The 72,089-nt window shown below is 37.8% G+C and overlaps 5 protein-coding genes across 7 annotated transcripts; all 5 read left to right on the forward strand.

The window, feature by feature from the left end:
* Positions 1 to 7,320: 7,320 nt before the first annotated feature.
* LOC132144283 (adhesion G protein-coupled receptor E3-like) lies at positions 7,321 to 35,486 on the forward strand. Its single transcript, XM_059555063.1, has 16 exons — positions 7,321 to 7,423; positions 11,510 to 11,893; positions 11,993 to 12,049; positions 21,002 to 21,033; positions 21,267 to 21,344; positions 21,483 to 21,672; positions 24,129 to 24,245; positions 24,595 to 24,776; positions 24,873 to 25,034; positions 25,106 to 25,312; positions 25,390 to 25,622; positions 25,762 to 25,828; positions 25,912 to 26,003; positions 26,090 to 26,252; positions 29,341 to 29,415; positions 35,445 to 35,486. Exons 1-16 carry the CDS (start codon positions 7,321 to 7,323, stop codon positions 35,484 to 35,486), a joined length of 2,184 nt encoding a protein of 727 aa, XP_059411046.1.
* Positions 35,487 to 38,062: 2,576 nt separating this feature from the next.
* On the forward strand, positions 38,063 to 44,304 carry LOC132144156 (protein NLRC3-like). Of its 2 annotated transcripts, XM_059554916.1 has the most exons (5): positions 38,064 to 38,336; positions 38,464 to 38,586; positions 41,556 to 43,376; positions 43,567 to 43,740; positions 43,851 to 44,304. In XM_059554916.1, the coding sequence occupies exons 1-5, from the start codon at positions 38,269 to 38,271 to the stop codon at positions 44,035 to 44,037; spliced, it is 2,373 nt and encodes a 790-aa protein (XP_059410899.1). In that variant the 5' UTR covers positions 38,064 to 38,268; the 3' UTR covers positions 44,038 to 44,304. The 2 variants fall into 2 exon arrangements, with proteins under 2 accessions (XP_059410900.1, XP_059410899.1); XM_059554917.1 differs by lacking the exons at positions 43,567 to 43,740; positions 43,851 to 44,304 and having other exon boundaries at positions 38,063 to 38,336; positions 41,556 to 43,380.
* Positions 44,305 to 46,935: 2,631 nt separating this feature from the next.
* Positions 46,936 to 48,025, forward strand: LOC132144284 (stonustoxin subunit beta-like; the record flags this gene model as incomplete). The annotated part of the gene is made up of 2 exons (XM_059555064.1): positions 46,936 to 47,044; positions 47,386 to 48,025. Coding segments are annotated over 2 exons (630 nt in total), but the record flags the coding sequence as incomplete, so codon positions are not given.
* Positions 48,026 to 53,340: 5,315 nt separating this feature from the next.
* LOC132144153 (NLR family CARD domain-containing protein 3-like) lies at positions 53,341 to 62,473 on the forward strand. 2 transcript variants are annotated; one of them, XM_059554914.1, is made up of 7 exons: positions 53,341 to 53,447; positions 53,718 to 53,840; positions 55,781 to 57,655; positions 57,775 to 57,948; positions 58,299 to 58,472; positions 58,782 to 58,828; positions 61,908 to 62,473. In XM_059554914.1, exons 1-7 carry the CDS (start codon positions 53,356 to 53,358, stop codon positions 62,447 to 62,449), a joined length of 3,027 nt encoding a protein of 1,008 aa, XP_059410897.1. In that variant the 5' UTR covers positions 53,341 to 53,355; the 3' UTR covers positions 62,450 to 62,473. The 2 variants fall into 2 exon arrangements, with proteins under 2 accessions (XP_059410897.1, XP_059410898.1); XM_059554915.1 differs by having other exon boundaries at positions 55,784 to 57,655.
* Positions 62,474 to 66,578: 4,105 nt separating this feature from the next.
* On the forward strand, positions 66,579 to 68,655 carry LOC132144168 (gamma-glutamylaminecyclotransferase C-like). The gene is made up of 2 exons (XM_059554931.1): positions 66,579 to 66,721; positions 67,879 to 68,655. Exons 1-2 carry the CDS (start codon positions 66,698 to 66,700, stop codon positions 68,374 to 68,376), a joined length of 522 nt encoding a protein of 173 aa, XP_059410914.1. The 5' UTR covers positions 66,579 to 66,697; the 3' UTR covers positions 68,377 to 68,655.
* The last annotated feature ends 3,434 nt before the right edge of the window (positions 68,656 to 72,089 follow it).

Raw genomic sequence — 72,089 nt, forward strand, 5'->3', positions numbered from 1 at the left:
GTTTTTACAGCACAAGTACTTTTATCATTTAAGCGGGTGGAACAAAAGTCATCATAATAGTTATTAGAGAATTGTCTTACTAGTCACATGGAGCGAAGTGTCCTGGAGATGTTGTCAGAGAGCAGCTCCGCTCCGATTCTGCTGGGGTGTAATCCATCAGCGCGAAACAGCCTAGGACGCTCCCAGAAAAGATTCCAGTTATTAACAAATAGCAGTTTCTGTTCTTTACACCATGACAACAGCCATTCATTTAAAGCAAAAAGTCTACTGAACCTTTCGTGTCCTCGTCGATACGTGGGCAGTGGTCCTGACACGACGATCGTCGCCGCGGGCGTCGTGCTGCGAACCGTCTCGATCAGGCTGCTGAAGTCCCTCTTCAGCGTCTCCGTCTGCCGCAGCGTGGTGTCGTTAACCCCGGCGTGAAGCACGACCGCTCTGGGGCTCTCGTCGACCTTCAGGATCGTGGGTATCTGCGCAGAAACATCGTGAACACGAGCACCAGGCAAACAATGAGTGTGCACTTTACCTTCGGCTAACATAGCACTTACGTGTCGGAAGATGGAGTCTCCGATGATCACAGCGTCGCGTCCTGTCTCGCGGAGGGGAGCGAAGCGGTTCCGGATGGAGATGTCGAAGGCAGGAGGGGGAGAAGTCGTCGCCCGGGAACCGGCTCGCGTCCTCCGCTGTGGATGCACCCAGGGTCCGTGGTGTCCTGGCGTCGCAGTGAAGGACATCTGGGAAGATCGCGTCCTGGGTGCACCGGGCCTGTGCAGAGAAACACACGGAGTAAGCGTGGTGGGACTGTTAGCAGATCGCTGTATACTTACCCCGGACTTGTGAGCGTCAGCCCGGGATGATTCCAGCGCGGCTCTCCGCTCTCTCAGCTGGGCCTGCCTCACCTCCAGGTCGCGAATCTGCTTTCCCACGGCCTCGAGCTCGAGCTGCACAGAGTGGAGACATTCATCCGCCATTAAAGCAAGTAACAGTGAGTACAGCAGTGGTAATGTGTGTGAATAGAGTATTAGCAATGTTAGCGCAGTTAGCTGCAACCACGCCGCTGATGCTAACGGGCTAAAAGCTAATAGCGGACCCGGGAGATCAAAATAAAACTAGTGATAGCGAGGCGCTCTGATTGTTTTTGTTGTAGAATACAATAGAGGATATATTCACACGTTATGGTAATCAAGAGTTTGTGACTGTGGTGCCGTTTTGTATGATAGAGTTGATCTACAGCATTTTGCAAAATGGTTCCATTTTCCACAGTTGTTGCACTGTTTATTGAAAGCAGAGCACTTGAGTTTATCAGGGACGTGATGCAATTGATGCAGCGCTCTTGTATTGCACATACTTCAATCTCGTGTTTCAGTTCTTTTGTGCTCTTTTCAGATTGCTCATATAACAGGCATATATTAACTGCAGAGTCCAACGTCAGGTTTTTTTCGCGGAGCAGCTGTTTCCGCAAACTATGCGGTCATGGATTAGCTAGTCATTTAAAGTTCCAAAGTTGCATTTTTTTGCGAGTAACTTTAAGGTGGAAACATACGACTGAATGGACTCACCAGATTTTTGATAAATCGTGTTGAAGAAGTGTCTGTCCATTATAATGTTCTTTGTAGGCAAGCAGAGTTCTGCAAACTTTTTCAGTAATACTTCGGGATCTTCTCTGTCCTCTCCTTCTGCAAACGTGAAAGCCTCGGATTTCTCCACCGCGTCGGGGCCCGCTAAATTCAGCAGAGTGCAGCCTGCACCTTTTCCGATTTGTCCGATAGACCAGCATTTCAATATATAAGCCATTATTTTTCGAATTTGCTCCATTTGTCAGCAATGTGCTCGTCGAAGATGAGCGGATCAATACGGCGGAGACCTTGTGCCATGTTCGACCTCTTCTGACACCATGTACATTTGTCAATAACTGACACAATGCAGACTGGATTTAACCGAACGTGTTCCTCGTTTTATTTCCTTCTCCTTCTTCCTTACACTCCTGCAACCCTGCACTCTGGTCAACCCCGACCACACCCACCTTCCTATGTAACACCACCCTTAAAGGGCTATAGCATTTATCAACTATGATATAACATTTATCAACACTACACCATTCAGTGGGTCAAAGTCAATGGCATTTAACCCCCCATCTTTGGCAGGTTTCACTGTATCGCTTTTATTTACATAATGATATTTATTTTTCCATATAAAATTGAAATTATCTTGATTGATCTTCTTAATTAATTTGTCGGGTATATCCAATGAGTAGGCTGGGAAGGTAAGCCTTGACAAGCTTTGCATTTTAGTAAGTAAAATGCGTCCAAAAACAGATAAGTCTCTTTGAAGCCAACTGTTAAGAATAGTTTTTTTTTAATGATATTTTCTATGTTGGATGTTTCTCTAACCTTTTTATCTTTAGAAATTATAATACCCAAGTATCTGACTTCATTTTTAACTGGTATATTATACATATTAATCATGTCATGGTCTTGAATAGTTAAAATTTCACATTTTTCCATATTCAACTTTAAACCAGATGCTTTGGAGAACAAAGAAATCTCTTTTACTGCCACTGGAATTTGTCTTGCATTCTTTAAAAAAAGTGTGGTGTCATCTGCCAATTGACTTATTACCAATGAATTTCACATGACATTTAGAGGCTGGATGTTCGGGCTATTTTTAACATGGATTGCTAGTAATTCGGCTACCATGATAAATAACAAAGGCGAGGTTGGACGACCTTGTCGAATGCCTCACTTTATATCAAAGCGCTTAGATGTTCCAAATGGCAGAGACACTGAACTGTTGATGTCTGTATATAGCAGATTGATTATGTCAATAAACTTATTCCCAAACCCAAAACACTCCAGAGTCCTTAAAATAAATTTATGGCCTTGTAAAAGTCCAAAAAAAGAATAATTCCATCATCCTTAATTAAGTGCTTATATGTTTGATTGAGGCCCTGCTTAAACACTGGTTTCAGTGCTGCCTCATTCCAACCACTCTGTGCCGATAGGGTGCGAAATTCAACTGCAACTGCAAACTCACACTCCTGACTTGCCATTCATTGTAGAAGTAGATTACTCTGAATTGGGCATTGGAGTAGTTCTGTCGCAGAGACATGGGAACCCTGGAAAAGTATTTCCCTGTGCTAACAACCGCAGAAAAGAACTATGATGTGGGTAATAAGGAAATGTTGTCAATTAAAGCAGCACTGGCAGAGTGGAGACACTGGTTGGAGGGAGCTCTTCAACTGCAACTTGAAAGACAAACAGAACCCACGCCATCAGATTGTCCCCCTGACCATCATTATGTCCCTGGGTCTCTCCGCCAACGAATTATACAATGGGTGCATACATCTTTGAGCTCCGGGCATCCTGGTATTCAACGGACAGTAGAAATGGTGCGTAACTCCTTTTGGTGGCCTAATCTATTTAATGATGTTTCTATGTATATCAAGTCTTGCAGTGTGTGTGCTCAGTCCAAGACACCACGAGAACTACCAGCTGGTCTTCTTGAACCCCTACCAATTCCTCAACACCCCATGTCACACCTGGCCATGGACTTTGTTACAGATCTGCCCAGCTCCAATGGCTACACCACAATCCTGGTAATTATTGATCGTTACTCTAAGTCATGCCGTCTTATCCCACTAAGGGGCCTACCCACAGCTATGGAAACTGCACAAGCATTGTTTCACCATGTTTTCCGTGTTTATGGAATACCAGAGGATATAGTTTCTGATGAGGTTCACAATTTACATCTCATGTGTGGCAAGCTTTCTGCAAGCAACTGGACATTAATGTGAGCTTAACATCTTGCTATCACCCCCAGGCTAATGGACAGGTTGAGAGATTAAATCAGGAATTGGGACGTTATCTCAGATCTTATTGTAGTTGGGAACAACAACGTTGGAGTGACTTTTTACATTGGGGGGAATATGCACAGAACTGACTCACTCATTCATCTACAGGTCTCACCCCCTTCAAGTGTGTTCTAGGTTATCAGCCTCCTATGTTCCCTTGGTCTGGGGAACCTTCTGAAGTGCCTGCGGTGGATGATTGGGTTAGAAAAAGTGAATGTGTGTGGGACAGTGCCCATGTGAGGCTGCAAAGGGCGATCAGAGCTCAGAGGATCAAAGCAGACCACAGAAGGCGTCCCCATCCCAACTATCAGCCGGGCCAAAAGGTCTGGTTGTCGACTCGGGATCTACGGTTGCGGCTTCCCGGAGGGAAGCTCAGCCTACGGTATGTACTGTTCTGAAGGAACTGAGCCAGTAGAGGGCGATACTGACTGTTATCTATCTGTCACCCCACTTCCTTTAAATATCTGTCACCTCACTTCCTCTTTGAGCACATGGACATGGTGGAAGCCATTTGAATGGTGGTTTAGGCCTAAGGGCAATGATGGCCTTGACTGGTTTTTGATACGTGGACTGTGTGCGTGCATCAAGTGTAAGTTGATAGTTTGTATCTTATATATATATTTATTATGTATGATGATCATGTGTACAGATTGTTTGGTGGGTACCTTTTTATCTTAACCATGAATAATATTGTTTGTTGAATGTTTGCATTGTTTGCAATTGGTCACTTGAAGATTTAGATCTGTTGTTTAACTGTTTTAAACCTGGTGAAACCTGCTTGTTATATGCATCAATGTGTTAATGTTTGATGTTTGTCATACTTGTAACTGATGGCAGTGTTGTTATTCTTTTATAGTAACCACACACCTTGATCCACATGTTGAGCCATCAAATAAAGAAACTAAAAGGAGTTTTGTGCATTCTCATCGATGCCCCACAGTGATTATTAATTTACCAGTTCTTAACAAACTTCAAAACAAATGGTCCTTCGAGCCGGAGCTGGATAATTGCTGTGGATCAAGATGGCACATGCAGCAAGGGGTAGTAATCACCGACCAGCTGAGGTTCGTCCAAAGTGGCTAATTCACCCACCTGCAAGTCAATATGAGGTGGAACTACCATCAGCAGCAAATCGGCAACTGGTCCCTGATGAGAGAATTTACCAAAGATCAATGCAGAGAGCCAAAGAGAAGGGATCTTTTTCTCATTTCTCAACATTAACTAACTGGAGCACAGTGGATGAAGACCCCCCTGTCGAACAGACACCTATTCATAAGAGTTCACCACAGATTACCTCACAGTATTCTCAGTCTATGGCAGATTCCTTTCATCGGATGCAAGAGGATAATAAAAGACTGCGACGGACTGTATCAGAGCTACAAAGGCAGCTGGACCAAGATGGGGTGTTGCCAACACGAAATTCAGATGAAACATTATCTTTTGAACGTAGTTCACAACCTAGGGAGGTATCAGAAGAGAATTCTCCTCTACCAGTATATCAGCCAGCAGCTGTCGAAGAATAATGGCCATTGCCACCCCCTCCGATAACAGTTGATAATAGATTGTTGCATCCTTCTAAAGAAATGGAGCTTGGCATGATGGAAGAGCTTAGAGACCGCATTTGCAGACTTGAAATGCAGAGGTTACCAGTCCCATCTACTCCAAGTTATCAGGATCCAGACTCTGATTATTGTAATTGACCTTACTTGGCACAAAGTTGTCGACCAGTAAGATGAGATGCTAGACCTCCACCAGTGCCTCCACACAGATACTACAGTTTTTCTAATAACCAAGCTGGTGTACAAGAGATGACATATCGGGGACCCAAGCCGTCCATCCCTGATTTTACATCTGATGATCCAAGAGAGTTTGCTAGACTTAGGATATCATTGGAGAATATCCTTCCACAAGATGCCACAGAGCAATTTAAGTACCAGATTTTACTTGATCATTTGAAGTTTGAAGAGGCTCTTTTGATAGCTGATTCTTATTGTAATTCTCATCACCCTTACTCAGATACAATGGCTTCACTTATTCAACATTATGGTCAGCCCCATCAGCTTGCTCTGCGTCGGATTGCTGGATTAATGGATGGACCTGTTGTCCAGAATGTTGATCCTACTGGATTCCGCAAATTCGCATTGAGAGTACGAGCATTGGTTGGGATGTTAGAGCAACTGGGTGATGAAGGTCATGCCGAACTTTATTGTGGGTCACATGTAGCTAGGTTAGCAAATAAGCTACCATATGACTTTCGAGCTAACTTTAGACGATATCTCTACCCTTTGAAGAGAGGAATACCATCCCTTCTAGATTTTGCTGACTGGCTCGAATATGAATTGCAGATACAAGAGGAAGTGTTTGAGTGTTCCCATGAGCCCTGGAAAGGAGGTACCAAGCAAAGAAAGCGTCAGAGTTTTAATATGAAGAGTAAGTCAACGACTGTGCTTCTTGGTTCGACCTACAACACTTCTGAGCAGAAATCAATGCCTCAACCACAAGGGAAGTCGAAAACTTATTGCTCCTACTGTTGCAACAATATGCATTTCTTGGATCAATGTGTCAACTTCATTAAACTTACTGTGGAGCAGAAGAGGGATTGGATAAAGTCCAATAACCGCTGTTGGAATTGCGGATTTCGACACCAAGCTGCCCAGTGTCGTCTGAGAATTACCTGTGACATCTGTGACATCTGGAGCTCTACTCCAACTGACATTATTTACCTTGATCGGAGAGCTGGATGTAGTCAAGTCTTGTTGAAAATCAGTAAAGTGCTCTTACGTAATGGTAATCACACGCTGGAAACCTATGCTATATTGGATGATGGTTCAGAGAGGACGATTCTCCTTCAAGAAGCAGCAGAGAAGTTAAAGTTACAAGGTGATCCTGAAAGCATCACACTGAGAACCGTGAGACAGGATCTGCGAGTGTTGCAGGGCTCTGCGGTGACTATCTGTCTGTCTCCTATTAACCAGCCAAATAAAGTCTACACAATCAAGAAAGCATTTACAGCAACTCAGTTAGGTTTGGCTGAACATACTTACCCAATAACCAGACTTCAGCGGCAGTATAACCATCTTTCATATCAGGGACACAATTTGAATGAGCTACTCTTACCAGGACCAAACCTAAGTTCATCCCTTTTGGGTATTCTGCTGCATTCTTTTGCTATAAGTAGCGATATAAAAGGGATGTTTCACCAGGTGAGGTTGTTAGCAGAAGATAAGCCAATCTTGAGATTCTTGTGGCGTGATCTTCTGAGGGAAACCCAACCCAGTGTATATGAGTGGCAAGTACTTCCCTTTGGCACAACTTGTTCACCATGTTGTGCCACTTATGCACTGCAGCAGCATGTCATTGAACAAGGTCATTCGGAAGATGTATGCAAAGCTGTCCAGCAGCACTTCTATGTTGACAATTGGTTACAGAGCTTTCCTTCAATTGAGATAACCCGAGCTCTTGTGGACAAAATGAGGAAGCTGCTTGCTGAAGGAGGTTTTGAGTTAAGACAGTGGGCTAGTAATGCTGCAGGTATCATTCATCATCTGCCGAAGGAAGTATTATCTCAGAGTGGTGAGCACTGGCTTAATCAGAGTGATATGGATCCTCAAGAACCAGCTTTAGGGCTTCGGTGGCTGTGTCAATCAGATACTTTGATGTACAAGTCTTACACACCAAAATCATCCCCCATCACTATGAGAAATATTTACAGAATGATCGCCAGTTTATATGACCCTCTTGGATACATCACTCCCTTTTCTACAAGGGCAAAAATAATTGTGCAGCAGTTGTGGAACAAAAAGCGAGAAAGGGATGACCCTCTACTCCCTGGTGACCTCTTAGAGGCTTGGAAGATATGGGAAAGGGAGCTCCAACACTTGAATGAGATCCGACTTCCCCGGTGTTACGTGAGTGCTGAAATGGACCAAACTGATTGTGTGCAAGAAATTCACATATTTTGTGATGCTTCAGAACGTGCCTATGGATGTGTGGGATACTTGCGAACAGAAGATCCACTAAAACGGGTGGAGGTAGCATTCTTAACTGCACGCTCACGAGTTGCACCAAAAAAGCATCTATCAATGCCAAGATTGGAATTATGTGCAGCATTGACAGTAGCCCAACTTGCCCACCTGTTAAAGAAAGAGCTTACTATCAAGATGACTGGAGTTCATTTATTGACAGACTCTACAACAGTGTTGACTTGGATCCAGTCTGATTCATGTCATTTCAAGGTATTTGTTGGGACCCGAATTGCTGAAATTCAAGAACTGACTGACTCCCAAGATTGGCATTATGTAGATTCATTGAATAATCCAGCAGATGATGTTACAAGAGGACGGACCCTACAGGATCTTAGGGAAGACAGTAGGTGGTTCAAAGGTCCCCCTTTCTTGTATTTGTCGCCAGAATACTGGCCAAGAAATCCTTCAGCTTTGATAAATGATGACACCGAAGAACTGCGTAAACCAATCACTTGTCTAAATCTAACTGCAGTCTCATGCTATTCAATTCCAGAACCTTCACAAGCTGACAGCTTCAAGGATCTAGTTTATGCTACCGCACAATCCCTTCATGGGGTGGCCTCAACAGAGAATCAAAGTCGTTAGTTAGTCGGCTGATACGCCTCCCTGCTGTCCCTAACAGTAATTCTTAGTTTAAGTTATTGCAAATTTGTGGGACAAATTTGGGGGCGGCTGTTCTGAAGGAACTGAGCCAGTAGAGGGCGATACTGACTGTTATCTATCTGTCACCCCACTTCCTTTAAATATCTGTCACCTCACTTCCTCTTTGAGCACATGGACATGGTGGAAGCCATTTGAATGGTGGTTTAGGCCTAAGGGCAATGATGGCCTTGACTGGTTTTTGATACGTGGACTGTGTGCGTGCATCAAGTGTAAGTTGATAGTTTGTATCTTATATATATATTTATTATGTATGATGATCATGTGTACAGATTGTTTGGTGGGTACCTTTTTATCTTAACCATGAATAATATTGTTTGTTGTATGTATATGAATGTTGATGTAGTACATTGTTTGCAATTGGTCACTTGAAGATTTATATCTGTTGTTTAACTGTTTTAAACCTGGTGAAACCTGCTTGTTATATGCATCAATGTGTTAATGTTTGATGTTTGTCATACTTGTAACTGATGGCAGTGTTGTTATTCTTTTATAGTAACCACACACCTTGATCCACATGTTGAGCCATCAAATAAAGAAACTAAAAGGAGTTTTGTGCATTCTCATCGATGCCCCACAGTGATTATTAATTTACCAGTTCTTAACAAACTTCAAAACAGTCAGTGTGAGGTGACAATGGCACATAAAAAGTTTGGTGTGAATATGTCAAATATTTGCATAGATACAGTCTCAGATGCAGTTTGGCACTATGCGGAGCTGTACAAAAATGGTTTCGTTCATTGACATAAAATCTATATCTTTTGCAAGCACAGTCTGAAGATCATCTGACTTGATTTTGGTGAAAATCGGACAAACGGTTGACAAGGTGTTAAAAAAAGTAGATTTTAAACATAAATCAAAATGGCTGAGAGGAAGTTCGGTTTACTATGACATAATTGATATGTATTTTGTCGGCATGACCCAATGAATATTTTACATCCAGTTTCATAAAAATAGGTTAATACGATCAAAAGTTATTAGCATTTTTGTAAATTTCATAATCAATTAATGGTTCATATCTCTTGACCAATTGGTGGCACTGTTACCAAATTGATGTGGCATGATCAGTGTGATGTGACAATGGCACATACAAAGTTTGGTCTAAATATGTCTAAACTTTGCAGAGATACAGCCTCAGATGCATTTTGGCATCTTTCCCGCAAAGTCATTGATGCGCTAAACGAAAAACGCTTCTTATATCAATACGAAAGTCATAACATTTTGCCAGCTTGGTCTGAAGATGATCCAAATTTTAGACTAATGGTCTAGGGGGAGTTCAAAAAAGGAGGTTTTCAACATGAACCAAAATGGCGGACAGGAAGTTAAGCCAATTATGGCAACATTGGTATGGATGTTTTTGGAATGATCCAAGGAATCCAGCAACAGCATTCTCATTACAACATGATAATGTATGCAAAAGTTATTAGCATTTTTATAAATTGTTTGAGTACTATCAGGGCATGGTGTCGAAGACGCATACCGAGTCTTGTAACGATAAGTCTAAGCATTCTAATTTTTTTTTTAATTTTTTAACAAAATTCAACATGACAGACACCCAAAATGGCTGACATGGGGAAATTTGGTATGGTTCGACTTGGCATGATCTACTGAATCTAAAGAGATTGGCATGACCCAAGGAATATTTTCTTACCAGTTTCATTACAATAGGCTAATGCAATCAAAAATTATTTGCATTATTGGAAATTTAATAATTAACGGTTAATGAATGGTTTATTAGTCTTAGGGGTGCTCCGATCAGGATTTTTGAGGCCGATCGCCGATAACAGAAAGCAGTATCTGCCGATACCGATAACTGATCCAGATTTTTTTTAAGTCTTCTTTTTATCATTCATAGCTATATATAGTGATATTCCAATCAGAATTTTTAGAAATGTAGAATGTGCTTTCACAGAAGAGTCCACTACTGATCCTTGGCTGTTTACCACAAAGGCATAAACACAACATTTATCCATTACTTTGATTTCAAATTCAAACATTTTCTCTGAAAATGCTTTTTCAGCATTGCAATTTTATTTTTATTTTTACACAATATAGTTATACAATCTTTAACAGACATGTTTAAACAATAAATATAACCAACACATTATTCAATACTTTTACTTTTGCATTTACTTCTAGATTTATATATTAATTTGCTCAAGCAATTGGCAAAACATTTAAACTACTTTACGTTATCACAAACTTACCATTGACACAAATAGTCAGCTCTACTGTCTGTCATTAAAAAAAAAAAAAAAATGTATATTTATTACAAGCAATCCTGTCGTTCATAAAAAACTTTTTTCTTTCTCCACGAGTGCCATCTTATTGCCTTGTTTATCTAAAAGTGCTCTCTCTTTTTAAACATAAGCAAAAAGCCATATGTGTTGACTGTGAAACACAGTAGACTTTAATAATATATGCATGTATGGTGTAATTACTACATTTCGTGTCTATCCATGTTCATATTTACTATAAACAATGCGCTGTTACTTTAATTCAGCGCTTGCAGCGCATAGACTTAAGTGCTGAAATGATCTCTACACTACTGTTATACAATTTATAAACTTCAGTGCACGATGTGTACAACTGAGGTACAAAAGAGCTATAGCTCGCTTATAGACAGACGCTGGTGATTTGGTCCATTAGTGTATTTTGAGAGAGAAAGTGAGAGAGCGCGTGGTGATTCATTCCAGCTGTTTGTGTTACTTCTCAATTTATTTAATGAAAAAATATAGCATTATAATTATTTCACCCAGGCCAGACAGAGATTGTGACGGTGCCGCTGCATATATATATATATTACAATCATATTTCAATTATATAATTATATTATATACATTACTGTTTTCACTGTATTTTTAAATAAGATTATTCAAGCCTTTAATTCAACAGTACTTTTCTATGTAACAGACATTTCCTCTAACAGCTTGAAAATGTAATTTTGTTTTAGGTGATTTTTTATTATTTGCAGTGTATCCTTCTGTTGACCCCTGCTACAACTACACTGTGCTGGACGATCCGTGGAGAGCTACCTGTAATTCATACGATTCAATCACGAGGTGTGACCAGTCAGTGACCTGGAGCGGCTGGTATCGTCTCTTCATTAACGGTCTGAGTGCTCAGATCCCAGACACATGTGTTGCTGAGTACAGCTGTGATACTACTGTCCCACTGTGGATTCGTGGTGGACACCCAACAGTTACAGATGGAGTCGTCACTCGAGATGTCTGTGGTCACTGGATCAGTTACTGCTGCTATTACGGGGCTTACCCTATTAAAGTGAAAGCCTGTCCAGGCAATTATTATGTCTATGAGCTGATTCATCCCAATGATTGCAATTTAGAATACTGTGCAGGTAATTATATTTACATCAGCTCTTTTTATTATTTGTGTGATTGCTGATTCATTAACATTCATTAATAAGTTATTGGTCATTATTCATTATCCTTTTCAGTTGTTACTAACATCAGCAGCACTCTTACAACAGTCACTCCAGAGACGAGCTCAGCTGGTAATGTAGTCTGATGTTTCCTCTGTTGATTGTGTTTGGACTGAATGTTTGTAGATCTGTAGAAATGGACAGGTGTGTCTGTGTAAAGTTGAGGGATTAAATAGTGTGTGAAATATGCAGCTACAGATCATTGCAGACATTTCCATTTTAGATGGCAATGCATGAGCATGGTATGATTGTTTACAGAATCTGAACAGACTGCATGGAGACTGAGTGAAATTAGATTTGTGTTACTTTTGTTTGTATTTTGTTTTTATTTATTTGTTTTACCTTAAATTTCTACAAACTAGTTTTTGTTCATCCACAATATGGAAGCAGCACGGATCTTTCCTGAACCTAAGTTCTAATATTTTTTTCTCTTCATTTTTTTTATCACTTCAAAAACCTTTTATTTTTCTTCACAAGAGCGCAATGGCATCACGTACCTACGTCAGGTTTTTTTTTTACTGCGCATGCGCACCGTGACGTAAGGTATGTCTATAACACGCATGCGCATTAACGAGGTGACAGTGCATGTGTGCGTAATTTGCATTGTGTGATGACGTTCACATCTTGAAAAAATCCAAGATGGCGCCGCACATGGCTGCTTCAGTGCTTGGCTCTCCAGTGTTTGTACTGTTTTTGTTCGTTTTTCCTGTTTTTTGTTTAACAAACACGATCAGTTTCACCAGGGATGAACTGCTGAACATTCGGCAGAACACACCACATGATATTTTTCCGGATTTCTATTATACAGACGTTTTACTGAACATTGTTATCGGAGGAGCAGCGGCGCTGATCAAGCGCTTCAGGACGCGCAGACGGGGAAAGCGAGCGGGAGCGCTCGTCAGACTCAGGAAGCGCGGATTTCGAACGCCGTTGCCTAGCATCCATCTCGCAAATCTCCGCTCTCTACCCAACAAAACGGACGAACTCCTTCTGCTCTCTCGGATAAATAAGGATTTCTCTCACTCTGCTGCTCTGTGTTTCACGGAAACCTGGCTGAATGACGCCATACCGGACAGCGCACTCCATCTGCCGGACTTTCAGCTGTTTAGAGCGGATCGCGACGCAGAATCAACGGGGAAATCGCGCGGCGGCGGGACATGCTTTTACATCAATGAACGGTGGTGTACAGATGTAACTGTGTTAAAGAAGATGTGCTGTCCTGATCTAGAAACACAGTTTATCAACTGCAAGCCGTTCTATTCGCCGCGGGAGTTTCACTCGTTCATTCTGGTTAGTGTTTACATCCCTCCTCAAGCGCAAGTAAGTCTGGCTTTACAGAAACTCGCTGATCAGATCACAGACACAGAACAACAACACCCGGACTCTGTTTTAATCATTCTTGGGGACTTTAATAAAGCCAATCTCTCCCGTGAACTGCCAAAATACAGACAGCATGTTACCTGTCCCACCAGAGACAGTAATATATTGGATCACTGTTACACCACAATAAAGGATGCATATCACTCTGTTCCACGAGCAGCTTTGGGACGTTCTGATCACTGTCTGGTTCATCTTATACCGACCTACAAGCAGAAACTTAAATCTGCTAAACCTGTAGTAAAGACTGTGAAGAGATGGACCAGCGAAACAGAGCAGGATTTACAATCTTGTTTTGACATCACAGACTGGAGCGTTTTTGAAGCTGCTACCACCGATCTGGACGAACTCACAGAGACTATAACATCCTATATTAGTTTCTGTGAGGATATATGCATTCCTACCAGGACTTATTTAACATTCAACAATGATAAGCCATGGTTTACAGTAAAACTCAGACACCTTCGTCAGGCCAAAGAGGATGCCTACAGAAATGGGGACAGGGTCTTGTACAATCAGGCCAGGAACACACTGAACAAAGAGATTAGAGCGGCTAAAAAGACCTATGCTAAAAAGTTGGAAGACCAGTTTACTTCCAACGACTCTACTTCAGTTTGGAGAGGACTGAGAGCCATCACAAACTACAAGACACCATCCCCTTGCACTGAGGCTAATCAACGACTTGCTAACGACCTGAATGAGTTTTATTGTAGATTTGAAACCCCCAACACCCACTCTGACCATCTCCCTACACAACCATTAACACCTCCTGCAATCCCCCTCTCCATACCTCCTGCTCTTCAAATCTGTGAAGATGATGTGCGCCAGGTCTTCAAGAAAAACAAAAGAAGAAAAGCACCAGGCCCAGATGGCGTTACACCAGCCTGTCTGAAAATCTGTGCTGACCAGCTGGCCCCCATCTTTTCACAGATCTTCAACAGATCTCTGGAGTTGTGTGAAGTGCCTTCCTGCTTCAAACGCTCCACCATAATCCCCATTCCAAAGAAACCCAAGATAACAGGACTTAACGACTACAGACCTGTGGCTCTAACGTCTGTCGTCATGAAGTCGTTTGAAAAACTGGTTCTGGCTTATCTGAAGGACATCACTGGACCCTTACTGGACCCCCTGCAGTTTGCGTACCGAGCAAACAGGTCCGTGGATGATGCAATCAACATGGCATTGCACTTCATCCTGCAACATCTGGACAAAACAGGGACTTATGTGAGGATCCTGTTTGTGGACTTTCAACACCATCATCCCAACAACCCTCCAGACCAAACTGACCCAGCTCTCTGTTCCTAGCTCTATCTGTCAGTGGATCACCAGCTTTCTGACAGATAGGCAACAGTTAGTGAGACTGGGGAAATTCATGTCAAACAGCTGCTCCACCAACACTGGTGCCCCTCAGGGATGTGTTCTCTCCCCTCTGCTCTTCTCCCTGTACACCAACGACTGCACCTCTAAAGACCCCTCTGTCAAGCTCCTGAAGTTTGCAGACGACACTACAGTCATCGGCCTCATCCAGGACGGTGACGAGTCTGCTTACAGACAGGAGGTTGAGCAGCTGGCTGTCTGGTGCAGTCTTAACAACCTGGAGCTGAACACGCTCAAAACAGTGGAGATGACTGTGGACTTTAGGAGAAACCCCCCTGCACTTTCCCCACTCACCATCATGAACAGCACTGTGGCTGCAGTGGAGTCATTCAGATTCCTGGGAACCACCATCTCTCAGGACCTGAAGTGGGACAATCACATTGGCTCCATTGTGAAAAAAGCCCAACAAAGGTTGTACTTCCTTCGCCAGCTGAGGAAGTTTAACCTGCCACAGGAGCTGCTGAAACAGTTCTACTCAGCCGTCATTGAGTCAGTCCTGTGTACTTCAATTACTGTCTGGTTTGGTTCAGCTACAAAATCAGATATCAGAAGACTACAGAGAACTGTTCGGACTGCTGAAAGGATTATTGGTGCTCCCCTGCCCACCCTCCAAGAACTGTACACATCCAGAGTGAGGAAAAGGACTCAGAAAATCACTCTGGATCCCTCACATCCAAGTCACCCCATCTTTGAACTTTTGCCATCTGGCCGGCGCCTCAGAGCCGCAAATACAAGAACAGCAAGGCACAAGAATAGTTTCTTCCCCCAGGCAATCTACCTCATGAACAGTTAAATGTTTCCCACTTAAACTTATGCTTATGCAAAAATGTGCAATATCCTTATATTTATTTGTTACCCCTCCATCCTAGAACATTCCTGCATCTCACTCAATCCTATTCCATTATCATTTATAGCACAATTGTTTATACACTTATTTATTTGCCAATTTGTAATTCTCCTGTAATTTTTTTTTTTTTTTTTTTTTTTTTTCTGTGTGTTGTTGTGTGTCTGTTTACTGGAAGCTTATGTCACTAAAACAAATTCCTTGTATGCGCAAGCATACTTGGCAATAAAGCTCTTTCTGATTCTGATTCTGATTCTGACGTTAATTGTTTTCGAGTTGTTCGTGATGTGACACGTCATTAAAACGCATGCTCATACTTAACAGAATACTCTAATAAAATGTTAAAGTATTAAAGAACATCAAGGTGGAAAAAAGATGTGAAAAACAACAGTAAAATATAACACAGCAAACAGCACATATCCATTATTTTAACCACGTTTCATCTGAGGTAAAATTATACGGAATTAAAGAGTTTATTCTGTAATATCTGTGTAGTATTTTATTTACAATATATTAACATTCTGTTGCACATTACTTCACTGTGTATATTGTAATATTACACTTTAATGGCACCTTATATATTTCTTATTGAGCTAGTCAAGATTACAACAGATGAAGAACAGTCGTCAGCTCTAGTGGAGCAGATGATAAAACGTGTTGTTCACAATATGATGTGATCGACCCGGGTTCAAATCTGCCATTTGACTAAGTTTTTCTTTTGGGAAATAATCAAAAAGTTGTGAGGGAGGGCTTTATTGTCCCAATAAGGTGGCATCCATTTAATAATTTGAATTAAAAATGATAATTTACACTGAATAAGTTATCATTGCATACTGTTTTATAATGTACTACAATACTGAGGTTCAGATAATTGCCTCTATTTGCAATAAGTAATATAAATAGAAGAAAATCCTGCTATAAATAGAATCTAAAGCTATTTGCACTTTGTGCCACTGCCTTTCTTATTTTAATATTTCTTCTGCCTGGTTCTTGTTTATCTATTTATTAACTATAATTTCGGACAATTTTCTTTTGCTTTGGCAATTCTGCATGTGAAATATTTGAGCCAATAAAGTAGTTTTAAGTTCAATCGATTACATACAGTATATTTTCAGTCTTTAAATATCTCACTGCACCGGAGGCACTGGGTCAGAGAACATGACACCCTGAAGTCTGGTTGTATTGTTCAGACAATGCACTCCAGTTCACGACACCTTATTTACATAAAAGAACAAACAATATTAAAGCAATATTAAATAATTTTGAAGAAAGGCAGAAGAGCCATACAATGAAAAGATTTTGAATGTATTTTTAAATATATTATAGGATGGTGTTAGAAAAAGTGTTATTTGCTTTGTCTGTAAAGTACCTGAGAGATTTAATTTATAACCAGCATTAACATCAACTAAATAAATAAAGTTTGTCAAGTCAAAATTTAGGTTGGCTTGGCTTGAGAAAGCATGGCCTGAAAGTTTGAAGTTTTTTCAATCTGAAAAATTTACAGTTGAGCGCAAAACAGTCTATCAGAGCGATACAAAACCAGATAGTTGAAAAGAGACAGACACTCAAATATTTTTTTACAGTACTCACTACATGTTGAGGAGTTAAAGAACTATCTAGCCACATGAAGTGAGCCTCTTCTCTGAATTTCCTCTCACTGACAATGTCCCTAAAAAGTCATATGAAGTCACATGAAGGCAAATTTAAGAGGTAACACTTTACAATAATGTGTCATTGATAAACACTAGTTAATTATTAATTACAACCCGAATTCCGGAAAAGTTGGGACGTTTTTTAAATTTTAATAAAATGAAAACTAAAAGACTTTCAAATCACATGAGCCAATATTTTAATCACAATAGAACATAGATAACATAGCAAATGTTTAAACTGAGAAAGTTTACAATTTTATGCACAAAATGAGCTCATTTCAATTTTGATTTCTGCTACAGGTCTCAAAATAGTTGGGACGGGGCATGTTTACCATGGTGTAGCATCTCCTTTTCTTTTCAAAACAGTTTGAAGACGTCTGGGCATGAGGCTATGAGTTGCTAGAGTTTTGCTGTTGGAATTTGGTCCCATTCTTGCCTTATATAGATTTCCAGCTGCTGAAGAGTTTGTGGTCGTCTTTGACGTATTTTTCGTTTAATGATGCGCCAAATGTTCTCTATAGGTGAAAGATCTGGACTGCAGGCAGGCCAGGTTAGCACCCGGACTCTTCTACGACGAAGCCATGCTGTTGTTATAGCTGCAGTATGTGGTTTTGCATTGTCCTGCTGAAATAAACAAGGCCTTCCCTGAAATAGACGTTGTTTGGAGGGAAGCATATGTTGCTCTAAAACCTTTATATACCTTTCAGCATTCACAGAGCCTTCCAAAACATGCAATCTGCCCATACCGTATGCACTTATGCACCCCCATACCATCAGAGATGCTGGCTTTTGAACTGAACGCTGATAACATGCTGGAAGGTCTCCCTCCTCTTTAGCCTGGAGGACACGGCGTCCGTGATTTCCAACAAGAATGTCAAATTTGGACTCGTCTGACCATAAAACACTATTCCACTTTGAAATAGTCCATTTTAAATGAGCCTTGGCCCACAGGACACGACGGCGCTTCTGGACCATGTTCACATATGGCTTCCTTTTTGCATGATAGAGCTTTAGTTGGCATCTGCTGATGGCACGGCGGATTGTGTTTACCGACAGTGGTTTCTGAAAGTATTCCTGGGCCCATTTAGTAATGTCACTGACACAATCATGCCGATGAGTGATGCAGTGTCGTCTGAGAGCCCGAAGACCACGGGCATCCAATAAAGGTCTCCGGCCTTGTCCCTTACGCACAGAGATTTCTCCAGTTTCTCTGAATCTTTTGATGATGTTATGCATTGTAGATGATGAGATTTGCAAAGCCTTTGCAATTTGACGTTGAGGAACATTGTTTTTAAAGTTTTCCACAATTTTTTTACGCAGTCTTTCACAGATTGGAGAGCCTCTGCCCATCTTTACTTCTGAGAGACTCTGCTTCTCTAAGACAAAGCTTTTATAGCTAATCATGTTACAGACCTGATATCAATTAACTTAATTAATCACTAGATGTTCTCCCAGCTGAATCTTTTCAAAGCTGCTTGCTTTTTTAGCCATTTGTTGCCCCCGTGCCAACTTTTTTGAGACCTGTAGCAGGCATTAAATTTTAAATGAGCTAATTAAGTGGATAAGTGTAAAATTTCTCAGTTTAAACATTTGCTACGTTATCTATGTTCTATTGTGAATAAAATATTAGCTCATGTGATTTGAAATTCCTGTAGTTTTCATTTTATTAAAATTTAAAAAACGTCCCAACTTTTCCGGAATTCGGGTTGTATTATGAACTAACAATGAACAATACATGTGTTACAGTATCTAGTAATCTTTGATAATGTTAGTTAATGAAAAAGATTACAAATATGATTTTGCAATGCTTGCAACCATTTATGGTATTACTTATATTAATAAAGTCTTTGTGCTCTATTTTAAGGCATCTTTAAAGACCCTTTAAAGACCAGCACTTCGAATACTGTATCATAAAACATGTAATAAGTGTTTGAAATCACACACATTTGCAATGACACTCTCTGTTATTATAACCAAAGCATCCTTACAATTAAAAGCCATTAACTCAAACGCACATTTTAATAAAACAAAAGTAATTAAATATTTTTGACTTCACTGCCACTGAAACTCAAATCCACCATAACTTACAAACATCTGAAAGTGAACGAACTTGGACATGTGCATTAATGCCAGTCAGTACGGCGCGCACGTGTATTTACGATACGTGACGTCACCACGTTACTGCGCATGCGTTTTATAGACATACCTTACGCCACTTTGCGCATGCACGGTAAACACATACGTGACGTCACAGCGCTACAGTCTGCAGCGTGGAGTACTTGACAGAAAGGGGTGGGGGGGGATTACAAACATTAAAAAACATTAGCAGTACAAACATTGGCCTCCAGGTGCCACCACTATCAGTTAACATGAGATCATGCTTACACTGTTTTCTCTGTTTATTTATCCTTGAATTCTACATCACGAGAAGGATTTGCACATCATAATCAAGACGAAATCACATTACCTTTGTTTCATGTGTAAATCTTTTTGAGTAACACCTAGTTATTTTTAGTTGTACATTATGCACTAGACCAGGGGGTCGGAACAAAAATGTGCAACAAACAATAAATGCGTTTCAGTATGGAATTAGTTTTGCAGGGCTTTCTTTGTGCTTGATATATATATATATAAGAAAAGAAAATAGTTAAAAGTGTAATACCCATGGCTGAAGTGCCCTTGAGCCAGTTGCTCCCCGGGCGCTGGATCTATAGCTGCCCACTGCTCCGGGTGTGTGCTCACTTCTCACTGCTGTGTGTGTGTGTGTGTGTGTGTGTGTGTGTGTGTGTGTTCACTGCTGTGTATGTGCTCTTTGGATGGTTAAATGCAGAGCACCAATTCTGAGTATGGGTCACCATACTTGGCAAATGTCATGTCTTTCACTTCACTTTCAATGATATGCCAGTAATAATACTTTATTATTCTGTTTGATGCAAAAATATCTAAATATGCTAATAATATAATCATTTACATAAATGTTACTTTATTTATAAAAATAGTATATTAATATAATATTATATTTATTATTATTATTATTTCACTGGATATTATCATTTTTTACTCAAGTATCTATTAGATAAGATTATTACTTTTACTTGGGTTATTATTAAAAGGAAGTACTCGTACTTTTGTATACTTTGCCAACCTCTGTTCTTTAGTAATAACTTAAAAATACTACATATATAGTGAATTTGTTATTATTTTCCTCAGTATTTCCACCATGCAACGCACATCACTTAAGAACAACTTTCTGCAGAAGAAAACACACAAAAAAAACCAAAACAATTTGAACTCCATTGTTGTACAGCTTAGCAAAGTTAATGAAATGTTTACAATAATATTGTTTTCTTATTGCACCAGCCAAAAGTGCTTGTTCATTTTGAAACTGGGTACTTTTGCTTTTTGCCACAGAGACCTTTTAAGTCTTAGAAATGGATCTTATTTATGTCTGTATGATAATCTGTGCAGCTTTCAGTGGGAGGAACTATAGTATAAACAGGAGTGTAAATTGGAGCTAATAATAATAATAATAATAATAATAATAATTAATAATCAAAGTCCTTTTTTAGGATAGAGAAAAAATAGTGGGAGAGGACAAATAATTTTTTTACATAAAAATAAACAATTAAAAAATTATAATAAAAAAATCTTCTGTAATCTGTACTCATAGACACATTCATCACTTATTTTTAATCTGTGCTTTGCACAAATTACATCTACATCATTTGCTGTTTTGTTTTAGTATTGTCCTCATGCTGATTTCTGTCATTGCAGTTAGAGATATTAAGGTGCCAGAAGAATGCAACGTAAGTTGAGGTTCTAAAATTGAAGTTTTGTAGCTGGACTCACAGCTTCTATGAATAGTAGTACAGAAAGCATGAGTTGTGCATTGGCAGATATTTGAAATATGAATGCTTTTCTATTTATTGTTGATGGTTACATGCACAAACTTGCATTTGTTTGCTATTAATATTGCAAAACATGATTTAAATCACAGATTATGTTTTATTTACTGTATAAAACTCGGTTGTGATTTCAGAGTCAGACCCCTGGAGGATGTTTTCAAAATATTTTTGAGCAGATTGAGAACATCACAGATCAAGAGCTTCCTTTAAATGTAAGTCTTCAGGAGAAAATGTCTAAATTAATAAAATCTAATTTAGATAATATATGACAGACATAGCAGTGCTGGCTTTCTTGACATTTACATGAACAGTAACTGTATTGACCTGCATTTTTCTGATCAATAAACTAGACTGTGACAAACATTTTGACTGTGGCCTTCAACGCTTCAGAGAAGATTGTAGAGTCATCATCATCAGCAAGCCGAGCTGAACTAGCCTCTTATGGAAACCGTGTGTTAAAAACTAGTGAGAAGCTCATTTCTACATTAGTGAAGTCGACAGACACAAGTGCCAGTGTCAATTTTACTCTTCCTGCTGTAGGTAAGTGGAAACACAATTATTGTTGATAATGAAACTCAGATTATATATGACATCAGTGACTTTATTTAGTCTAGAGAGCATTGTTGGGACAGAAAGCAACACATGCAGCTACAGTAACTAATTAATTGTGTTATAAACTTATAAAAGAGCAGGAAACACTGCCTGCATTTTTTGGTTACAGATGTCAAAGGTAAGCATTTTGATGCAAATTCATCTTTCAAATTAGATGGCGATGTGGGCAGGTAGTTTCATGACATAACATGAAAAAAATTAACTACAAAATTAAAGACATATTCTCTTACAGTGAGAAGTTCATGGTTTGTGGAGACCACAGTGCGTGTGTTTTTTATATTTTCTGCCTTAAGCACAAAACAATCAACAGTTACAAGACACACAACAAAATCCATGGTGTTAAATTTACACTGCTCTATTTTTATATGGGAACAATCAGCAGTGTGTTAAAAGTAACACTGAAGCAGTACTGAAGTTAATGTGGTAATTAAGTGATTAATTAAGTGATAATTGATCATTAGTGATGAACACCTGCTGTTAACAAGCAGAATTACAGAAAGAAAAGAAAAAAAAGCTCAAGAACTATGTTACACACAAGATCCACAACTATCGCCTTAAAACTACAACTGACTTCCAGCCGCAGCCTTAGGCCGGGCATACAATGTGTGATTTCAGCAACGTTTTTTGTTAAATACCACTGCACGAGTAAATCACATGTGATGTCAAGCCAAAGCACAGGATTTATGTGTTCACACTGTACGGTCCAATTGACAAGCGGCGTCAAATCACATGCCCTATCGCCATTGTTTTATTTCTGTTTTCACGCAGATGCAGTGAAGGGAAAAAACACTGAGTTTAGTTGGTTCGTTAGTCCGTTTCAACTGTGCGATACCCTCATGAAGGGTGTCCAAAATTTCTGACAAGTCAGAAATTCATCCGACCATCTGATTGTCGCTCAGGAGAGGCTTATCACCTCCCATCACCCCCTGTACATTACACTTCAAAAGACACCTAACGATGGAAATTATTGTAGGCTACTGCATGTTAGCTTGCGTATTGTGCCCAAGAACATAAATTAAGTACATATGTCCATACGTCCTTTATTAACAAGAAACTATGCTTCTAACCACATCGAGAGCTGTAATTCAAACTGCATAAGTTTGCGACGCTGTTTGCGAATATACATTTGAACTATGGTTTTGGGAAAAATCGAATCGTTTACCTTTAGTTGGTCTCTTGACTCTTTAACATTACTTTTTTTTATATATGAAGCATAGTTGTTATAAGAAAAGCCACAAGCAAAAATTATCAGGTGCTGCTGATGCTGAAGACAATCATTGTCATGAGTCCGGACCCGGTGTTCCTCCTCACCACCAGAGGGCGCCACTTCCATTCTCCTGGACTCATTACCTTCACACTACACACCTGGTCACTCAATCACACACACACACCCCTGGTGCCCATTGTCACGGACTATATATTCTCCTCTCACTTACCACTCTGTCTGTCTGGATTAATCGTTGTTTGTGTAATTGTCTATGATTCCAGGTTATTGTGTTTTGCATTTTGGCTGCTTCTGTTCTTTTGCTTGTAATTTGTTTCTGTTTTTTTTTTTTTTTGCCTGGTTGGCCTTTTTGTTCATTAAAGAGAAGTCTTTCCCTGTATTTGGACCCAGACCCTATTTCTTCCATGGCGCTGTCTCTACCGCGCCGTGACAGAATCCAGACAGCTTTCTGTCATGGCGCACCCTGGAAACACACACAGGTGTGTGTGATTGAGTGACCAGGTGTGTAGTGTGAAGGTAATGAGTCCGGGAGAATGGAAGTGGCGCCCTCTGGTGGTGAGGAGGAACACCGGGTCCGGACTCATGACAATCATCTGATTCATTGATCTTGTTCAGACTCTCATATCTGATTATATAGGTGATGTGTTATTAAATTATAGTAGCTCTATAACACTACAGCATGAGATCCAGCACAGTATTACTATTAAGTCATCTGCAGGTCAAAGGTCAGTTCTTACAGTACAATGAAGTGCTCCAGTTCTTATCTTGTTTTTCTTCTGAACCCAAATGACCTTTAAATCAAAACAAATATCATACTGAGGTGTGAAATAGGCGCACGAAGAAGATAAATGAAGGCAAATAATCTTATTAAATCCACACAGAGGGTAGGTGGGAGACACATGTAAAGAAATGTTACAACAACATCAATACTGGACCAGGAAACAGTGAACTGACGACAACTTAAAAAGGAGGGCAAATAATTAATCAGACACAGGTTAACCAAATTACAAAATCAAAGGGGAAACAGAAACTAGGTCACACAGGAAAGACTATATATATATATATATATATATATATATATATATATATATATATATATATATAAATATATAGTGCATACAATTAAATAGAACGTAACTGCTTGTTTGTGTTTAATCAGAGGGTCAAGTCTTCATGGTTGGACCACGGGTCACCTTAAATAAAATGCCTCAACTTGACACAACAAATTCTTCTGTGGACATCGATCTCATTGGGATATCCAAGAACAACATTGAAAGTATGTCTAATGTTTTAGTTTGATTTTAAAGATGTGGGAAGATACATTAAACCATTACCTCTAAACCACATTTACTTAGTTGCTGTTGTTGTTGTTATTGTAGCTTATAGTACGGGGTGGCGAACTCCGATCCTGGAGAGCCGCAGCCTTGCAGAGTTCAGCTCCAACTCTAATTAAATCTTACCTGCCTGTAGCTTTCTAATAACGCTTCAGACCTTGATTAGCTTGTTCAGGTGTGTTTGATTAAGGTTAAAGCAAAACTCTGTAGGGCTGCAGTTCACCAGGACTGATGTTTGTCACCCCAATATAGTATTCAATATAAGTTCCTTTTTCTGTTTCTGTCACACAGGATCAGCTGCTGTGGCTTTCATGAGCTATGTCACGATGGAGAATCTACTGAAGCCAGACTTCTTCAACACATCAAATGACACGATTAAAACCATGATGTCCACTGTGATCTCAGCTACTCTTCCCAAAACCACCATCACTACACTCACCAAACCAGTCAACTTCACCCTTAGACACATCAGAGTGAGAAACTGAAATGTGTTTGTCCAACCTGAGAACTGATGAACATCTGGAAACATCTAATATTCAGAGTTCTGATATTTTCTTCATCTTTTTCAGGAGTTTGATCCCAGTAGTTCTCTGTCCTGTGTTTACTGGAATATCAGCGAGTGGATTGGAGGTGGTTGTTCTGTTTTAGAGTCCAACAACAGCTACACTGTGTGTTCCTGTGATCATCTGTCCACATTCGCTCTCATCATGCAAACCAGCCGCCCACCAGAGGTACTGAACATTTCTACTGAACACTGAACAGCACAGATTTGGCACTCATGAACTCTGACATGTTTTCACAGAGCAACTCTCAGCTAGATCTGTTGAATTTGGTGTGTGTGATCGTGGGGCTGGTGTTCTTCAGTTTGGCCCTGTTGACCTTTGCCCTTTGTCAGTGGAGTCCTTTAGTGAATAATGTGGCTCGAATCAACATCTGCATCAGTCTTCTGCTGGCTCACCTTCTGCTCCTGCTCACACAGCAGTTCCTGAGCCTCATACGTCCTCTGAAGGTGAGAATGATGAAGGAGCCCTACAGCTCAACACAGCCTCACTGAGAATCATCATAACCCTTTCTCTTGATCTACAGGTGTTGTGTGCAGTGATCTCAGGCCTTCTGCACTTCCTCTTTCTCTCCGGCTTTGTGTGGATGTTCATTGAAGCTGTGCTGCTCTTCATCTGTGTGAAGAACCTATCAAAGATCAGCTCTAAAAAGAGGGCGGTGCTTAGTACTGGATTCCTTTGTGTGATTGGATATGTGGTTGCTCTGGTTGTGGTGTGTGTGTCTGTCGGTCTGGTTCCTGAAGGCTACGGCAGCAAAGAGTGAGTGATCTGATAAAATATAGACACAGGCTCTATCAGTGTCAAGCACAAGATTAAAATCTGCAATACTTCACCAGTCAACACCTGAAATAGTATTTCTGACAAATTCATTCAGTTATATTGATTTTTCTCTGAACAGCTGCTGGATTAAACTGGATAAAGGCTTCATCTGGAGTTTTCTGGGTCCTGTTTGTGTCATACTAGCAGTAAACACATTTTTTTCATTTCTCATGAATTTTATTTATATTAAAAGGAAAACAAGGTGATTCACTGCTCTTCTACTTTGCAGTCAAACACGATTCTCTTCATCAGCATTGTCATCAGTCTGAACTCAGCTTTTAAAAGTCTCAATGCTGAAGTTTCACAGATTAAGCAAACCAAGTAACATTATTATTTAATCACACTATAGAAAATCACATAGTCAATAAAGACATAATAACACTCATTCTTTCTCTGTTTCTCTGCAGGATTATGGTGTTTAAAACACTGGCTCAGTTTGTGGTTCTTGGTTGCCCCTGGATTCTGGGTTTCTTCACTAATAACATTAAATTGCTGGTGATCCTCTTCCTGATCTTGAACTCCCAGCAGGGAACCTTCATCTTCCTGATCTACTGTGTCCTCAATAATAAGGTCAGTCACCACTCAGTTTACATGTGTAATTTGGATGTTTTCACTGAGGTCCTGTTCTTATTTTGGTGATCTGTGACTAAGTGTAAACTGACCAACACGGAGACTTCGGAAAACAATTGTGTGGATGCTCACATTCGCTCTGCATATCCTTGATGACCATGTAAACAATAACATCATGCTCATTGTTGTAGACATATGTATAGGTAGATTCCCCATTCGACCGCTTCTAGCACGCAGACGCATCCACCATCTAAATAATAGGGGATCTACCTTTACACATCTATGGTTTTAGCTGTATAAATGGTCATGTGACATGCATTTTCAGTTGTGTATAGTGTAGACAGAGATCGTTTCTGAAACGCAGTGAAAACAACAGTGTAGACGAGGATCATTTTCATTCTAAAATGCTGTTTAAAAACAAAAAGGCACTAGTGTAAGCAGGGTCTTAGAGAGGAATTAATCGATGTGAGATTAATACTCCAACTGGAAAAAAATGCAATGTTTTATATGGTTACATTTTATTTTGAATGTCCCCTTAATCAATCGACTGTAAGAAACTTTCAACTACATGCCATTTAACTCTCATTAGAGTATCAGTATGCTCAAGAATGGTTGAATCTAGTATGGTGGAATAAATTTACGCACTTGCAAAGACACTTAAAGTCAGTTTATCTGTTGGTTGACCATCAAAATAAAGTGTTAGATATATTTACAGTAGCAGACATAGTAATACTCTAATGATTGCTAGTTGACATGTAGTTGCTGAGTTACTTATCAACAGCTGTCTAAAGGGTACCATCAAAATAATCAAACTGATATTAAAATACAAATAGTTCAAAGCAAATGTTTCATATTACACATTCATCTGACCTTGGATAATGGCTGTTTGAGAGAAAAAAAACATATTATTATTATTACTACTACTTATAAGTGGTCTTTGACCGCTTTAAGTAAAGTAGCATCAGAAAAATGAGACTTATAATACATTATAACTATGAGAAATGTAATCCGTTGTAAAAGTGGATGGAACTTGTTCATTGTGTTATAAATCCTACTCTTAAAAGCTATAACCACAAATAAGCAAATATTATAATATATTAAAACTGTTATTATGAATATTCATGAGATGTTACAACATACAGTATTATAAGCTTTTTAATAATGCATTATGAATTCATTATAATGAATACCCTTATAATGTATGTAGGCTTCACAGAAAGTGTTACCAAAAATTCAGATCGGGTTTGATTCGTTTCTGCGTTTTTCACATCTGTAGCAAGAATTTTGAGAGGTGTTTTGAAAACTCAGAGCCACAGTACAAGTGAACAATAAAATCCAGAATGGCGACTGTCAAGTTGATCCACTTCGTCTCACAGCACAAAACACTGTAAAGATCCTTGCACACTGAGTTCACAGAAATTGGTGGTCTTCTTTTTTATGTGTCTCTGGTATGGCAGGCAAAGCGTCAAACTGAGCCACTGACGTCCTGAAGTAAACTTTGATTCGCCCGTGATAATCCTGCTGCTCCTTAATACCTTCCTTTCTATATTTTGGGATTGGATGGACCCAATATTTTCTTTTCTTTTTAAGAAGCGAGAGGACAACAAAATCATCCTCACTGCTTGAAGACTCCATTTATTACTGTTTTGTGAATTAATGAATACACATCGGACTCAGTGTGCAAGGTTTCTGTGCATGACAAATTTTTAGGATAACAATTACGAAGTAAGTGCATCCGAAAATTTTGGACTCAGTGTGCAATGGCCTTTACTCTTCCATGTCCTTCCTGTGATGAAATGTACAAATTAATTAAAACGATTCAAACTGTTAAAAATTCTCATTTAAAATGACAGAGAATACCTTTGGTCTCCAAGCTTTTAAAACTATTTAAAAATGTTAAAGTCTTGTAAAGATAGCATCAGTTTATTTCTTTTTTTTTCTTCATTCTTCTTCATTTTGTCCTAATAAGGCATTTTATCATCCCACATAGGTTATGGAAGTAAAGGAAAGCATGACTATTTGAATACGCGAAATCCACTTTTTCTAACCTGTTTATTCCAAACAAACTCTATTCTGGTTCATGAGTTTCAGAGGTTAAATTTGTGACCGTCGTCACTGATTTGTGGTTTTCTATTTAGGACTGGGGTTGTCGCTCTTGAGCGTATATACGGGGAACCAGGTAGGAAGTTATTTAAGGAAGTATGATTGCGTCTCTCTCGCTCTCTCTCTCTCTCTCGCCTTGGTAAGGCGTGCGGGTTATTCCAGGTCATGGTCACACTAGCGCACGGTTTGTGAGTGTTGTGGTAGCCCGTTTTGCATTAATGTGTTCATACTACATTTAATGCTGCGGTCTTTTGTGTATTAATGCTTACGATTCCTATTTTGAGGAATATTCCCTCATTGAATTTCGTAAAGCATTAAGAAGTTATTGGAAGTAATTCGCGTGTAAATTGAGTTTTTGAGAGAAAGAGTTTTTTCCAATTGGTTGTGAAGTTATGATGGTGATTGATTTCAATGCTAATTCAGGGCATTATATGTAGTGTGATTTGAGGAGGTTTTTGGTGTAGGGAGATTTCATTTTATTTATGTTGGCGCTCGAGTTGACGATTTCAGTTGTAATTATTGTGTGATGTTATGAATTATGTTTCAGGCCCAGTAGTTTAATGAGTGACAAAGTAAGCTTAATTGTTGGAATTATTTAATTGTTTAATTATTTGCCGATTTATTTGTATTAAAAGGTAAATGTTCCTGGGCTTGGCATTAAATTGTGATTTATTATTTATTTCCAGTTATTTCTTTTCTTTTCTTTTTCTGTGTTAAATATAATGTACTGAATTGAAGTAAAAGGATTAGAATTTATTATGAATAGAAAACTTTTGAATCAACTTCCCTGTTGTTCCTTGTTTTATTTATTCCATATAATATAATAATGTCAACATTATATGTAATATCGCTGATGATGTATTTAAAGTCAATAATTGTGGTGGTTTTTACCCCTGGCACCCGAACCCAACTTTTCTAAGGCCAAATACCGTCACAAATTTATATCATGAAGTCACTCAGATCCTCTCATCTCATTCTTGTCCAGGTCAGGGAGCAGTACAGGAAGTTCTTCAGATGTCTTTGCTCAAACAACACAGACAACTACAGCGTCACGTTCAGAGTAATAACCACTGAATAAGTAATACATTCTGCTCAAGTGCCATTAATATAAAGCTGATTTCATCTAACAAAATCTATGTTTTTGTATGCTAAATGTTATAGTCTCAGATCATTTCTGCAAATGAAAGAAAAACATGTTATTCTACAGTGTCTTATTTTATAGCTTCTTTATTTTTATTTTATATTTTTTATTATTATTAGGCTTGTATTATCAATATTGGTGGAGGGTAAAAAGCACATTGCACATTGAACAGCTAATGGCTTCAGTGTAAAATTAATCTGTTACTTAGCTTGAATATTGAATTGAAATGTGAATTGCATTTTGCTTTTGTACAAGTCACATTGGTGTTTTCCTGTACTATTTGAATGCATTTCTGTTTAGCAAATATGTTAATAAAACTTAATAATAAACAATGCTAAAGAGATAGTGAAAGTGTGTAAATGTGAATTACTTACAAATGTGTGGCTTTCCTGAAACTTCACTCTTAAAAATAAAGGTGCTTCACAATGCCATAGAAGAACCTTTTTGTTTAAATGGTTCCATAAAGAATCTTTAACATCTGAAGAATCTTTTCTGTTTCACAAAAGCTTCTGGCGAAAGAAGGTTCTACATATCATAAAAAAGGTAAGAAAGAGGGCGCAGAGGCGGTGAAGCAAGGGCTGCTTAGCACCGTTCTCGCGAGAGCTTATGCGTGCGGATACGGTTCCGTGCGCTTGCAGTGAAAGAATGCTCCCTTCATGTATGGCAAGCACAAAGGGTCAGAATTACACTATAGATTAATCGCGTTTGCAGCCAAACGCCATCAAATACGGGATTTTAAACCATATTTGCGCTGCAAAATACGCCATTGTGATTACAAACGCCGTAGAAAAATGTGCTATAATACGTCAATGATGCCGTATCTGACAGTGTTTTAGGCCCTGTCCACACGGACACGGGTATTTTTATAACCGTGACTTTTTTTACGCGGTTCGGCCTTTCGTCCACACGAAAACGCAGTTTCAGGGCACCGAAACCGAACATTTTTGAAAACTACAGCCAGGGTGAGCATTTTCAGAAATGCCGGTTGCAGTGTTGTCGTGTGGACAGTATAACCGGGGTTTTTACCTTGCGACGGAAGAGTGTGCGCCGTTATCCGCTGTGTTTGACGTCAGATTGTGCGCTGCTGACTGCTTCTGATTGGCCAAGGTGACTTTACGATTTGGGTTATATCGCCGCCTGCTGGTGTGGCATGCTCTTGACAGCGCTTGATAGCATGTTTTGGCGTTTTCATGTGGACGGGATTTTTTTTTAAACGCAGGAGGAAAAACTCCGGTTATAAAAATACCCGTGTCCGTGTGGACTAGGCCTAAGTGTGAATGAAAAACGTTTCGTGTTGCAATATGGCGTTTTGTTAATAGTTTAATGAGCCACGCCCACTGATTCCTACAGCCAGTACGTTTGAACGGTTTTCACCCAATCAATGGTAGACTAAAACAGACCAGACTAATTAAGCAAAGATCATTTTAGCTAAATTAATTAATAGGATATATTTACATACAATAGCCCATAACTTTCTGAATATTTTCATCTCTACTAACATTAAACATTTTAATTAAAGATTGCACCTCTTCATCATAGTTTAATGTAGGCTTATTGCTAAGATTTCATGTTCAGCAATTATCCTACCTTCCCCATTTTATGTATTCAACTTATTACACAGATACCTTTTACTACTGCATTAGTAAATAACTGGACACAGCTTTGAGTATTGTTTCCAAAATGAGAAAACGTCTCTAGTAAGCGAGATAGTGTTTAAAAGTTGAGCATCATATCATGTAGTCGCTTGTTGATAGCCTGCTTGTTAAAGTGCCCAACACCCAAACCGCACCGAGCAGGTCTAGCCAGCATTTCTTCATGAACTTTGATTTACCGGTAAATCAACGTTGGGTTCCATGGTCGAATCAATATTGGATTATGTTTAGATTTTGCAAATTGGATCAAAGTTGATATTGTGATGTTGTTTCACACTAGTACCTTTCAACATGGGTGAATACACAAACTGTGCTAGTTTGCATTTAGATCAACCCTGTACATTCACAAAGGTTAGATGGCTTTACCACCAACTTCAATAAACTTCCACAAGCTCAATTTATTTAAAACAAGTTTTAGTTTGGAAACATTCTGTATAAAACAGATGAATATTATCCCAAACTTTAGCTTGTAGTGTTTTTGCATGGATGTATTGTTAAAAACCTGTTGAAGAACAATCCAAATACAATATTTAAAGACATATTTAAAGCATGTTTTGCGCTGCACTTGCAAGAAAATCCCTTGTACTTAGAAACCCTTGTACTGTTTTGACAGAAACCAGTTGATCTTTTATTTTGGTGAAAGACTATAGTTTATATGAAAACATGTTTTACTAATGTGTGTCTTTACAAGAGATTTGTACATTTGTGCAGTGAAAATGTTGAATTGTTTGAGAATGGAACCTGCAACAGAAACCGTGTCTGTAGTAAAGGGGTGAGGAGCATGTAACCCGTCTTGATTTTTGTCGACAGCCAGAGGTGGCACTAAATTTGACAAGAGACAGTCGCCTTGAAATTCTTTACGCAAGCAAAACCCTGCCTTGAATGAAATGCATTTAATATTTTAAGTAGAAATGTTTCTTCAAATTCTGATAAAATGTTAGAGCCAGCAGCCTCGTGCATAGTGTGGTTGTGCTTCGGGTGATCCTTGAAAGTGTCCCAGCGCTAGGTCCTTTTTGACGCTGTGTCCTCCTCTCTCTCCCACTTGTGCGCTTTCTGTATGGTCCTGTACTAAAAACTCATTAAATATCAAAGTTCATATTTAATGAGTTTTTAGCTGAAATATTTTTAACTGAAAACTGAATGCAAATTAAATTTATCACATACAAAATTTTCACTTTTCAGTTCAATAACAGTGGGGTTGGAAACAAAGTGCACAATACTATTCATTAAACACTTAATGTATTCAGAGGAAAGTTTGCAATATTAACAAATTATTTACATTTACATTTAATCATTTAGCAGACGCTTTTATCCAAAGCGACTAAGTATTCAAATTATTCACCATCATTGTTTTCAGAGCCCCAGTTACACAGTTTAATCAGAATCCTAACTATGCAGTGTACGTATTTGGTAAAACAAGTAAAATCAAATAAAGTAAATTTTCATTAAACCAAGTAAAATCACAACCTATCACAAAAGGTCAATGAATCTCTACCAGAAGTGACAGTGCAGTGTAGCAGATGAACAATTCCTTAGCAATTTGCCGATAATAAGCTGGATCCTTAATGATTCTACAAGGGGAAAGAAGAAATGGTTTACTGAAAAGTTCTTAAAAGCAGGATTTCATTTTATACCATTTCCTTAAACCAGTGGTTCTCAAACTTTTCATACAAAGTACCACTTCAGAAAATATTTGTCTCTCTAAGCACCACCATAATGACCAACATTAAATTTCAGCAGCATAGTAGGCCTAACTATTCAGCTACAGCTCTGCACAGTTTTACAAGAGGCAGTTTTATTCCTAATAAGAATATTTATAGTTGTCAACCACTTCAACATTGAAAATACACAGTTTGAACATTTACACATTAATCCATAGTGGTAAAAAAAAAGTTAATGATTAAATTAAAATGTGTTACTGTATGGTAGTGTACTTAAATGTAAAACAACAGTAACAAATTGTATTAACATTAATTTGTTTAATTTAGTGATTCCTCTGTGTACCACTTGAGGGATCGTGAGTACCACTAAATGCCCCAGTAGGGGTAGCTGCAGCCTGGAGCAATGGGCGTGCCGAAAGGTAATGCAAAAGCTGGCTGTTAAAAAACACAAAAAAACTCTAGCGAGCCATAGACTCTTAATCGCAGGTTAAAAGGAAGCCATAAATTCAACATTATCCTATAAAACCAAATTTAATTCTTCCAAGGTAAAAACGGTGTTAATTATATTAAGAATATTATTTTAATTTACTTTTGAAAGTACCCTCAAAACTTCTACAATGCGCGGGTTACTGACATCATCACAACTGCAAGTTTAGGTCTTGATTTATCAATAGTCAAAAACAAATTGTGGCCTAGTGGTTAGAGAGTTTGAGTCCTAACCCTAAGGTTGTGGGTTTGAGTCTCAGGCTGGCAATACCATGACTGAGGTGCTCTTGAGTAAGACACTGAACCCCCAAATGCTCCCCGGGCGCCGCAGCATAAATGTACACACAGTGTGTGTGTGTGTGTGTGTGTGTGCGTGTGTGTGTGTGTGTGTGTGTGTTCACTGCTGTGTGTGTGCTCTTTGGATGGGTTAAATGCAGAGCACAAATTCTGAGAATGTGTCACCATACTTGTCTGTATGTCATTTCACTTTCAAATTCTAATTATTTTTTGAGAATACAAACATCTTTTAACAGTTGCCACCCCTGTCTCTAATAATCTCTTGCTTCCACCTACTGGACCTAACTATGTAAACCGCACTGAAATCATTGAAAAATTCCCACAACACTAACACACAGACTGACAGCCAGTCTTGTCACAGTTTATATTTTTAATATCTAATAAACTAGTTTCTTGCATTTAAACTAGCATTTTGGAATTAACATTATAATCAAAAAGTGTCAGTCATCTAGTTGTTATTAGGGAAAATAATAAATGCTACATTGATGAATAATGCTAGGATTATTCTGTTGGACATACATTACTGTTCAAAAGTCACCAAGCCTGCATTGATTTGATCCAAAATACAGTAAAAACAGTAATATCATGATATATTATTATAATTTAAAAAAATAATTATACAATAGCAAACAATTTCCAGCATCATTACTCCAGTCTTCAGTGTCACATGATCTTCAGAAATTCTTCAGAAAGATTTGGTGCTCAAGAAACATTTCTGATTCTTAACAATGTTGAAAACAGTTGTGTACAATTTTTTTTTTCAGGATTCTGTGAATAATATAAAAGTTTAAAATAACAACATTTATCTGAAATAGATATAATTTGTAACAATATACACTACCGTTCAAAAGTCTGGGGTTAGTTTAAATTATTTATTTCTTTTTTTGGGTGTATATTAACTAATTTAATACTTTTATTCAGAAAGGATGCATTAAATTTTTCAAAAGTGACAGTAAACGCATTTAAAATGTTACAAAATATTCTATTTCAGATAAATGCTGTTCTTTTGAACTTTCTACTCGTCAAAGAATCCTGAACACAATTTGTACCCAACTGTTTTCAACACTGTTTCATATCTTCACCCACTGGTTCCTGAAATCACCCTGAGAGCTGTTATGGAGAAATGAGTTGACTTCTGAGAATCTCCTGGACATGCCGATGTTAAACTTATGAGCTATTATTAAGACTATATCCTGTTTGCCCAGTTGTCTTGCACTCTTTGAATAATACCTGATCTCATCTCCATAGTATCATTACAGCCTGATAGCATTTTTCCATCCTCTTTCTACTGTTTCATTAATAAAAAGGTCCTTAAACAGATCCATTTGAAGTTAATGATTTTTCCTTTATCATTGCTTTCTGAGACATTATGAAATAATTATTCCCGTGCCGCTGCTGAATCTGAATATAAGTCAGTGAGTCTGAAAGCCATCTGAATATTTTCTACTGTTTTTGAGAAATTTCAATGTATTTTGATATCACATGCTTTTACGGCTCTTCAAGTGCTTTATATGAAGTCCCCTGGGATATCTGCCATAGTTGCCCTTTTGGGTCGGCTGCTTTGTAGCTTATCTCTCTTTGTTATGCAACAGTGGACTGAGTATTCTTTATCAACACAGAAGCCTGTTCTTTTATGTAAGCCTGTTTTTAATAAATAGCATATAGTTATGCATATTATGATCAAATATATTGTGAGACTAAACCCCACCCCCACAAAAAAAAGAAAAAAAGTCTTATGGTGGGGATTTATTTTGAGCACTAGTTTTATTCAATTAATACTACCTGACGTCAGTATTTTTGTGAGAGTACCTTTCACACTTTCACACCGTCTGTTTCTCCTCTCTTCTCTCAGTCTGTTTTCACTGTTCATCTCTACTCCTCTCTGGTGTCCTGAATGGATGTGTTGGCGGAGTCTCTATAAGTCTGTGTGTGCAGGTCATTTCTCTGTGGTTCTTTGCCTCCATGTCATGCTATACACTCGTTTAATTCCACAGGTAACCATGATTATCCCTTACATATTTTAAATACAATATGTCGTGTTTCTGGGGAGTAGTGGTTGTAGCATAATAGTGTGGTGAATGTCAATAAAAAGTTATTACTTCATTAGATGACATAACATTTTCTAGATGTTTAGTTTTTGTATTTCCTAGGGCTGTCACCTACATCACAGCTGCTCTAGAGTGATCTCACTTGAGTGTGATGATGCTCTGCGCCACTAGAGGAGCACGAGTGTGTTTAGATCTACTGCGAAGGAACACGTGACTAACTAGAAACGAAAGTGAAAGAGGATGAAAAGAAGAGACGACATTTTAATGTTTTCCAACTCTACATATTTAAATCGCCTGTTTTGTGGTAAGTTAATAATGTATGTATTTATTTATTAACAATTTACCATGTAAGCTTGTATGTCGCCTTCACTGAGCTGCGTTTTGTGTGTTGCTGTTCTTTACACTGGATTTAAGACCTCGATCAATCGACAGTATAACAATTCGACACGTAGGCTATAGACAACGGAAGTGCGTAGCTGAATTATTTTGATATACAGACTTTGACTACTGAAGAGGTTGAAGCTCGGAAGAATACGGAGACAGACGATTGCGAGAGCCATAAATATTTCACTTTAAACTATAAATCCTAATTTTTGCAGACTTGCACTATATAATTCTATTAGGCTACAACGCTTTATAAAGCGTCAGATCAACTGTTCTCCTCCTACGACTCGTCCTCCTCAAAATAAAAAAAAGAAAAGAAAAAGAAGATAAAAAGGACCTAAACCTATGTTATATCCTAGTATCAGATACTGAAAGGATTTGCTAAAGTGAATTAAATGGGCTTTTACGTTTCTGTCTGAACAAAAACTGAGTGCACAAAAACAAAACGATTTAAAATTATTCTCCACACGCTTTAAAAGCTGGAAATAAAGATAGACATTTTATAAAAACCCTTTTTGGTTTATTTGTGGTTATAGCATCCCATTGGCAAATTCACTATATATATATATATATATATATATATATATATATATATATATATATATATATATAGTACCGTAGTATAAAGAGTAGTATACAAAGCTTTATATTTAGTTTTAAATTCACTCACACTCAGCCCATCCAAGATGTAGGGGATTTTCCCTCAGAAGTAAACAGTAAAGAAGATTTTTAGCTGAAACGTTGGTCCTTGGTGATTTATAAAATGAATAAGTCAGCGGCTGCCCGTTTTTACTAAAAAGCTCAGTTAAAATCTTTCCTGCTCATTATTCTGCACAAAATTGCACCTTTTATCCAAAGCTACTGATAAATGTTTCTTTTTATCTCCCTCTGTTTGTCTATTTACTTTCTTTTGTCTTTCCAGCTGTTATTTTTTTAATCATCTTTTTTTGCACCGTGAAAGGTCAAGCAGACTCTCAGCATTGTTTTTGAGAAATAGTAAGAACTTAGTCTCCGTGAAGAAAGAGAAGATAAGGACACAACCTCTAAAATGAAAATGAAGAATCTTCCCACTACATCCAATGATGAAGCAGGGACCACTGAGCCCAAGTAAGGCACTAGCCATTTTAGCATTTGTCCCATGCTTTTATTCAAAGTAATTAACAGTGCATTCCAGAAGCCTGTGGTTGGTTTCCCAGACAGCAAACAGTGTCGGCCTGAATCTGGCCCACATGGATTTCACATGGATTTTTTTTATCGACATCTTTCTGTAGATGAAACAGTAATAGAGTGTTTACATGAGATATGTTTCATTGCAGTATGTTGTTCTGTTTTTTTCCTGCTTGAACTGAGGCACAACAGTGAATTCCACTTTAAAGAGTATCAAAACATTTATAGTTTGTGATAAAATTGACAGATTTGAAAGTGGAGAATATCTTTTTTTATTAAAAGTAAAAAGAACAAAGCTTATTGTAATTAATCCGTGGCAGGTGATTTACAAGTTTTTTAGACTGTCCAAGCATTTATATTGTCCATCCAAAAAAGATGATGCATGGTACGGTTTCTTCTAATAATTCCAGATCGCATGCAACATTTACTGCGTATGGTAATTACATAAAGACATATATTTTGTGTTACCGCTGTCAGCAGTGTGGTACAGTATCCTACGTTTGATATATATTGCTTATCCTGATTGAAAAGAGTATAAACATTACAGTTCACATCTGCAGTATGAATTAATTCATGGACATGTATCCAAAAAAACTAGTAATGTTCAAATAAATCGCGACTTCTCACTTTACACCTACCTTTGACTAGGCATAAGATTTTGTTTCAAATATAGTCTTACCTAGTCTTGCCCAGTCTTCAAACACTTCTCAAATAGTCATTTATTTATGTTTTATGTATTCATGTATCAAATGATGCATATGTGTAACAGTCCGAAGACATTGTTTTGAGGAATACACCTCAGTATTGTTTTATAGTCAGTACTAGTCTGTATTCCTCTGAACAAAACTTGTTTTACATCACTTATGTAATTAGGATCAATCTCTTTTTTGTAACATAAATCAATGTTTCATTCAGATTATGGACAAGAGCCAGTTACTGCCAGTACTTGAGACATGGGGATTGATAAACAGCAGATAGATCTAAAATGTATTTTTTTTGTCAATTAATTAAACTTTTGTCATTGTCACCAGTGGGACAAAACAGAGACCAGAGTCTATAAAACCCAGTAGTGTGTCTATGAAGAGCAGCAGATCCCTGATGCAACCCCCTGTATTCAGTGGTGGAACAGTGACCTCTGACCCCAGGTAAGTTACTTGCCACATATGCATTTGTCAAATATCAAGCGTCGCTAACCTAGCGAGCCATAAGGCGACAGTGGAAAGTATGTGTAATAACTATGTCCAAAATGTTATTTTGTTTGTCTTTTGTTAGTATCAGCAGGAGGAAGAGACAGAGATCAGTGTCTCCAGAACCCAGTGGTGTATCTGTGAAGAGTTACAGGTCCTTGATGCAACCCCCTATATTCAGTGCTGAAACAGTGACCTTTTATACTTGGTTAGTATAAAGATGTACACTGTAAAAAATTGTGCCGTTAAATAACAGTAATTTACTGGCAGCAGGGTTGCCAGTAAAGTACTGTTAATTTACTGCTTTCAACCATTCATTTACCACTCTTATTTTTTTTACAGTATTTTACCGTGAATTATATCATGGAAATTAACTTCACTCCCACTACTTCAAACAGTTCGAGTTTAAAAGCTAGCATTCCTATGATGTTAGCACTATGAACTTATTTCATTTGAGTCCACTGAGAAGGAATATTTCTTAATATAAAACTGCAAACACTTAATGTGTAGTAGTAAAGTTACTACATACATAACTTTCACTCAAACCACTGCAGTTCATTGTCAGCTATAGCACAGATATGTGCTGAAATACTTAACACAAAGATCAACACTGTAGCAGCGACTCCACATTTACTGTCTTTATATAAAGCAGCAGAAGATCAGTGTTTGTGTCTCATCATTGACTGAAGCACAGGCTCTACTCTCCAGCACAATGGTGAACAACAAAACTACATTAAACTAACAGATCTCTCTTGTGCAAACACACATTAATACAGTCGAGTTCAGTATTTAATCTCTTTATCAGTGTATGACTTTGCATACATTTTTTTCTATGGATGTTCACAAATATTTTAGTTAATTTTTTTTTTTTTTTTAATTTGGTAAATCTGACCTTTACATTTGACAGTATATTACTGTTTTTTCCTTGACTTAACGGCAACAAACTGTAGAAAAACAGTTTTTTGCTGGCAACCATTAATTTACGGCAACAAACTGTAGAAAAACAGTTATTTACTTGCAGCAGGGGTGCCAGTAAATAACTGTTTTTCTACAGTTTGTTTCCTGTAAATTAATTACAGTTTATTACTATTAAATTATGTTTCATGCTGTTTTTTCTTCATCTGAAATCTTTAACCCTTTAAACCCCACAACAAAATCCTCAGTTTTAAATGAACACTTATAATGTGTGCACACTACAGAGTGTTAGAGTAACACTGAATCAGTGAAGTTAATGAGATAATTCTGTGACTAATTGATGATTGAGCATGAGTGATGAACACCTGCTATTAATAAACAGAATCACTGAAGGAAAGAGAAACACAAGGACTACAACTGACTTGAGCCACTGCCTTAGATGAAATCAACTGAAATTAAAGAATTCATCAAATCTCTCAAGATCTGATTAAACAACTCCTAAAAGAGCTTCACCAGATTCACATTACTAACCAGACTGACTTTATTTCTGTCAGATTTCTACAGAAGATCTTATTTATATTAACTTATATTAACTTTGAGAGTTAAATAGGTTTAGGTGTTTTTTTTTTCACTACCATGATGGAGATCAGTGTTAACTTTAGTTGGGCTCTTGAACGTGACTTTTTTACATGCTGTAACAATGCATCTTTGGAACTTGTTATAGCGAAAAAGAAAAAAAAAAGTCAACGGAAGAAAAAAATCTGGTATTGTTGTTTATAGATTGACAAGAACAAACAATTATTTTTGATCCAATCCCCTGTCCCTTCTCTTATTGAATATTTATACTACGGTAAGATAAGAAACACTGCTGAGCCATAAGTTATGAAAGACTGTTAAGAAAATTTCACTCATTAAAAAACCTTTGCTGAAATTTAGACAGAAACATGAATTATCAGCGTATGAATCACAAGAATGGTGACAATCCACAAAATAAATAAACAGATCTGAACATCACAAAACATGCTACTAAAACTTAATACAAAAGCAAAATTATAAGCACATAAGAATTCAAGAAAATAAGTGAACAATTCTTCGCCATAATTTATTCATGCCGCAATGCATGCTGGGAGTCATGGATGAGTTTTATCCTGTGCTGGTACCCAGCATGCATTGCATCATAAACCTTTTGATTGTCACCATTGTTGAGATTCATGTGCTGATTGTTGATGTCTCTCTTTGAGTGTTGGGGACACTGCTGCTCAAAATATTTAAAACTAATACTGTCGTTAAATCCATATGTTTGGGTTATCACATTACGGTTCATTCTCATAAAATTGAAGAAACAAAAAAATTGTGTAATTCACTCACATATTTCAACACCAAATTAATATTTGATTACTATAGCAACACTTAAAGTCAGTCTAGTAGATCATGCCTGACAGAAAGAGCCATAATCACTTGACCATCAAATTTGATATTGCTGTAACTGATGAACCATAAAGATACAAATACAGCAATGAAACAACATTTAAAGTACAAAAGTCAAGGGTCAGGAGCCCAACTAAAGCAAACACTGATCTCCACAATGGTGACGCTAAACGAAACTAACATTATCATCTAAATCTCGGTAACTCTCAGTGAGATATTTTGATCTCTGATCTGATAGAAATAAAGTCAGTCTGGTTAGTAATGAGTGAAGCTGGTAAAGCTGTTTGTTGATCGTTTAAATCTTCAGTTGATTTCATCTAAGGCTGTGGCTGAAGTCAGTTGTAGTTCTTGTGTGTGTCTTGTTTCTTTTTTCTTCAGTGATTCTGCTCGTTAACAGCAGCTGTTCATCAGTGTCTGAATCCACTCATTAGTGTTCATTCTCTCTGTCAGGTGGACTATATTAGTAAACTCATGAAGGGAATAGTGAATGGGTGTAGGGTGTGATTTAAAACACAGCCGCTGAGTGTAGACTTTGAACGTTGTTCATTTACGATATATAGCAGCAGGCTACCTTCTCGAAAATGATGAATATTACCCAGAATGCACTGTTTTAATGAAAAACAGAATGTTACTGTTGAAATTTGGCCATTTTTTACAGCAATTTTTAACAGTGTAGTTCCTGAATTACTCCCCCTAACTGCTCCACTTATTAAAATTATAGATATTGTTTAATACATGTATTGTGGTCTCCAGTGACTCCAATTACTCCAGTGACTTGTAATGACAATAATTGACTTTTTGTTGCTCTTTTTATTTTTCGGAATCTTACGACAGGCATGAAAGAACTGAAACACTCCTACAGAAACACACACTGGAGACTGTAGACCTGCAGAGAGTCAAAGACCAGCACAAAACCAGAATGAAGAACATGTATGAGAGATTATTTGAGGGAACCAAACTCCAAGAGAATGAAAGCCTCCTGAACAGGATCTACACACAGCTCTACATCATAGAGGGAGAGAGAGAAGGAGTGAATGAAGAACATGAGATTTTACAGATGGAGAAAACTGCCAGAACTAAATACTTACGAGACACTCCAATTTACTGCAATGACATCTTTAAAGCCTCAGCTGAAGCAGGATGTGAGGAGAAAGAGCAGATCAAGACTGTTCTTACTAAAGGCATCGCTGGAATCGGAAAAACTGTCTCTGTGCAGAAGTTCATTCTGGACTGGGCCAAGGGAAAAGCCAATCAGGATGTAGATTTCATGTTTGTGCTTCCATTTCGAGAGCTGAACTTGATCCGAGATCATCAGTACAGTCTTCACAGACTTCTGCTGGACTTTCATCCTGAACTTCAAGATCTGGACTCACAGATTTATGAGGAGTGTAAAGTTGTGTTCATCTTTGATGGTCTGGATGAAAGCAGAATCACACTGATGTTTTCAGATGCTCAGAAAGTTTGTGATGTGACTGAGACTTCATCAGTGGCTGTGTTGATGTCAAAGCTCATGAAAGGAGAGCTGCTTCCCTCTGCTCTCATCTGGATCACCTCCAGACCAGCAGCAACCAATCAGATCCCCTCCAAATACATCCACCGTCTGACAGAAATTCAGGGATTCACTGAGCCTCAGAAGGAGGAATATTTCAGGAAGAGAATCAGTGATGAGCATCAAGCCAGCAGAATCATCTCACACATCAGAAGAGCAAGAAGCCTCCACATCATGTGCCACATCCCCGTCTTCTGCTGGATCTCATCCACTGTGCTTCAAAAGGTCCTCGAAGAAGATCTGAGAGCAGAAATCCCTCAAACTCTTACTGAAATGTACATCCACTTCCTGCTGATTCAGATCAACATAAGGAAGCAGAAGTATGAAGAGAGAGATCCAGAGAAACTCCTGCAGTCCAACAGAGAAGTGATTGTGAAACTTGCTGAAGTGTCTTTCAAACAGCTGATGAAGGGCAATGTGATGTTCTATGAGGAGGACCTGATTGAGAGCGGGATAGACGTCACTGACGCCTCAGTGTATTCTGGGATTTGCACTGAGATCTTTAAGGAGGAATCGGTGATTCATCAGAGGAAAGTCTACAGCTTCATTCATCTGAGCGTTCAGGAGTTTCTTGCTGCTTTCTATGTGTTTTACTTTCATGTGAGTACAACTATGGAAGGATTGAGGAATTTTGCTTCATTACAAAATTTGCTTAAATGTGCAGTAGATAAAGCCCTTGAGAGTGAGAATGGCCATCTGGATCTGTTCCTGCGGTTCCTGCTGGGCGTCTCACTCGAGACCAATCAGAGACTCTTACAGGATCTACTGACACACACAGAGAACAGCTCAGAGAGCATCAGGAGAACCACACAGTACATTAAAGAGAAGATCAAAGATGGACATGGACTCTCCACTGAAAGATCCATCAATCTTTTCCTCTGTCTGCTGGAAGTGAAAGATCAGACTCTGTCCAGAGACATTCAGGAGTTTGTGAAATCAGACAAACACTCAGAGAAGAAACTCTCTCCTGCTCACTGCTCAACAATCGCCTACATCCTTCAGATGTCAGAGGAGCCGCTGGATGAGCTGGACCTCATGAAATACAACACATCAGATGAAGGGAGAAGAAGACTGATACCAGCTGTGATCAACTGCAGAAAAGCTCTGTGAGTGTTTAACTATGTCTTACAGTAAATAGACTTTCCTCAATGGAATTATAGTTTCTGTTGTTATACTAATTGATGCTGTACACCTTGAGTTTATTCTGTTCTTTTTATACTTTCTAGTAAAAGACACTGATATTATTTAAATAGCAATTACAGAATGAGTTCAAGACATTATTTTTGTGTCTTTCAGTATTTCTGGCTTTAACGTGACTGCTCAGGATTGTGAAATTGTATCATCAGCTCTGCTATCCTCAAACTGTGTCCTGAGAGAGCTGGATCTGAGTAACAATGACCTGCAGGACTCAGGAGTGAAGCTGCTCTCAGAGGCACTGAAGAGTACAAACTGTCAGCTGCAGATACTGAGGTTCGAGTCTCATAATGAATCATTAATATGAGGAGTCATGATATTTACAGATTAAGGTTCCATACTAGCATTAAAGCCATCCCCTGTTTCCTATTGATGTGTGTCTGTAGGTTGTCAGGCTGTATGGTGACAGAGGAAGGCTGTGATTATCTGTCTTTAGTTCTGAGTTCAAACCCCTCACATCTGAGAGAGCTGGATCTGAGCTACAATCACCCAGGACCATCAGGAGCCCAGCTGCTGAAACACAGACTGGAGGATCCACACTATAAACTGCAGAGGCTCAAGTATGTGGGGTAGAGATGGGGTTTTACTCAAGATGACTAATATCGATCAAATTCAATGTTTGAAATTAATGTCCACTAACCTGCCAAATGCGGGTGAAATGAACCATGGCAGTTAACACCGTCAACTCACTACCCAATTTGGCCAGTTATTAATAAATCATGTGCTGTCTCTTTTCATGCCATCATTATCAGATCCTTTCCTTTAGGTATAGCCTCCAGAATTGGCAAAACGTAGGGTAAAGAGGCCTACACATTGGACCAGAAGTCCTGCATTGTTAAATTCTAATAATGTTTTCAGTGAATATGTGACCCGTCATGGAAACCAGTGACACAAGTCGGCAGCACAACTTTCAAGCAAAATGAGAAAGAAGCGTTTTTTGTTTTTTCAAAATTTGTGATTTTCGTTTTTTTGCAGAATCTGTTAGTTGAGATCACGAAGAAGCCTCTTCGTGTTTGAGATAGCAGTATTGGTATATTTAAAAGGGCATATTTTGAGGTTGAAATTGGCTTGTTTTTCAGAGAGACTAGAGCACGCAGTAGGGGAGTGTCATTGTCTGTCTGTATTTCCATACTGTATAAGCCGGCTTTTGTTTCTTTTGTTATTGCCCCCGCCCTCAAAGGGAAGCGTGGCTGCTTATTATGCAGCGCTCTGGCCGGCTCTAGCTGATATCAAAATTTAATGAAGAGAGATGCCGCAAAGATTATCGCAGACGAGCTGAACCATGTCCGTTACACCGAAAATGTTTTGAAGTACTTCTTCGACAAGCCGGATGCTTATGAACAAGCGCTCACTGATTCTGAAGACGATCTGAGCGACGATTACATGGCTTTCTCCAGACATTATTTACAACATATGGCTGGATTCTTTAGCTGCGGAAAAAGAGTGGCAGGACATGCGAATTATAGGACATTTAGAGGCAAACAGACACACAGTGCAAACTTTGGAGATGGTCATATCCACAAAGAAGACCCCGACAAAGAGAAAGTGTGCCTGAACGACTTATTTCATTGGAAGCAACGATATCTGCAAGAATACTTTTCTGTTTCTTGTGGGGTGAGTTTCCATAAACATCAAAGTTTGTCGTTTTGTTTTCATTCTAAGAACATAAGAAGAACACCCATACCTACCTACCTATTATTAGTAGCTAGCTCAGGAATTGTAATCGTTAACCCCCAAAAACCCCCATTACTATGATGGACTTTTAGATGGTAATGTGAGCATCTTCTATTAATTTGAATAATGCTTCAATTGCTTGAAAAGTGAAAGTGACGTGACATTCAGCCAAGTATGGTGACCCATATTCAGAATTCGTGCTCTGCGCTTAACCCATCCAAAGTGCACACACAGCAGTGAACACACACACACCGTGAACACACACCCAGAGCAGTGGGCAGCCATTTATGCTGCGGCACCCGTGGAGCAGTTGGGGGTTCGGTGTCTTGCTCAAGGGCACCTAAGTCGTGGTATTGAAGGTGGATAGAGCACTGTACAGTCACTCCCCCCACCTACAATTCCTGCCAGCCCGAGACTCGAACTCACAACCCTTGGATTGCAAGTCCAACACTCTAACCGTTAGGCCACGACTTCCCCCATTGACTGAATTGACTGGTACCTCTACATAATTTTTATAAAAGTCAAAAAAGATAAATTACTGACATTTACAATGCACATTATCCTTTATTATTAATAGTATGCGCTACGATTTTTCCCCATGTGTCTGTCGTTGCTTTGCAACCATTCAGCTTTACAGTGGGGAGCTTATCTAAATCAGTTGTAAATTAGCCCTATTGTCACTCCCAGCAGTGAGAACAGGTGAGAACTACACAATCTTTAGAGGCCATTTTCTGCCTTTGAGCTTTTTTGAGTGCCTACTTCAAATGGCCACAAATTCTCCAAATATGATCAGATTTCCATTTGTTACACATCGTTGGAAAGCTTGGAGACTACACTTTGTCAGAATCTGTGAATAACTCAAAATGCCCCAGAACCGACCTGTGTCCCTACTTTCCGTAATTGGTCACATATACGTAAACTGGTACCACAGCAAAAGCAGCACCAAACTATGACTTTAGAGGCCGTTCAAATTGCACATATTGTCATTTACATTGTTTTCCATTAAATTACATTGACAGCGATTTGGCACAAATTTAATGTACATAATGACTTCACCCGAGGCTGCAAGATCTATGTAACGTGCATTTTACACAAATGATTTTGTCTTTTGTTGCAAAACTTTCTGCATTTCTAGTAATCAAACTTTCTTTTTCCTTTTAAACACTAACTTCAAACTTGTTTAAATACGGTTCTAACTTTCATTGCATTGATGCATTAGCAATTTCAGCATAATTTGTCACAATAGCATTATTTTGGGACATGGGCTTTGTTATCATTATTGTCGTGGGAGTGAGAACAGGTCAGCTTTTTTGGCTTCAATTGAGGAGAGGCTTTAACAAGCTCAATTCAGTACAGAAACACCGGATCACTTTCTAAATTGACAGTTTGTTCACTAACCTTCAATGTGTTAACAAGTAAATCTTTATTTTGTAATGAGCTATGTTTGGATATTACAATTTACAAAGTAAACGCTGTTTTATGAGATGAGTTGCTGAGAATATTGCAACAGGGAGGACATTTATTTTCATGCAGTCGACAAACAAAGCTTAAATATCAAAGCGAAAACTCTTTTAATGTAGTCTGTTCCAGCATCTTGAAGATATTGCCACAGTTCTGGATCTAATATGTTTTTTTTCTGTTTCTTCATGAAATCTGTCATTTTGCTTGACCTTTACTTTATTTTTTATTTTTTTTATTTTGCAGAAACCTGAATTTGAATCCTGTTTTCTCTCTTTGAATCCTTTGTTAAAAAACTGTATTCATTGAATTTAAAATGCTCACTGATATTTGTGCGCATTCTTGCAAACTTCAAATCATCACACATTATTCATCAGTGGCTTATATTTGTCTCTGTTTAGTTTAGACCATGGAAACCTTTTGAGAATCACACCGGGACTGAAAAAATGTAGGTCTTTTTTCTCTCTTACACACACACACACACACACACACATTCTTGTATATGTGGCTTATAGGGACTCTCCATTAGTGTAATGGTTTTTATACCGTACAAACTGTATTTTCTATCCCCTTACCCTCCGCCTACCCCTCATACAAAATGTTCTGCATTTTTTGATTTTTAAATAAATGCTGTTTCATATGTTTTAACCCATTTTGTTTACAGAGAGTGTCCTCATACACATTGAAATACCTGTATTATCAAATTTGTCATTTTATCAGTCATATATGTCAGAACTCAGAGCTCGAGACTCTCCTTAATGTACTTGTGATGTCTCTTCTTGTGTTCAGATGCCTGTGATCTCACACTGGATCCAAACACAGCACACACTCAACTCGTCCTGTCTGAAGGGAACAGAAAGGCAAAACACGTCCAAGATCACCAGCCATATCCTGATCATCCAGAGAGATTTGAGCAGCATGAGCAGGTTCTGAGTCGACTGAGTTTGACTGGACGCTGTTACTGGGAGGTTGAATGGAGCGGATGGGCTTATATAGCAGTGACATATAAAGGAATCAACAGGAAAGGAGGAAGTGAATCTTGGTTTGGGTACAATGACAAATCCTGGAGTCTGTACTGCACTGAAGACAGATATTCTGCCTGGCATGATAATAAGAAAACTGATATACCAGCCCCTTCATACTCTACTAGAGTAGGAGTGTATGTGGATGAGTCGGCCGGCACTCTGTCATACTTCAGCGTCTCTGACACACACACACACTTACACACATTCAACACCACATTCACTGAACCCCTCTACGCTGGGTTCAGAGTGTTTAAATCCTCATTGTCTCTGTGTCAGTTTAAATAATCTGCTGTGGAAACAACTGAGCTGTCACAAACAAATGGTCTATATTTTCAAGCAGTCAGAAATGTATATTTTTCCTCTTTTTCTTGCATAACTTAAAAATATTAGAAAGTTGTGATGCTTTCAGTTAGTGGTGTAGACGGGAGGGGCCATGGGGGCACTTAGACCCCCCTGAAAACCTGATTGGCCTCCCAGTGTGCCCCCGTTTTCTACGTGTCCTTCACTCACAAAAAAATCTGTCTAACGGCGAACTTTTCTCCCTTTTCAAATTACATCAGAAATGCATTTATTTTTAATGAAAATGAAGGAAATAATCAAAAAGTTGAACATAGGGTTAGGGTAAGTGTAGGAGTGCATTATTGTCCCAATAAGGTAATATTTTGAATTAAAAAAAAAAATTACACTCAATAAGTTATTATTGCATACTGTTTTATAATGTACTACAATACTGAGGTGGAGATATTGCCACTATTTGCAATAAAATCCGGACTTTTTTTCTGACAACACACAAATGATATTGCAAGCGAGATAGCGAATCAAATCGTACTATGTCTGTCTCTGTAATTAAACTTAAATTTTTTTGTAAAAAAATCAATGCGACATTAACTAATAGCGTATCCAAACTGCAAGACACGGATGCAGCGGCGGGGGCTGGCACCTCTGATCAGAGTCTCCGCAGCTGCATGAGCCTGTGCAAGCGCAGAGCAATACAGGAGTAGAGAGTATCTACGAATATTGTTTGGTTGGATATAAACACGTCGAAATGGACTGTATTCATAAAAACACATCTGGTCTAGTCGGTCTGCACAATTCGCAACCCGTCCTGAATATGACCACCGCAACCTCAAACATCATTCTCCACATGTAAAATGGTTTCTTATGGATATTTGACTTTTAATATCTAGAGATTATGAAGATATTTTGTATATGCAGCTTGTGTTTTATGATTGTCTTTAGATCCCCTTTAATAATTAACCTTGTTCATAATCATTAATCTCATGTTTTGTAGTTTCAATTTTGTGATGTATGTCAAAACTTTAATTTAACTGACATTTTTTTGTTTTTCTTTCTTTTTTTTATTTTAATTATTTTATAATGAACATGTTGATTGATAACTAGGAGAGAGTAAACCAGTTACCTACACAATGTGTGATTGACGTGAATAAAATCATCCATTATCATCATTATGTAAGAAAGGTTGTTTTCTCTGTTATTATTATTATTAAGCATGATATGGCAATATAAAACTGATAATGCATCACAATTTTTCTTTTTTTCAGCAGCTGTTCAACATTTGTATCCTTATAAAAATTGCTGAATTTGTTTTATTTTTTTAAATTACTGTTTGCTTACAATAATTTAGTATTGTAGTTATTTATACATATCATAATATTTTTGCATATTATTATAAAAAGAGTATATTTGAAAAAAAAAATTAGTTGCTTATTAGTATTATTACTAATATATTGCCTGTTTATTAGTAATTATAAAGCATTTGTTCTACATGACCATTTACTTCCCTAATGCTACCTAATATATAAACTGAACAACTACCTTACTTACAGTTAATAAGCATCATATTAGGAGCTTATTGAGACAAAAGTCGTAGTTAATGGCTTGTTAATAGCAAGATTTAGACATTAAAATATAGTGTGAAAAATCTATTTACCCAAGTTGCAGTATATGGATTTAAAAGTATTATACAACACTATGTTTGAAATAAGAGAGTTAGTGTGTGTGTGTGTGTGTGTGTGTGTGTGTGTGTGTGTGTGTGTGTGTGTGTGTGTGTGTGTGTGTGTGTGTGAGAGCATGCATTTTACGACTTGTGCAAAGAGACATCCATATCTTTCTGTAGGGAGGTGATTTTTTTCCCCTTTGTTAGGATTTATTAGAGTGGAGCTGGGGAAGGATCATTACACACTCTTAGTCTAGCAAAGCATTGTAGGCAATGTATCCTTAAAGCTGAACAGCATAATGGCAATTTAAACTGTTCCTGTGGTTATTGAAAACAATAAAAAATGCATGAATATTAGGCATATTACTCTAATTCACAACACAACGATCCTGTTAAATAAAAACAAAACCAGATGTTCTCAAAACATTTTTTACTCATTTACTTCAAAACACACAATCAAAACTAAGCTTGGAAATTCAAAATACAATATGTATTAGATTGGAGATGCCTTCTCAGCAATACAGCGTTTTTTCTTTAATTATTATTAAACCTGATATTCTATATATCTATAAAATATTTCTATAAATATTGTGTGTGTTCAGTCACAACTGTGGAGACTCGTTAAGAATGACATGAGGCTCTGCTCCACTAGAGGGAGTATATCGCTGTTGTGTGTAATATGTGGGAGGAGTTCATAAAGGATAGCTAGAAAACGAAAGTGAAAAAAATAAAAAAACAAACGACGGCATTTCAAGGCTTTAAAATGTCACTACTCGTTTAAAACGTTCGTGGTAAGTTCAAAACGTATTTTTCGTGTAACCAATGTATTCATACAAAAATGAGGTTTTGGTCTTCCTTATTAAGTTTCGTCAGCTATATCCGAGCAAAATGGCAGAAATATCCACAATAAAAGTGTTTTTACTCTGATCTTTGTTTTAATTTTATATAGCATGCGATTATAACACTGTCGTATAATGTTTACAATTGATATGTGTAGATCAACACAGTTAACAAAGGTCTAAAAGTTTGACATACATTTTTATTTTGAATTTCTCTGCCAGGACACGTTATTGCCTACAGTAATTAGAAACAAAATTCAAAAACAGCACTGACTGTTGATTCTGTTGCGCAGTCACTAGAAAATGAGACATCATCATGTTGTCATTAAGCTCAAAATAACAGCTGAATTAATGCTTCATTTAAACCACATACAAATTAGTGCAACATTAAAGTGCTAGTATATCCACTAATGCTAACATGCTAAAACTGTTGTAAAACTACCGGAATGATTTATTGTGTACAGATTTCCAGCCCCTACTGTAACGTAATTTTACAAGCTGAATAAAGAGCGAGAAATAAATAGACTACATGAATGTACCTGAATATATCAAAGATGTCAATGTAATAAAATTATTACATTGATGTTTGAAATTAAAAAGTAATTTATTGTATCTATACTGTACTGTACAGTACTAGGGTTGTCTTTTTATCTCTGTGTTTGCACATAAAAGGTCTGAAATAAACACTTTTTGATAAATGAGAGTACACTGTAAAACCCGACAAGTTAACTTAACTCAAACCGTTTGAGTAAACAGATTGCCTTGATTTAAACCATGTAAGTTTTGAAACTTTGCATTCAAGTAATTAAGTGATTAACTAAGTGCTGATTGTGAATTAGTGATGAACAGCTGCTGTTAACAAACAGAATCACTTAAAAAAAGAGAAACACAAGAACTACTACAACTGACTTCAGACACAGCCTTAGATGAAATCAACTGAAATAAAATACATGAAATCTCTCAAGATCTGATTAAACAACCCCACAAACAGCATCACCAGCTCCACTTATTAATAACCAGACTGACTTTATTTCTGTCAGAGGTCTACAGAAGATCTTATTGAGAATGAACTAAGGTTTAGATGTTGATTTATTGTTTCATTTGAAGTAACCATGTTAGAGATCAGTGTTTGCTTTAGTTGGGCTCTTAACCCTTTACTTCTGTCTTTGTGTTTTCTCTGGCTGTTATAACCGTGTGTTTCTAAAACACATTTGTTATAATTTAAAAGCCCAGAAGAAATGCCATCAGGTGCCAACCTGTACCTTGGTGTATGTTGTAATACTTCATATTGGTGATGATAACCATCAATTATTGAACTGTACTGAGTCTAATCTCCGATGAAATAGGTGTTGTGTAATTTGATTGATTATAGTAAATGGATGCTAAGAGCCAGTGGTTTTGTGATAATCAGATAATACAAAGACTTTCCAAACAGTTTGGACTTCTATGGTGTCAATTAGTCACACACAGACATCAATAATCAGCATATGAACCTCAACAATGGTGACCATAAAAAAAAAAAAAATGCTGCAGAGCATGCTGGGAGCCATGGATGAGTTCTGTACTTCAATAGTACCCAGCATGCATTGCAGCATGTTTTTTTTTTTTGTCACCATTGTAGAGGTTCATATTCTGATTATTAATGTCTGTGTTTGACCAACTACTGGCATAGAAGAAAAATGTATGTGTACAAAATGTTTAGAAAGTCATTTTTATATTAACTGATTATCACAGAACCACTGGCTCTTAGTGTCATTTTTTACTAGAACCACTTCTACAAAGATTAGACTCTGTACGGCTCAATAATTGTAAGTAATAATGAATAATTATCATCACCAATATAAAGTATAACAACCTACACCTAGGTACAGGTTAACAACTGATGACATTTCTTCTGGGCTTTTGAGTTACAACAAATGTGTTTTAGAAACACACGGTTATAACAGCCAGAGAAAACACAAAGACAGAAGTAAAGGGTTAAGAGCCCAACTAAAGCAAACACTGATCTCTAACATGGTTACTTCAAATGAAACAATAAATCAACATCTAAACCTTAGTTCATTCTCAATAAGATCTTCTGTAGACGTCTGACAGTAATAAAGTCAGTCTGGTTATTAATAAGTGGAGCTGGTGATGCTGTTTGTGGGGTTGTTTAATCAGATCTTGAGAGATTTCATGTATTTTATTTCAGTTGATTTCATCTAAGGCTGTGTCTGAAGTCAGTTGTAGTAGTTCTTGTGTTTCTCTTTTCTTCAGTGATTCTGTTTGTTAACAGCAGCTGTTCATCACTAATTAACAATCAGCACTTAGTTAATCTTAATTGCAATGTACATCTTCTTTCAGTGAACTCAACTGAATTAAGTTCAGAGTACTCATAACTGTTAGTTTTTTCAACTTAAATGTTTTAAGGCAATCGGTTTCCTCAAACGGTTTGAGTTAACATAACTTGTCAGGTTTGAGTGAGGCTGTGTCTGAAGTCAGCTGTATTTCCTTTCTCTCTTTTCTTCAGTGATTCTGTTTGTTAACAGCAGGTGTTCATCACTAAACTCAATTATCACTCAATTAATCACTTAATTACTTAATTGCAATGTATATCTTCTTTCAGTGAACTCAACTGAATTAAGTTCAGAGTACTCATAACTGTTAGTTTTTTTCAACTTAAACGGTTTAAGGCAATCGGTTTCCTCAAATGGTTTGAGTTAACATAACTTAAGGATATCTGTTTACTCAAACCGTTTGAGTTAAGTTTACTTGTCGGGTATTACAGTCAAGGCAATCGGTTTACTCAAACGGTTTGAGTTAAGTTAACTTGTCGGGTTTTATAGTGTATACTGTACTGTACAGTACTATGGTTGTCTTTTTATCTCTGTGTTTTCACATAAAAGGTCTGAAATAAACACTTTTTTGATAAATGAGAGTAGGAGGACATTGACTGAAAATGAGTTATCCATCTGCTGGATCAAGCCACTATCAACACATGAGGAATGAACCCTCTGAATTCAGTGATGAAACCATGACCTCTGACCCCAGGTAACACAATTGTCACTTTTGTATTTGGCAGACATCTGTATTACACAGTGATTTAGAGTGCATTCCAGTAGCTTCCAGTTGTAGAGTGATCAGTGCTTAGATAGCATTAAAGTTTAAGTGATATGGACTTTCAGTGGAGGGATGAAAATCACTTAGGTTTAATTAAAAAGTATTTACATTTTTACTTCAAAGATAAACAAAAGTCTTAGATGTGAAAGTTCTTTAATTCAAACGTATGTAAAAAATGTTGTTTTGTTTGTATTTTGTCAGTACCAGAAAAAGAAAGAGATGCAGTTCAAAGTCTTCGGATCCCAGTGGTGTGTCTGTGAAGAGTACTAAATCAATGGAGCCACCCCTTGTATTCAGTGCTGGACCAGTGACCTCTGTCACTCCGTTAGTATAATAATTCACTTGTTATTGTACTGAAGTGCATTTTAGATTAATAATTACAGCTCCTCAATGAAATAATTGTCAGGCTCTATGAGAAAGGACCCGGACACATAATAGAGATTGACAGGGTTTTATTAACACTGCAGACAGGGCACAAGTGGGTAGGCAAGGCATGGAACAATCCAACAACAGGGAATGACACAGGACATGTAACAGTGACAGTACAGCTGAGAATGACCACTGCAACCAGCCCCGGCTTACAATAAGTTGGAGAACTGCAGAAGAAGTGGCAGCACCAGGCAGATAGTGGTTGAGAAAACAGTGCAAGGAGCAGAAGCAGATATCTGTTATTGCTGTATACAGACACTATAGCTGTCTAGCAGGAAAAAGCTAAAGAAAATACAAAAATGAAAACTTGAAGTAGAAGGCTTGAAATGTTACCAGTCAAATGAGGAACAGGGGATTAAACTTTGATAAAGATATACAATAAACTGTGCCAAAGATTAAAGTGCAACTAGAGCAGGTAGTTTAACTAAATGAAGCACAAAACAACCAACCAGCAAGGACATGAGGGAAGAGAGCACAATAAATAAGGAGGAAAGCTCGTGAATGCCAGATGGACACAATTTGTGAAAAACGAACTAGATAAGGACTAAACAATGGGGCAGGATAGGAAGAGTACATGGTCAGCAAAAACTAAAGCCGCATTTCCACCGCTGGAACTTTACCCAGGAACTAGGGACTTTGGCCTGGTACTCAGTGTGTTTCCACCGCAGGAACCAGAAACTAAATAAAGATCCGGGTAAAAAAATGCCCCTCAGAAAGTCCCTGCTGGCGAGGTGGTACTTTTTCAAAGTTCAGAGACTTTCGGAGGCGGGACTTGGCCGCTAAACATGCTGATTGGTTGAGTTCATGCAGCATTGGTTGAGTTCAACCACCATTTATTCGGATCATTTTCAAAATATTACTGTTATTGTGTCATGAAATGTAATTTTAAAAGTATTTCATGCGAGAATGTAGTTGTTTAAAACTCAAATATGTGGTTTATTTATAAAGACAGCGCCTATTTAAAAATGTGTTTTGCCGATTTCGGAGACGGTCAGCTCGACGCGATCAGCGGGAGCTCAGTGATCATCTATCCGCCGAGAGGCAGCCTCACCTCGGCTAGACCTTCTGATTTGTGCTGCTGGCTCTGATGTCTCTTTAGTGGTTAAACATAAAATATAATTCATTTTGGGTGAATCTAACAGGTAATCTTTGATCTGTATTCAATTTATCTATATGTTAAAAAAAAAAGAAAAAGAGGCAGTTGATATAATATTTCTTTTCATTGTAATGGCTGCATATATACAAATTTCCCTTGACTCAGTACATTTCTGCTGCTATTTTATGTTTAAATGAAAACGAAAGGAGGCAGTGGTATTTGATATCCTATTTTGTTTTATTGTAAATATACTGAGAGGAAAATTGCAGTAGCCAAAGCGAGCTGCCTGATGTTATCAAGTACGCTGCTGTTTGCAGAATTACCGGATTTGCATCGTCGCGGACATCACACCCCCGAGTCGAATTCGCAAAGTCCGAACTACCGAGGAAGTCCAAAATCAGTGTACTTTGTATTAAGAAATGCGCGCAGACCTACGTCACCAGTCTATTTGCCTAATCTTCCTGGTACTTTAGACTGAGGTGGAAACACAGAAAGCAACAGGTCTGGAGGGAAAATAGGTCCTGGGGAAAAAAGTTCCTGGTACAACTGTTCCGGGTAATTTCGGTGGAAACGCAGCATAAGACAAAGCCATGACAAACATAGAAACATTTAACAAAGACAAAACAGAGAAGGCTGTCAGGACAGGACTTTGACAATAAAACTAAATACATTTTAAAGTATGCAGTGAAAAGGGGCAAAACTTCAAAAATACATGTACTTTTATTTTGAATTTTCTTAGCAGGAGGGGAATATGTGGGCCATTGTCTACATCTCACTATCAGACTCACATTGCACTGGACAACATTGTAGCAGTCCTACAGAAACACACACTTGATACTGGAGACCTGCAGAGAGTCAAAGACCAGCACAAAACCAGAATGAAGAACAAGTATGAGAGATTATTTGAGGGAATGAAACTACAGGAGAATGAAAGCCTCCTGAACAGGATCTACACACAGCTCTACATCATAGAGGGAGAGAGAGAAGGAGTGAATGAAGAACATGAGGTTTTACAGATAGAGAAAACAGCCAGAACTAAATACTTACGAGACACTCCAATCTACTGCAATGACATCTTTAAAGCCTCAGCTGAAGCAGGATGTGAGGAGAAAGAGCAGATCAAGACTGTTCTTACTAAAGGCATCGCTGGAATCGGAAAAACTGTCTCTGTGCAGAAGTTCATTCTGGACTGGGCCGAGGGAAAAGCCAATCAGGATGTAGATTTCATGTTTGTGCTTCCATTTCGAGAGCTGAACTTGATCCGAGATTATCAGTACAGTCTTCACAGACTTCTGCTGGACTTTCATCCTGAACTTCAAGATCTGGACTCACAGATTTATGAGGAGTGTAAAGTTGTGTTCATCTTTGATGGTCTGGATGAAAGCAAAATCACACTGATGTTTTCAGACGCTCAGAAAGTTTGTGATGTGACTGAGACTTCATCAGTGGCTGTGTTGATGTCACAGCTCGTGAAAGGAGAGCTGCTTCCCTCTGCTCTCATCTGGATCACCTCCAGACCAGCAGCAGCCAATCAGATCCCCTCCAAATACATCCACCGTCTGACAGAAATTCAGGGATTCACTGAGCCTCAGAAGGAGGCATATTTCAGGAAGAGAATCAGTGACCAGCATCAAGCCAGCAGAATCATCTCACACATCAGAAGAGCAAGAAGCATCCACATCATGTGCCACATCCCCATCTTCTGCTGGATCTCATCCACTGTGCTTCAGAAGCTCCTCGAAGAAGATCTGAGAGCAGAAATCCCTCAAACTCTGACTGAAATGTACATCCACTTCCTGCTTACTCAGATCAACATGAGGAACCAGAAGTATGAAGAGAGAGATCCAGAGAAACTCCTGCAGTCCAACAGAGAAGTGATTGTGAAATTTGCTGAAGTGGCTTTCAAACAGCTGATGAAGGGTAATGTGATGTTCTATGAGGAGGACCTGATTGAGAGCGGCATAGACATCACTGTTGCTTCAGTGTATTTTGGGATTTGCACTGAGATCTTTAAGGAGGAATCTGTGATTCATCAGAGGAAAGTCTACAGCTTCATTCATCTGAGCGTTCAGGAGTTTCTCGCTGCTTTCTATGTGTTTTACCATTATGTAATGACGCATATTGATGCATTGCAGTTTTGTGATATAATGCACAATCTGCATAGAGATGCAGTAGACAAAGCCATTGAGAGTGAGAATGGCCATATGGATCTGTTCCTGCGGTTCCTGCTGGGTGTCTCACTGGAATCCAATCAGAGACTCTTACAGGATCTACTGACACACACAGAGAACAGCTCAGAGAGCATCAGGAGAACCACACAGTACATTAAAGAGAAGATCAAGGATGGACATGGACTCTCCACTGAAAGATCCATCAATCTGGTCCTCTGTCTGCTGGAAGTGAAAGATCAGACTCTGTCCAGAGAGATTCAGGAGTTTGTGAAATCAGACAAACACTCAGAGAAGAAACTCTCTCCTGCTCACTGCTCAACAATCGCCTACATCCTTCAGATGTCAGAGGAGCCGCTGGATGAGCTGGACCTCATGAAATACAACACATCAGATGAAGGGAGAAGAAGACTGATACCAGCTGTGGTCAACTGCAGAAAAGCTCTGTGAGTGTTTAATCACATTTAGTTAAATGTCTTTTAGAGGAATGAAGCTAATATTATTGAAATACCAGTTGTAGAGTGAGGTTAATAATTTAATTTTCATTTGTTTTAATCTATTTTAGTCTTGCAGGCTGTAATCCTACTGCTCAGGATTGTGAAATTGTAGCTTCATCTTTAAAATCCTCAAACTGTGTCCTGAGAGAGCTGGATCTGAGTAACAATGACCTGAAGGACTCAGGAGTGAAGCTGCTATCTGATGGACTCAAGGGTACAAACTGTCAGCTGGAGATACTCAGGTGTGGAAAAAAAAGATGTTTTAGCACTAATTGTGTTTTATATATATATATATATATATATATATATATATATATATATATATATATATATATATATATATATATATATATATATATATATATATATATATATATATATAATTTTAACACTGGTTGATGTGGTTCCATCAGTTCCACTTTGTGCTGTTAACTTCAAAAACCAAAAGGCAAAAAATATGGTGGACTAGATTTTCTCATTAAAACATACATGTTCAAACATTGTTGTAATCAGGGTATTTTTGTAGATTTAGAGACCTTAGCAGATGGATATGAGTTTCCCTTTTTTATCAGACTGTTTTGTGTGTCTGTAGGTTGTCGGGCTGTATGGTGACAGAGGAAGGCTGTGGTTATTTGTCTTCAGCTCTGAGTTCTAACCCCTCACATCTGAGAGAGCTGGATCTGAGCTACAATCACCCAGGACCATCAGGAGTCCAGTTGCTCAAACACAAACTGGAGGATCCAAAATATAAACTGGAGATACTCAAGTATGTCAGGCAGTTATGTGATTTGGGTCAACTTAGAGTGGTCTTAGGTAACACAGAAACCACACACCAGTTTAACAGGTTTTTTTTTTTGTTAGTTTTTTTGCCTCTTGACCAAAGGCCTTTTAGTTTGTGCACCTCATTAGCGTTGTGTTGTTTAGTTTGAGTGTTGCTTTGAAAAGAGCACAACAGATGGCATGAAACTTTGTGTAGTGAGATTCTAGAAAACAAGCATACATACATGTACATCAGTCTTACATCATACTGTACCATATATTTTTTGTTTGTGTGTATGTTTTTGTCTCTGTTCAGTTTTGACCATGAGGGACATTTCAGAATCAAACCAGGACTGAGAAAATGTAAGTCCTCTCTCTCTCTCTCTCTCTCTCTCTCTCTCTCTCTCTCTCTCTCTCTCTCTCTCTCTCACACACACACACACACACACACACACACACATCTGCACTCAAAAAAATAACTCATTGGACAAACTCAATTTAATTGAGGGCAGGATTTCCATCCAATAAATATGTGTAGACCCAACTCATAAAAAACTAATTAATGCAATGAAATGTAATCAAGTTGGTCAAACTTAATTTTGACCAAATAGTTAAGATGAAATGGATTCATTTATAAAATTAGATTAATGCTTCTTAAACTTAAAACATTTAATTGAAAAATCAATAAGGAAATCCTTCTTTTGCACCCCATAAAGACAAGAGACAAATCTTGATTGAGATTTTTATTAAGATGTGTTAATGTGAAAAGTACTTAGAAAAATGCAAGTACACATTTTAAAGCCTTTTTTTCTCCAGCCTTTGTAGCACATGGACAGTTTATGGAATTCTAAAGTCAAAAACACCCTCATGTTGTTTCAAACCAGTAAAACCTCCGTTTATCTTTGGAACAAAGTTTAAGATATTTTAGATTTAGTCTAAGAGCTCTCAGTCCCTCCATTGAAGCTGTGTGTACGGTCTACTGTCCATGTCCAGAAAGGTAAGAAAAACATCATCAAAGTAGTCCATGTGACATCAGAGGGTCAGTTAGAATTTGTTGAAGCATCGAAAATACATACGACGCGCTCACAACCGACCTGGAAGAGAAGACAATGCTGAATAAAGTCGTAGTTTTTGCATCTTTTGGACCAAAATGTATTTTTCGATGCTTCAAAATAATCTAACTAGCCCTCTGATGTCACATGGATTACTTTGATGATGTTTTTCTTCCCTTTCTGGACATGGACAGTAGACCGTGCACACAGCTTCAATGGAGGGACTGAGAGCTCTTGGACTAAATCTAAAATATCTTAAACTTTGTTCCAAAGATAAACGGAGGTCTTACGGGTTTGGAACGACATGAGGGTGAGTCATTAATGACATAATTTTAATATCTGGGTGAACTTTAAAAGGGATAAATTTAAATTTTGTCATCATTTACTCATCCTCAGGTTGTTCCAAACCTGTATAAATTTCTTTATTCTGTTGAACACAAAGGAAGATATATGTTAAAGAATATGGGAAACTGAACAGTTCTGGACCACCACTGACTTCCATAGAAGGAAGAAAAAACAACACTATGGAAATCAATGGTGGCCCAGAACAGTTCAGTTTCCCATATTCTTTAACATATATCTTCCTTTGTGTTAAACAGAATAAAGACATTTATACATGTTTGGAACAACCCCAGGATCTGTAAATGATGACAATTTTCATTTTTGGGTGAACTATCCCTAAAAAGACATAAATGACTAACTAGAAATACACAAAAAGTGTGTAAGAAAAAGCATGTAAGAATGTATAAAAAGGAAATGTACTTTTTTTGTGTGTGCGCACGTGCATGTATTTTCAAATAATCCACATTATTGCACATCTCATGCAAACAGCTTGATTTTGAGTTGCTGGATCTTTGCACTTAAAGTTCATTAGGTTTTTCTGGATAAACTCGAAGGTGTACTTGAGGTTTTCAGGAAAACTAAGATCAAGAGCATAAATGAGACAGATTGATGAATGCTAGGATCATGCAGTCTAGGTTGCTCAAAACCTTAATGCCCTTGATCACAACTCCGATGTCTTCTGTACAATCTCCTCTTTGGATTTTGTAAATCCCCATGACTGTGTTTGGGATTTAATTTTCTGCATCCTCAGTGGCCTGGACAAAACACAAAACACTTTGGTTAAGTGAATTTGACCCTTTATATTTTAAAAGTAATCAGCAAATTGCATTGCTACTTTTCAGTCTGAAACTCAACATCTTCCTGAACTTCTTCGACTGTTTGATTTGGCAAAGACAACATTCCTAGAATATCAATAATAAGCTTTTCAATAGTGACGAAAGTGATGTGACATACAGCCAAGTATGGTGACCCATACTCAGAATTCGTGCTCTGTTTTTTTAACCCATCCAAAGTGCACACACACAGCAGTGAACATAATGAAACAAAATCTTATTATTCCACTAATACATATTGTTTTATTATTAAATGAAAATGAAAATTTTGCATTTAGTAATAATCAATCATATATTATAAAACATAAAAGTATTAACAGAATTGTTATATAAAGAAAAATCCCTTACCACATACTCCTTGAAGAAAGAGTCTGTATCTTCAGTCAGGTAGATCATCAGACCTTTCAGGATGCACTCTCTCTTGATGTTTATGTTAGTGTTAAGCAGGAGGAAAATCGAGACTGAAATAAGCCAAATGCAGAAAGCTGTACAATAACTCTATCTCTCTCTCTCACACACACACACACACACACACACAACATATTCCAGCATTGCAATCTTGACATCGCAGATTCATTATATGAAGCTTCAGAACTAAGGCGGGGTTACAGATTAGGTGTCCCTAAGAACACGCATATCTAACAGTATTTCCGCATTACATTAATTCATTTGCACGCGGGTTTTATACATTTTTATACCGTGTATTCTCCGTGTATATTCATGCACCGAAAAGTTACGCCCGTATCGTTTCGGTTCAATACAAATACATATACCGTTCCACTCCTAGTTCTGCTGTAGGCTAAGCCCTGTCTACTTGCTCTGATTTACCATGGGCATGGATTTTATGGTGAAATACTTACCAATAACGAATACGACATAGCAGTCCTTGCTGCGGCAGACGAGAAAATGGCAGACACACACACGCTCTCTGAGCATTTTCTTCTCTGAGCTTGTCTTGCACATGTGCATATGACGCGCTCCGAAGCCAAATTAGTTTGAGTTAACCAAATGAAAATAAATCTCATAGATAACACTATTTATACATTTTACGTTAGACTTAATAAATATATATATGTATTATTCCCAATTAGCTATATTTAAATAAAGTGAACACAATTTAAATGTGTCATACCTAAGAAGGCCTTGAATCATTTTTTTGAGTGTGTGCATATTTAATGATGTCATAGATTATGTAATATATCTTCTTGTGTTCAGATGCCTGTGATCTCACACTGGATCCAATCACAGCACACACTCAACTCGTCCTGTCTGAAGACTACAAAAAAGCAACATATGTGAAAGATCATCGGCCGTATCCTGATCATCCAGACAGATTTGATGATAGGGAGCAGGTTATGTGTAAAGAGAGACTGACTGGGCGCTGTTACTGGGAGGTTAAATGGAGCGGCTCAGGTAATGTAGCGATTACATATAAAGGAATCGGCAGGAAAGGTGGGATTCACTGTTCATTTGGATTCAATGAAAAGTCCTGGAGTATAAATTGTTCTGATACGACTTATACTGTCTGGTACAATAATAACAGCACTGATGTATTTGGTCCTTCAGTCCGCTCTAATAGAGTAGGAGTGTATGTAGATGAGTTTGCCGGCTCTCTGTCCTTCTACAGTGTCTCTGACACACACACACTCACACACATATACACATTCAACACCACATTCACTGAACCCCTCTATGCTGGATTTGGGGTTTATCCTGAATCTTCAGTGTCATTGTGTCAGATTGACAACTCCTTGTGAAGAACCACAGACACATACAGAAGAGCCATTTCCACATCAGAGAAAAACAATTAAAAGTATTTGCAATTGTATATCTTGCATTGGCAACTTTCTCTCTCACAATTATGACATCAGTAGTCACAATTGCAAGACATGAAGCTGCAATTGTAAGCTGTAGTCACATTGTAATGTATGAAGTTGGGTTGTGAGATGAAGTCAGATTGCAATATAAAGTTGCAGTTATGAGAGGTACAGACAAAAATGACAAATTATGAGTTACAAGGTCACAAGGTCATCAATTAAAATATAGAGTACTGTGAGTTTGAAGTTGTAGGAATTTCTTGGCTGTGTTTGACTAAAAACTGTGAGAATAAAAAGTTGTGTTCAGTGCATTAAGTTCATCAAGGAAAACTTCCATAAGTGCAACTAAAAGAAAAACTGTGAAACTGTGAAGATTCACAATTGTATCACAGACTCACACTTTTTGTTTGACAGGAGAGAAAATGTTAATGAAGTGTCAAATATGTGGAAAGCTGTTTATTTATTTATAACAATTAAAATTTTTAAACTTTTTAATCGTTTTGCTGTTTGATTTTTGTCACTTCTTTTCTGAAAAGTTTGAGGGCTTCGACCTGTACTCTACTGCATCAGCATCATCTCTTGTGTTAGAGTCAGTGGAGATTATTTGTTGCTACTGTAGATGCCATCATTGCTTCAGCGGGCCACAGGCAGTTTCATCCTGCTGTATATGGCTATGATTAAACTACAACTATGGAGGAATTTAATAAATTTGTTGCAAGATGCAGAAGATAAAGCCCTCAAGGATGGGAATGGCCTCCTGCATCTGAGAGATTCAGAGGTTCTGCTAAAATCTCATTTGGAAGCAAGTTTCTGTTATTGCATTCTACTGTATGATAGCAAACTGTGTCGCAGTGTTGTCTTTCTGATATTATTTCAATTAACTAGTGATTTAAAATAATTATATTTGAGATATTATTAACTATAGTACTGTAGTGCTGCAGTGTAACTGTATATGGTTGTAATTAACTATTTTACATTTCTTTTGCACTTATGGGGTTAACGCTGGGGGATTTGAGGAGGTGGAAGAGAACACATAGAGATCGCTGCAGTTTGGTCTATGAAGGTGCAACATCTCAGTATTGCTGTGTTCTTTCTATGCATTGTTTCCCTTTGAAAACATACAATGTGCAAACATATGTTGATAATTTAGCTGCATGGACAAAGGGGGAAAAACAATGGCATATCTATTCTTGAGAGGGACTGTTTTTTCATTAGATGTGATGAGAATGTGTTCAGTATTGATATGTGATGAACTAGAACATCCCAACAAATTAATGCACCAAATTAAGACTAATGAACCTCCATGAATCATTTGACATGTGGGTTGTCATGGCAACACTGGGGAAAATCTAAAATAAAACTGAAGTGGCTGAACTGAGCGATGCCCTTGCAGCTGGAACTGCAATCACGTGCTCCTGTGATAGTTAATAATACCACTTATCCACACTGGATGAGATTTTCTAATCAAACCAGTAGATCTGGCCACGCTGATGAAAGCTACATGTACTGCCTTGCTACCTCCCTCCTTCATAACCAGTCCTGAAGGCTCAAACCCCTTATACTCAGGTAATGAGCACATATTTCTGTATTCTATAGCATGTATTAGGAGACTGAATTAATGTTAAATGCTGCCTGAAGCTTGTCACTGTTGTGGGAAGCCTGGCTATTGGCTTGTAATGCCAAAAGAGAAAAACTCTATGATGAAGGGTATAGCACAACCAAAAGCCACTCCTAGAGAATCACTGTATACCCAACCACATGGTTTCCACAATATGGGTGGCTACAGAGCGAAGAGCATGTGGAGGATAAAAGGACAATGAGTCTGGAGTCTGTTTGTAAGTTTGATTTAATAACAGCCGAGTCAAATCCCAAGTCCTCAAAGAGTTACAGTTAATGAGATAATTAAGTGACTAATTAAATGGAATGACGTGGTTCCTCCTCTGGTGAAATCAGTTTCTGAGTTAATGGGTGGAATAACCATATGGCAGGACATTTACTTTCTGACCCCTGGACTTTATACCACTGCTCTGTAGGTATAGATGGCATACCCAGCATATGCTCCCTTACCTTAAAGTGAAATAAAATCAGATTCAACAATATTTTTCATGCACAAATGTGTGGTTACTCCAACATCACAATTAAATTAGTTGGAAAGAGATATGAGGTATGAATTCAAAATTACAATGTTTTTTTGGACCCCAGTTGATGCATTTGCACTTTGGTTCCTGTCTATTGCTCGGCTTTGACCCACATCCTGTTACTGAGCACCGAGTCAGACGGAAACTGCTGCTGTTTCCAAACCACAGCATCATTTGAAGAGCTTAGTGAACACAGCATTGAGTAGAAAACAAAGACCAAGCAGGCTCCATTGATTTATCAAGCTACATTAAATTACTTAAATGTTGTGCATTGTTAATTATACTCTATATCCAAAGATAAGGAAGAAGGCATGGCAGCTAGCATCTCCTCTCTGCCATCACAAGGTAAACTGACACCAATAGAGTCACTGTTAAACACTGATAAAGTGTGTCCCAGAAGCCTGTGTCAAATTTCTCTAGTGGGGCTGATGTAACCACCATTATATGTATAAAAAAATATTATATATATATATATATATATATACTGTAAATGATATGTGTTCAGCCTTTTTCGATGTCCTTGTTGATCATACTACCCACTGTTTGCCTTCTCGTGTAATGTACAGCAGTACACATGAGTACACCTCCACCAGGGGTACATGGATTTCCTGGCTGTCTTCATCATTGTAGTGCAACACATGCTCACACACTTGTATTTATTGTTCTGCCTACAAAATTGCATCTCTTGGGGGCAGTCGTGGTCTAATGGTTTGAGAATCGTAACCCAAAAGTTGTGGGTTCTAGTCTTGGTACCGGCAGGAATTGCAGCTGGGGTGAGTGCATGTACAGCGCTTTCCTCCACCTTCAATAGCATTACTGAGGAGAGACCCTTGAGCAAGAACTGAATGCCCAACTGCTCCCCAGTCGTCAGGGAAATATTGTGTGTAGTCCTGTTAATGCTACCGCAAGTCTGAGATACAGAGATACAGCATAACATTAGGAAAGAGAGGAGAAAAAAACAACAATTATAAGCGTTTTTTGATATGTTTTTCCACTAAATGTAACACTTTAGAAAGTTAATAAAGTAGGAAGTTGCGGTTTAGGGTCACTTTATAACTTTATCTTGTCTTATTTTCTAATCTAATTATAATCCAATTATTCCAAAATTTTGAATAATTTCTGTTTATTTTATTTATTTATTTATTTATGGGTTTTGTTTATTTTAATAGCAACATCTGGCAATATTGCATCACCAGCATTACTTTGACAGTTATCCAAAAAGGCAGCTGCTATTTACACTAAGTGCAAATATCTATAGATTCTATTTATACTATTTATAATAGCAGGATTTTCTGCTATTTATACTACTTACTGCAAATAGTGCCAATTATCTGCATATCAGTATTGTAGTACATTATAAAACAGTATGAAATAATAATAAATTATTGAGTCTAATTTAATGGATGCCACCTTTTTGGGACAATAAAGACCTCCCTGCACCTAGCCTTAACCCTTTGCTTATTTAATTAATTTTCATTAATACAAACGCTTTTCTGATATGATTTGAAATTTGAAAAGGGAGAAAACATTTCATCAGAAGGCGGATTTAGCTGCATGATCAAAATATTAAGAACACACGGTTTACCGTCTACAGCAAGCTTAACAACTGAAAAATTATCCACCCCATAAATATAGTATTAACAAACTTTGATGCAATAAATAGGGCATGATTTAAAAATGAGCATCCCTCCAAAAACATCTATATTTCTGTCTCTTTTCAAGAGTTAGTGTATATAATTAGTTCTATTTATAGGGGTTATTATAGCACAATTCTATAATAAGGGGGTTATTATAGAAACCCCCTGGACCTCGCTAATTTTCAAAGCCTGGCTACGGCCATGACTGTTAGATCTACTTTTTACTGCATTTCTACTGAAACAGAAAGTATCTTCATAGCAAACTCCGCCCATCCCACTTGTCATGTGACGTCACGACCCGCATTTCCTTATTTCTCTAAAGTAAAACACGTAAGGTTTGGCTGAAGTGTATTGAGCTTGTTTTAGCAGTTTGTTCTTGTTTTCTCTCAAACTCACAGTTTGATCTTTGGATAATGAAAGTGTTCATTATATTATCGGTAAGAGAAACAGTTTTCTTCTGGTTTAGATGTTTATTATTAGCATGTGCTGTGTGTTTACGTGAGACACATAATCAACACTAATTTAATATCATCGAGCATCTAATGCATCATATCATCAGTGTTTAATGTAAATTGATATAATATTTGATCATTTGCAGCTTTAAATGAACATATGACAGTGTGGCTTGAATAGAATAAAAGTCTCTTGAAACTTCATCTGAAAACATGAACGGCAAAACTCGTTTAATCATTAATATGCACATTTGTATTTTTCATTCTTTTATTGTGTGATGAACGACTAATTGTCAGATCTATATATTAACATTTAATATGTAATCAACTTTTTTATATAAATTTAAATATTTATACAAATATGTACATGTAAACACTAAAAATGTCAGTTATGTGTAAAAGACATGAACATTTGTGATGCTGTAATTTAACTTTTAGATAAAGATCGTTGAGAGTGTGTTTATACCGTACTTGACCTCAACATCTGACCTTGTAAAGACCTTTATCAGAAATTACACTTTCTTCAAACATGTTTCACATATGAAATGTTTTGTTTGGCATGAGAGCAAAATGAAAAAAATAACTGTCAGATCACACATATTGAGTGGGTCATGTAAAATGGATTTACATTTATTTCTGTTTTTATGTCATTATTTAGCTATTTTATTTGCTTGCGTATAAGTGACAAATGTATAAAAGCCTGGAAGGCCTTTTTTATTTTATTTATTTTCTTTGAAGTGCTGAGCTTCCTACAGCCTAATTTCGGCTGTGTGAAAATGAAAATGTCTGACGCATGTTTATTCCATAAATATTTGACACAGAATAGTTGTAATGTCTGCTAAGTTTGCAAATGGCTTGCCAATAGGGTTAAAAAGGGGCAGAACATTTCTACTTGTCATTGTAATGATTAGGAATTATATCACTAATATTTTTGAACAAAGACAATCATCACAATCCTAAACAGTGCTGTATAAATACATGTATATTTGTACAGCATATTTATCTGTGTTAGATTTAGACTGAACATTCACATTTTCTTTGAAAGAGCAAGAGGGGGTAATGTACGAATGTGTGGTGGTGGACTTAAATGTCAGTGAGTTAATTTTGAATGCTAATGAAGCATCTCGTCTCTTTCTCCACAGTTTATTATCAACTTGGTGTGTCCCACGGTTTACAATTATCATGTCTTCGTCTATGGCACGCTGAAGAAAGGCCAGCCCAATCACTCCATAATAATCAACACCACCATCGGTCAGGCCGAGTTCCTCTCTCACGCTCGAACCGTAGAGCAATACCCACTTGTGATCGCCACCAAAAACAACTACCCCTTCCTGCTCAATGTGCCTGGTAAGGGTAAGCTTGTCCACGGTGAGATCTACTCTGTAGACCAGAAGATGCTGGACTTCCTGGACGAGTTTGAAGAATGTCCTGAGTTGTACCAGCGCACCAAGGTCCAGCTGGAGGTGCAGGACGGGGACGGTGAAGGAGAAAACACACTGAAGCCTGGAAGCATCGAGGAAGCGTTTTTGTACAGCACGAATACATATGAACCTGAGTGGCTCCAGAAACCAACATATGATAATTATGATACGAACGGTGATCACGGACTGCCATATCATGAGGACACAAGCCCTGAGTAATGATTGTACAGCTGCTGCTTACCAGGGTCCAAAATTGACAATTTAACAACCTGTCAGTGTCACATCAATTTACCATTTAGATTTTTTACACTTATGTGTGTGTTTTCTTAAGAGTAGTGGTTGTCACTCCAGTAATGTATATCTAGATAACAGGTGTATTTGTACATAAGCTGTAGAAGTGTTCATTATTATGAGTTTTCTAAACTACACTTTTACTAAAAAATCATTAATTCAGAGTGTTTTCTTTCTTTTTCTTAAATATAAATGACAACAAATGCAGCACATGGATTTGTTTTTTCTGAACATATTCACGCACATTCAAACATACAATTCTTCCAACATCTAATCCATATTGTGATATTGATCAATTCACAGTTAGCATCAAAATGTGTCTAAAAATGACATCCTATAAAAGAAAACTTTGAGTTAGAGGAAGCATGTGCCATACGTTTCAGGCCTATGAAGTAGGACCAAGTCATTCCTTTCAAGTCACCATTTACATTTATGACAGAAATAAATCTTGTTTAATAAGTGAAGTTGGTAATACTGTTTTTGGAGCATTTACGCTAGAGTTTGACACCAATCAGAGGTTGGTTTTTCACTTTCAACCAACATCTGACTTCTGAGTAATGTCAGTCCACATCTAGTGTGATGGGAAGCTTTATTAGAATGTTAGAGAAAAATGTTGCCATCAGTAGACATTTTTAGAATGTTTTTAGAGATCCTACCTTTTAGCAGAACATTCTGGGAACTAAAATAAAACTTGCCTCTAAACATTCCTAGAACATTAAAAAATTCTAGGTGGGTTACTATGCAGAGTAAGTTCACTGACAAGCTACGCAATATTGCGTTCATAATCGCAGGTGAATTACATGCGGTTATGAATGCGATATTGTGTAGCTTGTCAGTGAACTAAGTCTCTGTATGTTAAGTGCCGCTCCATTTGAAAGCAGCTGATGGACATTTACTGCTAATCACAGAACCAGCTTTACTGACGAGACACGCATGACAATCGCCTGCGATTAATCGTGCAGCCCTACTCAGGACTTTATACCACTGCTCTGTAGGTATAGATAGCATACCCAGCACATGCTCCCTTACCTTAAAGTGAAATCAAAATCAGATTCAACAATATTTTTCATGATCAAATGTGTGGTTATTCAAATGTCTCAATTAAATTAGTTGGAAAGAGATATGAGGTATGAATTAAAAATAACAATGTTTTTTTGGACCCCAGTTGATGCATTTGCACTTTGGTTCCTGTCTATTGCTCGGCTTTGACCCACATCCTGTTACTGAGCACTGAGTCAGACGGAAACTGTTGCTGTTTCCAAACCACAGCATCATTTGAAGAGCTTAGTGAACACAGCATTGAGTAGAAAACAAAGACCAAGCAGGCTCCATTGATTTATCAAGCTACATTAAATTACATAAATGTTGTGCATTGTTAATTATACTCTATATTCAAACCTAAGGAAGAAGCAAAGGTTGATAGTTCAGAGGCCAAAGAGTAAAATTACTGCCATATTTTTGCTCCACTCATGAACTCAGCAGCTGATTTCTCCAGAGGAGGAACTGTAGCGGCTCATAAAGAGCAATCCAAAGAATGCTAAGGAGCTGAGTGGAGTAATAACTTTCGTGACACGTTTCATTAAAAGCTTAACTGTTGTTTTATTTGTACAGGTTTGTACGGTCAACAAAATATGTGCTCCCGCACTCACCCCCATTCTTCCCTTTCCAACGCACACATTCCACAGGTGTTTTAACCCCACTTAATGAATGACACTCCCATAAACATAAGGTCACGTGACTTTCCCATTAAATGGCTCCTACATACCATCCCCTAATTTTTATAAATTGATAATTATATTACATACCAATAGGAGACATATAGGAATACCAATAGGATATTGGTAATATACCAATAGGAGACATAATTATATTAACTACCAATAGGAGACATTTATAAAGAGACATTTATAAGCAGCTGATTTTATGGTGAAATCAGCTGCTGAGTTCATGGGTGGAATAAACATATGCACAGCAAAATCCCCAGAGTAAAATTAACTCTGTTCAGAGAACATTTGGTCCCTCTCTACAGAGAGTTAAAATAACTCTGAAACAGAGTAAAAGTTAATGAGATACTTAAGTGATTAATTAAGTGATTATTGGGCATTAATGATGAACACCTGCTGTTAACAAGTTCTCAGCAGAGGAGGATTAAACAACTCCATAAACAGCATTACCAGCTTCACTTATTACTAACCAGACTAACTTTATTTCTGTCATACGTTTACAGAAGTTCGTATTGAGCATTGAGGTTTAGATGTTGACGATTTATTGAAAATGTATGATCACCATTATCGTGATGAATGTTTCCTTTAGTTGGGCAGTTTGACTCTAGCTTATATTTTTGAGTGTTTATGGTTTTTGTAACAGCTTTTACCAAAACATGTAATTTGTTGCAAAGAATGCCAGATGCAAAGATGTTCAGGTGATCTAGTTTTCAACAACAAAAAGTAGAATGATGCGCTTATATCATCACTGTCCAAAAGTGGTCATTTGATGTTAATAGATTATGTTCACTAACAATACTCTCTTGCCATAAATTGGACATTTTGAATTTTTTTAAATACATAATAGGGGATTTTTTTTTTCTGAGACACAGACATCAAGAATCAGCTTATGAATCTCAACAATGGTAACATGTTTCATGCCGCAATGCATCCTGGGAGCCATGAGTTTTATACTATTGTGGCTCCCAGCATGCATTGCAGCATGTTACCATTGTTGAGATTCATAATCTGATTCTTGATGTCTGTGTCTCAGAAAAAAAAAATCCCCTATTATGTATTTAAAAAAATTCAAAATGTCCAATCTGTAGCAAGAGAGTATTGTTAGTGAATATAATCTATTAACATCAAATATTGTTAGTGAATATAACCTATTAACATCAAATGACCACTTTTGGACAGTGACGATATAAGCGCATTTTTTTTTACTATCTGCTGTTAAACACTATATCACCTGATCATCTTTGTTTTTGGTTTTCTTTGTAACAAATTACACGTTTTGGTAAAAGCTGCTACAAAATCCACAAACTCCCAAAGAAGAGTCAAACTGCCCAACTGAAGGAAACACTCATCACTATAATGGTAATCATACATTTTCAATAAATCATCAACATCTAAACCTCTGTTAATTCTTAATAAGACCTTCTGTAGATTTCTGACAGAAATAAAGTCAGTCTGGGGTGCGTTTCCCGAAAGCATCGTTGACCAACTATGGTCGCAAGTTCCGTCGTTACCAATAGAGTTCAATGGACATTGCAATGAACTTTTGACCATAGTTGGCCAACGATGCTTTCGGGAAACGCACCCCTGGTTAGTAATAAGTGAAGCTGGTAATGCTGTTTGTGGAGTGGTTGAATCCTCCTCTGCTGAGAACTTGTTAACAGCAGATGTTAATCATTAATGCACAATCATCACTTAATTAATCACTTAAGTATCTCATTAACTTTAACTCTGATTCAGAGTTATTTTAACTCTCTGTAGAGAGGGACCAAATGTTCTCTGAACAGAGTTAATTTTACTCTGGGGATTTAGCTGTGTGGCAGGACTTTTACTTTCTGACTCCTGTAGTGTCCACCTCTGACTGTATTTATAGATGCTTGAAAACCACTCATTTTGTTTGATTTGCTCATCAATAGGCAA

This window comes from Carassius carassius, chromosome 7, assembly GCF_963082965.1.
Source record: "Carassius carassius chromosome 7, fCarCar2.1, whole genome shotgun sequence".
NCBI lineage: Eukaryota > Metazoa > Chordata > Actinopteri > Cypriniformes > Cyprinidae > Carassius > Carassius carassius.

Bases quoted from the DNA above. Each gene is read 5' to 3' on its own strand.
- LOC132144168 (XM_059554931.1), top strand. From the start codon at position 66,698: ATGAAAGTGTTCATTATATTATCG. The intron at 66,722-67,878 runs GTAAGAGAAACA...CTTTCTCCACAG, and splicing joins AAGTGTTCATTATATTATCG to TTTATTATCAACTTGGTGTG.
- LOC132144283 (XM_059555063.1), top strand. From the start codon at position 7,321: ATGAGGAAGCTGCTTGCTGAAGGAGGTTTTGAGTTAAGACAGTGGGCT. The intron at 7,424-11,509 runs GTGAGCACTGGC...TATTATTTGCAG, and splicing joins GGAAGTATTATCTCAGAGTG to TGTATCCTTCTGTTGACCCC. The intron at 12,050-21,001 runs GTAATGTAGTCT...CTGTCATTGCAG, and splicing joins TCCAGAGACGAGCTCAGCTG to TTAGAGATATTAAGGTGCCA.
- LOC132144153 (XM_059554914.1), top strand. From the start codon at position 53,356: ATGAGTTATCCATCTGCTGGATCAAGCCACTATCAACACATGAGGAAT. The intron at 57,656-57,774 runs GTGAGTGTTTAA...AATCTATTTTAG, and splicing joins GTCAACTGCAGAAAAGCTCT to TCTTGCAGGCTGTAATCCTA. The intron at 57,949-58,298 runs GTGTGGAAAAAA...GTGTGTCTGTAG, and splicing joins TGTCAGCTGGAGATACTCAG to GTTGTCGGGCTGTATGGTGA.
- LOC132144156 (XM_059554916.1), top strand. From the start codon at position 38,269: ATGAAGAGCAGCAGATCCCTGATGCAACCCCCTGTATTCAGTGGTGGA. The intron at 38,337-38,463 runs GTAAGTTACTTG...GTCTTTTGTTAG, and splicing joins ACAGTGACCTCTGACCCCAG to TATCAGCAGGAGGAAGAGAC. The intron at 38,587-41,555 runs GTTAGTATAAAG...ATCTTACGACAG, and splicing joins ACAGTGACCTTTTATACTTG to GCATGAAAGAACTGAAACAC.